The 72,089-nt window shown below is 43.9% G+C and overlaps 1 pseudogene; it reads right to left on the bottom strand.

Annotated features, from left to right (window-relative positions):
- Nucleotides 1-43,328: 43,328 nt before the first annotated feature.
- On the bottom strand, nt 43,329-60,943 carry LOC142287573 (T-complex protein 11-like protein 2; annotated as a pseudogene).
- Between the last annotated feature and the right edge of the window lie 11,146 nt (nt 60,944-72,089).

The raw sequence follows: 72,089 nt of genomic DNA, 5'->3' as shown, positions 1-72,089 counted from the left end.
CTAGTCCTTATCCTGTTCGTGACGCCAGATGTGAAGCCCCACAGGTGTTGTATCGGTGCATACCTTCAGGGACTCCACGTAGCTGGTGCTGGTCACAGGTAGGAAATCTTCGGTTTTGATCGTGACGCCACTCTCAGTATTGCGGTCAGTGGGGACCGCCACTGCAGGTTAGGGGACGCCTGGGGCTGATGGTGTGTGCAGTTAGTTGGAATAGCCTCCTGAGAGTGAGGCAAGCCCCAGGGCCCGGTGTAGGTTTGTAGTACCACAAGGCGCAGAATAACTCCACACAGGCAGAATTGTCTTTCAAGGGCTTTACTCACATTTGATGGCAGGGTGAGTAGCCCGGGCGTAGCTGGGAGGAACCAGGCTGGAACCAGGTATCCTTCAGGCTGACTTTATGAGGGTGACTACTGACTCGCCTTCCTTAGCCCTTGGTGGTTTGGGGTGACCCCGACTTTTAGTCCCTATGGGGGTCGCCCAGGGAAGATGCTGCAGCCTCTCTCCCCCTTTTGTTTGCCGTTTGCTTGTTCCCCGGACCAGGCCACTCCAGCTTCTTGCCTCCTGTGACCTATGGGCCCTCACTGCGGTTACGTGGCTGCGGCTTTTGTGGTGTTGTGGTGTGGGCTTTGAGAGCCCCACACCGGCAGGTTTAGCAGAAGAAAGCTGGATCTATCTTCGCTCCGGGATCTGCCGCCCGGTTGGGCCTGGTGCTCTCTAGCAGTCTCCTTACTTCCCACTCCGTGCTTTCTCTCTAGCTGAAGCTGGCTTTCAGGCAGCACTCCTAGTTGACCGTTCTCCCCCGTCAGTAGCCACTGCGCGGGCGCTGTTAGACAGCATCAACCCCACAGGTCTGCTCCTCACTGAGCCCTCTGGAGTTCTCCTCTAACTGACTCACTGCCCCTCCTCTCCTGTTCTTGCCTACGCCACCTAGCAACCAGACTCTCCACCACACCCCTTGAGAGGAGATGGAGGCTTTTGACCCCCTGCCACTATTCCAGTGGAGGTATAGGCTTTGCCCCCTCCTGGGATCCCCAGGGGTCCTCTCATGGGTACATGTGTGAGAGCTGATTACTATGCGCCTGTGTTCCACACCCCTGTCAGCCTTCTGGATTACCTGTATTGTACTGTCCCCAGTATGGGTGCAGTACTCAGTGGTGCCTGACTAGGTCAGGGGCGCCACAGAAGGAGGTGGGCGGGATGTTACGTCGCGCTCAGCTCCGCCCCTCCGCTGCTATTGGGCGGCCGCTCAGTGACGTCGCTGTGACACCGCACGGACCGCCCCCTTAGAAAGGAGGCGGTTCGCCGGTCACAGCGACGTCGCTGGGCAGGTAAGTATGGGTGATGGGTCTGGGCGATGATGTGCGGCACGGGCAGCGATTTGCCCGTGCCGCGCAACAGATGGGGGCGGGTACCCACACTAGCGATATCGGGACCGATATCGCAGTGTGTAAAGCCCGCTTAAGTCTTCAAGCCAAATCATTATAAAAAATAGATGGGCTAATTAGTGTGGATATGTACTCCAGTTACTCTTGATGTGGACTGGAGGTTATTTAATGCATTAGACTACTTACAAATGTACAAAAAGGCCCTCATACACAGACTAAAATCAAGCAAAACCTCCGATATTGTCAGGATCGGCTAATGTGCATGGGGACCTACAGACTGTTCTCAAACCAATGATGTCAGTAAAGAGAAGTTTTCAGAGTTATTGGATTTTTAGTGGTTGATCCTTTGGTTCTCCAGAAACATAAGCTTCTGAGATAGCTGTCTGGAAGCTGAGAGTTCCTGTTCATGGTAGGTTGGTGCTGACAGCTACCGTCTATAGTATCTACAAGTGATTGCGCACCCTTCGGGTGCGCGGTGGAATTATGAACCACGCAATGGGGTGTAACCACGCATCAGACTGACCTCGTAATGAGGTGTAACCATGCACCAGACTGGGTATGTGCAGACTAACAGCAAACATAAATACCTTGTGTACGTGTCCTGCAACTCTTACCTTGTGTATGAAAAAGAGAAGAATAGTGCTATTAGTGCTTTTTTTTTCGATAGCGCTATCCGGATAGCCCAGGAGGTAGCGCTACTTGTGCTCCCATTGATGCCAAAGCAAGAGAGCTTTTGTATTGCCTTATATTAGCCATAAGGTTATTGGAGTGCTGATGCTCTCCTTTCATCAACTTTTCTAATTGATCATCGATAAGAATGGGACGTAATTGGATGTGCCCTCTCTAGCAGCAGGAAGGGAATGTTTTGTCCTGTGCCATTTTGTGTTTGAAATGTTTAGATTGGCAGAACTGATATTGAAATGTCAGTTCGCCAGCATAGTGCTCTTCAATACGTGTCTCATCAATTTGATGGAGAAGCCCTCTAGCGGCAAATGTAACTTGCCGTCGTCGAGTGGCCCTTGCTTTTGCGACACGTATTCTATCTTGTTCTCGTGTTTGTGAAATTTGTGTCTCAGTTTGTCCATTGCGTGTTGCTCGTTGTCGTGCAGCATTAGATGTTCTACATGATTCAGTAACTTCATTCATTTCTCTCGCTCTTGCTGCCCTCTGTCGGGCTGCATCAGCAGTTCTTCGACAATTTTGTTCGTCTTCTGCTTCATTAAGACACAAATTACGCATCTGTATGCGATTCACATGCAGCAGCGCAGTGAATTTGATCCATCTTTACAATATTGCCTCACACTGTTGCCTCAGTGTTGCCTCAGCAACATATTGCCTCACACTCTTGCCTCAGTGTTGCCTCAGTGTTCCCTCAATATTGCCTCACACTGTTGCCTCAGTGTTGCCTCAGTGTTCCCTCAATATTGCCTCACACTCTTGCCTCAGTGTTGCCTCAGTGTTCCCTCAATATTACCTCACACTATTGCCTCAGTGTTGCCTCACAGTGTTTCCTCGGCAACATATTACCTCACACTGTTGCCTCGGGGTTGCCTCAATATTGCCTCACAGTGTTGCCTGTAGGGCTGTGGATGGATGCCAAGGCAACATAGGGCTGTGGATGGCTCATTGCGCACAGACACATGGACACGTCCAAATTAGGTATATTGATGGGGGCATTAACTATATCCCTCTGGAAAGATTGTAGCTAAGAATGGCCCTGAAAATGGTGGTACACAGATCATTAGGAAAATAACTTAATTTACAAAAAGCATAACGCTTGAAAAACAGCCGCCCATATGTCTTATCTTCCATTTTTTTAAAACGCTTAGTTCATTGGATTTTCATTATAAATAACGTCAGTGCAAACCATTGTCTACTGTATTATTGTCAGTCAGAAGCAACAATGGTACGCATAGTTAACAAATACTCCACAAATGGCTAATAATTGAAAAACCCTCAACATCTAAGTAAGACAACCAAGGTAAAAAGAAGTAATAATTGTTCCTCTCAAGCTGTAACTTGAAGGACTAAGGGAAGTCTTTCAAACTGTTCTCTGATGTTTCTTGACAATAGAATAATGAATGTGAACCCTAACCTCCGAAAAAAGAAATGTAACTTGTTCCATGAGCCAACCGCAACCTGTTTTGTGTGTACAAATAACATAAGGGTATTATTCTGCCTAGCACTTCAGACCCCTTTATTGTCATCATAAAGAAGAGCTTCCCATTGGCATTTAGTCTACAGTGTTTGATAGTGCAGAAGAGGTGATTTACTTAAATAAGAAACTGGCTACCTGGGGAAAAACTATTACAGTTGTGCTCAAAAGTTTACATACCCCAGCAGATTTTTTGCTTTTTTGGCCTTTTTTTTTTTTTTTATAGAATATGAATGATAAGACAAAACATTTTTTTTCCACTCATGGTTAGTGGTTGGGTGAAGCCTTTTATTGTCAAACTACTGTGTTTTCTTTTTTTAAATCGTAATGACAACCAAAAACATCCAAATGACCCTGCTCAAAAGTTCACATAGCCTGGTGATTTTGGCCTGATAACATGCACAGGAGTTGACACAAATGGGTTTGAATGGCTAATAAAGGTAACAAAGGTGTGTGTGCATACAAGCTGAGTGAGGTTCTGGGATCCAGACAGACTCTTGCATCTTTCATCAAGCCACTTACGTTTCTGGATTGTGAATCATCGGGAAAGCAAAAGAATTGTCAATGGATCTATAGGAAAAGATAGTTGAACTGTATAAAACAGGAAAGGGATACAAAACGATATCCAAGGAATTGATAATGCCAGTCAACAGTGTTCAAACGGTGATTAACAAATGGAAAATCAGGGGCTCTGTAAAAACCAAACCATGATCAGGTAGACCAACAAAACTTTCGGCTACAAGTGCCACGAAAATTGTTCGGGATGCATAGAAAAACCCACAACTAACATCAGCTGAAATACAGGACTCACTGAAAACTAGCAGTGTGGCTGTTTCAAGATGTACAATAAGGAGCCACGTGAAGAAAAATGGGCTACATTGTTGAGTCACCAGAAGAAAGCCATTACTGCACAAATGCTACAAAGTATCTTTCCTACAATACGCCAACAGTACAGAGACAAGCTTCCAAACTTGTGGATCAAAGTAATTTGGAGTAATAAGACCAAAATTAAACTTTTTGGTCACAACCGTAAACGTTACATTTGTAGAGGTGTCAACAAGGCCTATGATGAAAGGAACACCATTCCTACTGTACAGCGCGGAGGTGGATTTCTGATGATGTAGGGATGTGTGAGCTACAAAGACACATGAAACTTGGTCAAAGTTTAAGGAAAGATGAATGCAGCACGTGATCAGCAAATACTAGAGGCAAATTTGCACTCATCAGTCCAGAAGCTGCGCACAGGACGTAGTTAGACGTTCCAACTTGACAACAATCCAAAACACAAGGCCTAGTCGGCCTGTCATTGGCTACAGCAGAACAAAGTAAAGGTACATTTCTGTCATATGTAGTGTCTCTGACTTTGATGTGAGCTCACATGCCAAACTTGCATCTTTCCCGGCAGATGATGGCTGATTTAATCATGTGCCTCTAACAGCTGCAGGAAGAGCCCACAGCTGTCAACAAGTTAAATGCCACTTGCTGGACTTTTATTATATCTACAATAAAGAATTTGTTTTAGTCTTAATGCTGGATTATCCTTCACCTTTCCATTGGTATTCCAGGTCGTCAAATGGTCAAGGACGATCATTATTAAAGAAGAAGGTAGGAATGGAAGGAGTTGGATTATTACTAGCGCATTCCTTTCCCCGAAGACACCAATCACTTTGTTGTATTGACAAGTAGTGTAATGTGTTTCCGTCTAATGTATATTGCATAGCACTTGTATATGTAGTTACCAGACTTTACGCTGGCCATAGTGGCAAAATCCCTGACCCCCTCCAGTACAAGGATATTGGACATGGCCCTGAACTCACTCTGACCAGTGAAGACCAGCAAGACGTTAGTTACGCAACTGCAATAAGACAGCATGAGATAGGTAAACACAAACAGGTGGGGAAAGATACAACAAATAACACTTCAGCAGGAACTTCTCATGTGCAACTGAAATTACACTTCTGCTTTCTCCAGAGATCGGCTCCTTCAAAGTGGACAGCATAGGTTTTAGCTATAGCCGGCATAGGAAGGGATGAGGAATGGATACTTTTAGCAGAAGTAGTGGCTGGAGCTGAGATTGCAACTACTAGTTAGATCACTATAAGATAGAAATGAACCTTAACCCCATTCCTTAAGGAATTAGATACGCTCTAACTCAGGGTAAACGACGAGCAGTCACTAAAACGGATCTGCAGTCAACAACATGCTGTGACCTTCTGATCCCAGATCCCCCTGAGATCACATAAAACTGTAATACCCTTGTGACAGTTGTTGATAAAAATGAACCATTGAGTAAAATACTTTTGTTAAAAACAAACTTGCGGTCTTGTTGTGCAAATGAGTCACAATCTGGTCCTGGCCAGCCGACGTCTGCGGTAACTTGCAAAGTCAATCCTTCACTCACAACTACCGCCCAATGTCACTTTACACTAAAGCCCGCTACACACGCTTCAATATATCTCACAATCCGTCGTTGGGGTCAAGTTGTAAGTGACGCACATCCGGCATCATTTGTGAGGTATCTGCGTGTGACATCTACGTGCGATCAGGATTGAACGCAAAACCGTTGATCGCAAACACATCGTATCTTTGTCTAGAATTGAGCGTTTGTTGTATGAACCTAGTCAATTGTAACGTGTGACATCCCTCATACGATTTTGGTGTCTGATGCTATGTGCGCAGGTGTGCGCTCTGCACCGCAGCTTAAAAAAGGTCCGCTTCAGAGCGCAGCTGAAAAGCTGCGTTCTGAAGCGCCTCACAATGTCTGTCATTCACTAATCTCTGTCAGTCGGTCACTATCTCTGTCCTTCACTCTCTGTCCATGTCAGTCTATCCCCCTCTCTCATATACTCACCGATCCCTGATCCCCGGCGCTGCACGGCATTCACACTGCTCCGGCGGCTTTTACTGTTTTGAAAAAGCCGGCCGCCCATTAAACAATCTCGTATTCCCTGCTATCCCCGCCCACTGGCGCCTATGATTGGTTACAGTGAGACACGCCCCCACGCTGAGTGACAGGTGTTACACTGCACCCAATCACAGCAGCCGGTGGGCGTGTCTATACTGTGTAGTGAAATAAATAATTAAATAATTAAAAAAAACGGCGTGCGGTCCCCCCCCAATTTTAAAACCAGCCAGATAAAGCCATACGGCTGAAGGCTGGTATTCTCAGGATGGGGAGCTCCACGTTATGGGGAGCCCCCCAGCCTAACAATATCAGTCAGCAGCCGCCCAGAATTGCCGCATACATTATATGCGACAGTTCTGGGACTGTATCCGGCTCTTCCCGATTTGCCCTGGTGCTTTGGCAAATCGGGGTAATAAGGAGTTATTGGCAGCCCATAGCTGTCAATAAGTCCTAGATTAATCATGTCAGGCGTCTATGATGGTATAATGCCTCAAGAATATGGAAAAATATTGGAATATACAATGAAAAATGCTACTTGCTAATTTGAACATGTGAATAATGAATTGCATACCTGCCATGAATATTAGGAAAAAGGAGATATTTAGCAATCGCATTGATCAATGTAACTGAGCCCCAAGACCTCGTCAAGGTATATCTCTATATTGGGGTCCCTAGCTCTGTGACCCTAACTGTGTGTCATCTCATTGCAATTAAAAACTGCTGTGGGTGGAGAGGGGTAACTAAGGACTTTCTTATATAGGAGATGGAAAAAACATGGCCGAAAGGGGCGGAGCTGTGTTCACATTCAGGAAAAAAAACTACATATAACTGAATAGAATAACTGAAGTGAGCACTAATATATATATATATATATATATATTATGAGTGCAAGCCAAAAAATTACATACTTTACAAGGATAAGGCTGCACATCAAACTTAGATAATGGTATAATGCCTCAAGAATATGGAAAAATATTGGAATATACAATGAAAAATGCTACTTGCTAATTTGAACATGTGAATAATGAATTGCATACCTGCCATGAATATTAGGAAGAAGGAGATATTTAGCAATCGCATTGATCAATGTAACTGAGCCCCAAGACCTCGTCAAGGTATATCTCTATATTGGGGTCCCTAGCTCTGTGACCCTAACTGTGTGTCATCTCATTGCAATTAAAAACTGCTTTGGGTGGAGAGGGGTAACTAAGGACTTTCTTATATAGGAGATGGAAAAAACATGGCCGAAAGGGGCGGAGCTGTGTTCACATTCAGAAAAAAACTACATATAACTGAATAGAATAACTGAAGTGAGCACTAATATATATATATATATATAGCGAGAGAGAGATATACCTTGACGAGGTCTTGGGGCTCAGTTACATTGATCAATGCGATTGCTAAATATCTCCTTTTTCCTAATATTCATGGCAGGTATGCAATTCATTATTCACATGTTCAAATTAGCAAGTAGCATTTTTCATTGTATATTCCAATATTTTTCCATATTCTTGAGGCATTATACCATTATCTAAGTTTGATGTGCAGCCTTATCCTTGTAAAGTATGTATTTTTTGGCTTGCACTCATAATATATATATATTAGTGCTCACGTCAGTTATTCTATTCAGTTATTTGTAGTTTTTTTTCTGAATGTGAACACAGCTCCGCCCCTTTCGGCCATGTTTTTTCCATCTCCTATATAAGAAAGTCCTTAGTTACCCCTCTCCACCCACAGCAGTTTTTAATTGCAATGAGATGACACACAGTTAGGGTCACAGAGCTAGGGACCTCAATATAGAGATATACCTTGACGAGGTTTGGGGCTCAGTTACATTGATCAATGCGATTGCTAAATATCTCCTTTTTCCTAATATTCATGGCAGGTATGCAATTCATTATTCACATGTTCAAATTAGCAAGTAGCATTTTTCATTGTATATTCCAATATTTTTCCATATTCTTGAGGCATTATACCATTATCTAAGTTTGATGTGCAGCCTTATCCTTGTAAAGTATGTATTTTTTGGCTTGCACTCATAATATATATATATATATTAGTGCTCACTTCAGTTATTCTATTCAGTTATATGTAGTTTTTTTTTTCTGAATGTGAACACAGCTCCGCCCCTTTCGGCCATGTTTTTCCATCTCCTATATAAGAAAGTCCTTAGTTACCCCTCTCCACCCACAGCAGTTTTTAATTGCAATGAGATGACACACAGTTAGGGTCACAGAGCTAGGGACCCCAATATAGAGATATACCTTGACGAGGTCTTGGGGCTCAGTTACATTGATCAATGCGATTGCTAAATATCTCCTTTTTCCTAATATTCATGGCAGGTATGCAATTCATTATTCCCATGTTCAAATTAGCAAGTAGCATTTTTCATTGTATATTCCAATATTTTTCCATATTCTTGAGGCATTATACTATTATCTAAGTTTGATGTGCAGCCTTATCCTTGTAAAGTATGTATTTTTTGGCTTGCACTCATAATATATATATATATATATTAGTGCTCACTTCAGTTATTCTATCCGTTTAAGGCGTCTATGAGACACCTTCCATGATTAATCTGTAAATTACAGTAAATAAACACACACACCCGAAAAAATCCTTTATTAGAAATAAAAAACACAAACATATACCCTGATTAACCACTTTAATCAGCCCCAAAAAGCCCTCCATGTCCGTCGTAATCCAGGATGCTCCAGCGTCGCTTCCAGCGCTGCTGCATGGAGGTGACCGGAGCTGCAGAATACACCGCCGTTTTTTTTAATTATTTAATTATTTATTTCACTACACAGTATAGACACGCCCACCGGCTGCTGTGATTGGGTGCAGTGTGACACCTGTCACTCAGCGTGGGGGCATGTCTCACTGTAACCAATCATAGGCGCCGGTGGGCGGGGAAAGCAGGGAATACGAGATTGTTTAATGGGCGGCCGGCTTTTTCAAAATAGTAAAAGCCGCCGGAGCAGTGTGAATGCAGTGCAGCGCCGGGGATCGGGGATCGGTGAGTATATGAGAGAGGGCTGCTCAATTCAGTTACTCAGAGGATTAGCGGTCACCGGTGAGTCCTTCACAGGTGACCGCTAATCAGGACGCAACACAGACAGAGCCGCGGTATGACAATGAAGTCGGGTGAAGTTCACCCGAGTTCATTCTGACAGTGCGGCTCTGTCTGTGTCTGCTGTCAACTACCATTCACCGCTGCTACATGGCTGTCTGTGTCTGCTGTTAGCGGCCATGTAGCAGAGCTGAATGGCAGATGACATAGTAAAAACGCATCTCTACACATTACACACGCTTGTCAAGTCAATAAATAAAAAAAAAAAAAAAAAAAGGTGCCCAATGCATACGTCACAGAACACATGATCTAAAGGATCGCACATAAAATTGATCAATTTAACATAGACTACTAACGCTTGTGTGACAGCAAATGAACGACCTACGTGCAATCTCATAAGATCCCGTATGCAACCTGGGCGTGTCACATCGCAAATGCGATTGTACAACTAATTGCAACGTGTAAAGCAGGCTTTAGAGATGGGAATTGGGAATTTTTATATTTGGAGCCCCCATTGTGGCTCCTTTCATGAGTCAGAAAAATGGTACTGGACAAGATATCTGAATTTAAAAATGAATGGCTAACTGGGAAAATATACAGCCAAAAGAAATGACAACTGGCTAAAGCCTGCTTTACACGTTGCAATTAGTTGTACAATCGCATTTGCGATGTGACACGCCCAGGTTGCATACGGGATCTTATGAGATTGCACGTAGGTCGTTCATTTGCTGTCACACGTGCGTTAGTAGTCTATGTTAAATTGATCAATTTTGTGTGCAATCCTTTAGATCATGTGTTCTGTGACGTATGCATTGGGCACCCTTTTTTTTTTTATTTATTGACTTGCCAAGCGTGTGTAATGTGTAGAGATGCGTTTTTACTATGTCATCTGCCATTCAGCTCTGCTACATGGCCGCTGACAGCAGACACAGACAGCCATGTAGCAGAGCTGAATGGCAGATGACAGCAGACACAGACAGAGCCGCACTGTCAGAATGAACTCGGGTGAACTTCACCCGACTTCATTGTCATGCTGCGGCTCTGTCTGTGTCGCGTCCTGATTAGCGGTCACCTGTGAAGGGCTCAGCGCTGGATGCGACGCTGGAGCATCCTGGATTCCGCCGGACATGGAGGGCTTTTTTGGAGCTGATTAAAGTGGTGAACCAGGGTATATGTTTGTGTTTTTTATTTCTAATAAAGGATTTTTTCGGGTGTGTGTGTTTATTTACTGTAATTTACAGATTAATCATGGAGGGTGTCTCATAGACGCCTGACATGATTAATCTAGGACTTATTGTCAGCTATGGGCTGCCAATAACTCCTTATTACCCCGATTTGCCAGCGCACCAGGGCAAATCGGGAAGAGCCGGGTACAGTCCCAGAACTGTCGCATCTAATGTATGCGGCAATTCTGGGCGGCTGCTGGCTGATATTGTTAGGCTGGGGGGCTCCCCATAACGTGGAGCTCCCCATCCTGAGAATACCAGCCTTCAGCCGTATGGCTTTATCTGGCTGGTTTTAAAATTGGGGGGGACCGCACGCCGTTTTTCTTAATTATTTAATTATTTATTTCACTACACAGTATAGACGCGCCCACCGGCTGCTGTGATTGGGTGCAGTGTAACACCTGTCACTCAGCGTGGGGGCGTGTCTCACTGTAACCAATCATAGGCGCCGGTGGGCGGGGAAAGCAGGGAATACGAGATTGTTTAATGGGCGGCCGGCTTTTTCAAAACAGTAAAAGCCGCCGGAGCAGTGTGAATGCCGTGCAGCGCCGGGGATCGGTGATCGGTGAGTATATATGAGAGGGGGATAGACTGACATGGACAGAGAGTGAGGGACAGAGATAGTGACCGACTGACAGAGATTAGTGCATGACAGACATTGTGAGGCGCTTCAGAACGCAGCTTTTCAGCTGCGCTCTGAAGCGGACCTTTTTTAAGCTGCGGTGCAGAGCGCACACCTGCGCACATAGCCTCAGACATCAAAATCGTATGAGGGATGTCACACGTTACAATTGACTAGGTTCGTGCAGCAAAACGCTCAATTCTAGACAAAGATACGATGTGTTTGCGATCAACGGTTTTGCGTTCAATCCTGATCGCACGTAGATGTCACACGCAGATACCTCACAAACGATGCCGGATGTGCGTCACTTACAACTTGACCCCAACGACGGATTGTGAGATATATTGAAGCGTGTGTAGCGGGCTTAAGATTTTGAGTGATTTTCATTTGTAAATTAGTTGTTTTCCTGAGATAACCCCATTAACTATTTTCTATTAAGAATATTTATTAGATTGGATGTATATTTCCGTTCATGGCAATTAGGTCCTATTTCACATCACAGATATTCTTGATTTGCGAACATGCTGTGTTTTGAAGTTAGAAATGTCTAACATGCAGTAAACCAGATTTTTGGAATACATCTTGCTAGGTTGTGTCAACTGCTTTAGTTAACAGCGGAGTTTGCAAGATATCAATAGAGGAGATCAGACAGTACTTCAATGTAACCCAGATGCCTGTCGAATGGGAAAAGGTACCACTGACATATGATGTGGCCATGGCACAGTATGTCGCTTAAGGCACTGTCTGTTTTTTTTTTTGCTATCAATGCGTGACCAGTCTTTGATGACATTACCAAAGTCTCAGTATCACGCCAGACTGGAAAAGAAAATAGTGACTCCATTTTTTCCAGGCATAAGCTATAACAGTATGTTTTGTGGGTACCAGATGGCATTTACAAAGCCCGCTTATAAGGACGTTGTAAAACAAGTGTTATGTGCGAAACCGCACTAAAGGATATTCTGATCATGAGTGAATCTGGCACGAGGAAAAATGAGTTCCAGGATGTTATGGTTGAATCATGCATGTATTTATTTAGTCATGTAATTGTATATAAGCAGTTGTTTTTTCTCCATCCACGGCTAAGTATTTTAGCTCTGAGTACATGAAAACCATATTCATATATTCAGTCATATATTCAGGGGGAACAAAAACTGTTTTTACAGTTATTTTATATTTATTTTATTGAGAGACATTATTTACACCACATCAACTTTCCAGCAAAAGATTTATGTACCCAGGACTTAAAAAAAGAAACAGCAGTAAAGAGTAACTCTAAATCGATGACTGGTCCTCTTCTGTAGAGATTGTCAACTCGAATCAGCCACTTATAACTATTACCTGTTTTCTCTGAAAGCCGGAGGATAAATAATTCTTTTTCAGTTCCCACTTGGTTTCCCATTACTCTTGAACAGAAAATTTGTGGCATTATGGGTGGAGGTGTAACTACATTATATGACGACATCATTCAGGAATAAAGAAATGCGTGATAATAAATCTAGACCTAAAGGGGTTGTCTCACAATTAAATATTACATTTCCTTGGGGGTATAATTTACTTCTGGCATGATAAATGCATCTAGTGAGAGCTCTGCTCTTTATTAAGGATTTGCCTTCATTCCAGCTAAAAATTGAACTGCTTGTATATTCTGTGCTGGGCTATACTCCATAGACACTGGAGCGAATGAATTGCAAATGGTTGATTTGTAAGGCTCAAAGAGTTTACTAGGTCGGCTTCCCAATATGGCGCCAATACGACCTGGTGCCTCAGCCGGCTGGCACAGATGACCATTAGGAATATAAACCTGAGTTAATATTGAAACAAGATTTTTCACAACGTTTGGAAAATTAGTAAAGTGAAAATTTAAGTTGGTCCACTACCATAAGTGCTCCAGAATCTCCATCTAAGAGTTAAAGAGATCGAGTGCAAGATATTTTTTCTGGTGGATGCAACAGCAGCAGTCCCTGGCAAACTAACAGCCTCTGAAAAAAGCAGCTAATGTGGGCACAGAAGGTAGAAAATGTTGAGAATCATCTCCACCACAATGATCTTTGTATACTGACTTTTCTGGAACACGTTAAGGCTAAAGACTCCTGCTCGTTCATGGAGCAATGGCTCAGGTTGACTTTTCTAATTGCTTCCTTCTCTACACCATATGCCAAAGAACATGTGCATTGGGATCACAACATCCATGACATCACATCCATTAATGGCCCATCTTATTAGACAACACAATCACTAGTGTGTCAGGGAATGTCCATTCTCCTGTACTCTGCTCATGGTATTGGACTGTCTTGTGTAGTTTAAAGTATTCAATAAATCAATAAATTAACTACTTGACTGTGATAATATCCAAATATTGTTGCAATGGTTTCTGGTTTGCCATGAAAAACGTTGGCCAATAAAGTTCCCAATATTAATGTTTTGACCAATGTTTCTTACATTTTTTTTCCTCTACTTATAAGTGATTTGCCCTTTATCTATATATCACAGGAAACAAGAACACATTATATACTAAGCTTTTTAAAATATATTGCTAAATATCTATGCAGCTCTTTATAAGAGTATTGAATGGTGACATCAGGAACGTTACGTCACCGCTCATCAGAATGATGTGTGGTGATGTTCCTGATGTCAATGGCTCACCCGCCCCAGGGCCTTAGGTGATTCGGTGTCTGGCCGGACTAGTCCGGGGTAGTCAGCGGTGGAGGGGCCCGAACCCGTGACCCTGGTGGAGTCAATTTATTTGGTGCTATGGGGGAGATTATAATAAAGTTTGTATAAGATTCGTGATTCCACCTGTGGATTGCAGCATTGGAGCCGCGGCTGCTGGACGGGACTCCCGGGGCTGCTGTTGTGGCAGCTTAGGTGTTTCTGCTCCCCACAGGTGGAGTGGGTACCCCAGGGCAACCACTTGAAAAGTCTATGGTGGATGTTGATGGGTGCAGGACAAAGCAGACGACACAGGGCTTGCAGTCAAGATGTTTTACTCAATGTTAGTCTCTGTTAATCTCACAGTTGCGCCGACCGGTTACCCGTGGTATGCCGGGATTCACTGTTCCGGGCCTCCGCTGATCCTGAGCAGGTCAAAGGTCAGTACAGGTGCACCCCTTAATGTGCCTTCCCCTGCCGTCTCACTAGCGCTGACCTTCACTGGACTGTCCTGCGCCTCCGCCACCTAGCCCTCTCCAAAGGGTGGCTGACCTCGGTCCTTTTATTGCCCCTCTTGCAGGGGATGGGTGGCAGGTTATAGCCTTGGGTGCCTACAGCAATCACCCGAGCCGTCGGATTGCTAAAGGAAATGTCTTTCTTTCTTTAGCCTGGGGACCGTCCCCGTTATTACGACCAGATTCCTCCACCCCGGTGTTCTTGGTGGAACAAGTCCACGGAGGCCTCCCGCTCATCCGTGGCACTCTGGAACCCTTTTCCTCTGTGTCACCTGGGCCTAGCAGGAGCACAGGGTCTTCACCACAAAACCCAAGTCTCCTCACTTCTGTCTCTCAGACTTTCTGTCACAGACCCTCTCACTGACTCCTGTCAACAGTCACTTCTCTGACAGACTGCCTGGTTTGAACTTGAACTAACTGGTTTTCCCAACTACCCCACTGATTCCTCCTACACCCCCCCCTGCAAGGTTCTACCCCTCCAGGAAAGTGAATGAGACTTAAGGCCCCATAACCAGGTATACTGGCTGCTACTCAGCATTAATGGGGTACCTGCCTTAAACCCTGACCCAGTGTGTGACCTAACAATTGGTGTGTGCATGTTTTGTCTGTGAACCGGTAGATGACCCCCTTCTTACTCAGGATGGGATACAACACCTCTGGCTGAGGTGCAATACCTCTGTGGCGACAAAAGCCTCAGGGGCACCACATTTCCCCACAGCGAATCCCAGCACGTCCGCGGGCTGAAACAAAAATACAGTATCATTAACTGCAAAATTTTTAAATGCTGTAACAGATTAACAGATAACATTTCATCCCTTTATGGGAGGCAACATCACTTGAATGTTACAAACTTAACTGACAATAAACATTCTTTTATAGTAGCATGCTCCTATCTTAATTCTGGTAGGGAGCACAACTGGTGCAACTATATACGAGGTACAGTCCTGGCCACACATAGTCCTGTGACCCACATGTCCATCAACGTTTTATCAATCTACAAAAAAAAAAACAATTTGCAGCCATAGATTTCAACCATATACATTAAAGTTTCGACCACCCATAGTTCAGTGGCTCAGTTGTCCATTTTTCTCAAATACAAACAGGGGAAGGAATCAGAGTGTCATCTTCGAAAAGAACAAAGGGGCTATTGAAAAATCAGGGTGACTTCTTCAAAAAGAACATGGGTCTATTTACATAGTGGGATCCCGGTATTTCACAGATTGGGATCCTGTTCTGGAACAGCTCCAGGTACCAGGTATGCTGTGAACAGCATTGTCTGAGTTCCCTGGTTTTGGGAGCTTGTTGCTGTGGGGCTGCTGCGGGAAGACTCCTCTGCTGTTGATACTGTGTCCTCCCGGTGAACATGTACGTCCAGAGTGTACCACCCGCGTGCACCCATCTGCCGGGTGCATTCAACTCTATAACCCGGGTATCCATCCCGATCCGGGTGACCCCTTTGCAGGTGAGCTTCAATATCCCTCCGGGACACAAAAGTGTCTCTCCTCAGTCCTGGTTCTCTAATAAAGCCCCATTCCGTTTCCAGGTTAAAGTTCAGGACTTGGCCCTGTCTTACTGGGCCACGATCAGCTCGTCTAGCCTTGCGCAGCCTTTGCTTAACTGCCAGGTTGTTGGCTTCCTTTTCCTCCCACTGAGCCCTCCGCCGATCCCTCTCCTTTTGGTACTGGATGAGCTGCCACTCACAGAGGACCTCAGAATCTGGATGTGAGAAAAGCTGACTAACTGCTCTCCCTCATTGACTAGCATTGGTCAGAGTGCAATGCAAGATTTTCTCGCATTGCACACGTCCGATTTTCACGCTCGTGTGAGCGTGCCCTAACACTGCACATCGAGCAGTGTAAATGGATCCTAAGACTGGGGAGGATCACCTTGGTTTCAATGATATTTTGATATAAATATTTTATTCCTTATTTATTTGTCTCTTCAAAGATCTAATCTTCTTTATTCTACAATGAAGGGATTGTGAGTAGTATCTCATTTAACCCTCCCTTAAATGCAGGCTCGCACGGAGATCCGCCCACACCTGTTAACATGTTAGATCACGCTGTCAAATTCTGACAATGCAGTCTAACGTGCTCTGGCGAAGATCGCACTGTTACCCGCCACCGGTGGCCCCGTGACACGATCCCAGGATGTCAGTGTGTTGTCATGACAGTGGGGGAGTCAGATGGTGACGCCTGTCTCTGTCATGACTCAAGTAATGTGAATGATGGTAGAGCGCCGGCATGCACAAAAACCTGCAACAAACCACTGTAAAACCGCATCCAGATTTCAGATGCGTTTTTGGTGCGGTTTTTGCCAGAGGGTGCGGATTTTTCTTAAGAAAAGCAAATTTCCCAGTGCGCACAGTCCCTTGGATAAAAAAAAAAAACTATACATGTTTGATATCTACGAACATGTACTTACTTGGGGAATCATACTGCCAGGTCAGATTTACCATATAGTTGACATGGTAAATACAAAACACCCAAAAAACAATTGTGCAATTGCACTTTTTTTTGCAATTTCACAGCGCTTGGAATTTTTTTCCTGTTTTCCCATACAATATGGGGCAGAATGAATGGTGACATTTAAAAGTACAACTTGTCCCACAAAAAAAAGCTCTCATATTGTTATATTGATAGAAAAATAAAAAAAAGTTGAGGGGAGAATAAATATGATTATAATTATAGTTCAACCAATGTGCTTATATGGTACATACTATACTGTAGTAAATGTAGTCTCTCGTTCCACAGACCTTCTTTCATACTCTGTATTCATGGATTCATAGAATGATAGAGTTCGAAGGGACCTCAAAGGCCATTGGGTCCAACCCCCTGCAAGTGCAGGTTTTCCTAAATCATCTCAGCTACTGTATATGTTTATCCAGCTTTCGCTTGAAGATTTCCATTGATGGAGAGCTCACTACCTCCTGACTGCCATCATTGTCAGAGAGTTTTTCCTAATGTTTAATCTGAATCTTCTTCCTTTTAGTTTCATCCATTGCTTCTTGTACTTCCTTGTGCTAATGAGAATAGGGTAATTCCCCCTGTAGTGTGACTAACTTTCATATATTTGTAGATCGCTATTAAGTCTCCTCTCAGCCTTCTCTTTTGCAAACTAAACATTCCTAGTTCTTTTAGCCGGTCTTCATATAACATGGTTTTCACACCATGTTCATCTTTATGTGGGGTTCATTTAAATTAAAACTTCAGTTTGCTAAACTGTAAAGGCCCAAGGGGTGTGTGGGCATGGCCATACTCAATATTTCTAGCAGGCACACAAATATCTAGGTCCTTGGACATTAGTCAATATAATCCCAGCTCCTGAATGGTATCTCGTACTCTACTTAGATTCTAGTCTTAAGGGTGCTTTACACACTGCGACATCGCTATAGCAATAGCACCCGCCACCGTCGTTGGTGCGATATGGGGTGCTCGCTGCCGTAGTGAACATTGTCGCTACGCAACGTCACACACACATACCTTGTCAGCGACGTCGCTGTGACCGCCGAACAATCCCTTCTTCAAGGGGGAGGTGCGTTTGGCGTTATAGCGACGTCACTGCGGCGTCACTAAGCCACCGGCCAATAGAAGGGAGGGGCGGAGATGAGCGGGACGTAACATCCCGCCCACCTCCTTCCTTCCGCATTACCGGTGGACGGAGGTAAGGAGATGTTTGTCGTTCCTGCGGTTTCACACATAGCGATGTGTGCTGCCGCAGGAACGACGAACAACATTGTACCTGTGGCAGCAGCGATATTAAGGAAAGGAGCAATGTGTCAACGATCACCGTTTTTGAATGATTTTGCGATCGTTGATCGTCGCTCCTTGGTGTCACATGCTGCGATGTCGCTATCGGCGCCGGATGTGCGTCACTAACGACGTGACCCCGTCGATATATCGGTAGCGATGTCGCAGTGTGTAAAGCACCCTTTATATAGCATGTTCTAGAGAACCCAAATTGTTTTAGAAATAAATTATTCCCTATTTATAAGATGGCTAGTAGATTGTAGGAAAAAGCTATGAAAGAGCACACTGGTACCTCTTTTGAGAAACTCTTATAGCATAATCCTGAAGAGTATAATCTCATAGTACTACAGAAATGTCATGTTTCAGTTATGTGTACAGTGTTTTTTGTTGTACTGCTATTTTCTTCCATTATTTTCCATATGTGCATAATATCCATATACTGAGGGTGTCTCAGCTTATGTTTTTTTACTTTTTCAATACATTTATATTTCCTTGTTACTAATTCACTTAATATGTAACAATTTTTCAGTTGAAATAATTAAAAACGAATCTTTGTCAAATTATTGCATTTATACATTTATTACTGCTTATGTAAGCAGATAAAAAAAGAAAACGGATGCAATTTAGCAAAACTTTCAGCTGCAACAAGCCTTAGGCTCCATTTTCTACTTTTTCGTATAAACAAGAATAGTGCCATTCACTGACATAAAGCCAAGAGTTTGTAAGTGTAATAACTAAAATAATCCATCATGGCCTATGATGTTCTGTACAACGTGATACAGAAAATACATGAAAAGTTTTGTCTCATAAAACAGAAGAGTGATATGTCAGTTTACGGCCAACATTCTTAGATTAGGCAATGGATTTTGCAACCTCTCGAAGTGTTAATAACTAATTCTTTGAAGTGCAGTCACACAACTGTTTTAAAGCAGATATGTCCAATGCCCGAGGGTACCCATTATTTCATTTAAAAAATGAAAAAGAGTAATGTACTTGTATTATTCAGGCTACTAATGTTTACATAACATGCGATTTATACCGTCCATACTGTCCCTTTTAATTAGCTCCTCAGGGTGCGCCAAAGCAGCTGCGCAACGTCCAACAATCCACCCAATTTCTGCATGCACAAGCTGGAACATCTGCTAGTACTATACTAGCCTGTATTTCTATTTTTTTATATCAGTATTAAATATAAGAGAGACATAGACAGGCAAGAACTCACCCCAAATTCTGTAATTCATCTCTGCTGATAGTGATGGATTTATCTTAACAGCATTCATATGTTTGGTGAAAAAATGATCATGAAAGGCAGTGTGGGACTGAGGTGCCCAGGGTTCATAGGTAAAACTGACGGTAGGGGCCCACATTATAGCATCATGCAAACACCTAATATATGTTATCCTGGTTAGTGCGGAATGTCAGATGTAAACTATAGATGGCTTCTGCACACCTACTGTGCCCACATGATAAGTGTGATGTCCAATAACAGTGGTTTGCATTTAAGGGATTTAATGGTGAAAGCAAACTATCACCTAGCCACCACCGGAACCTACATCACCCAGAAGAAAGGGGAAATTTTAAAGCCGCTGTGAAATTATTTATCAAAGTTTCAGAATAGAGCAGCAGGGCACATACTGGAGTGCCACTCCATTTATTCTCTTCGGGGCTGCCAGAAAAATTGGACAGCAGTGCCCGGTAGCCCCACAGGAAATGAATAGAATGGTGGTTAAATATGCATACTGCCACTCTATTCTAAAGGGTGCTTTACACACTGCGGCATCACTAGCGATTGCTAGCGATGTCGCGTGCGATAGCACCCGCCCCCGTCGTTCTTGCAATATGTGGTGATCGCTGCCATAGCGAACATTATCCCTACGGCAGCATCACATGCACATACCTGTGCAGCGATGTCGCTGTGACCGCCGAACAATCCCTCCCTCAAGGGGGAGGTGCATTCAGTGTCACAGTGACGTCACCGCGATGTCACTAAGCGGCCGTCCAATAGAAGCGGAGGGGCGGAGATGAGCGGGACGTCGGGAACATCTCGCCCACCTCCTTCCTTCCACATTGCCGGTGGATGCAGGTAAGGAGATGTTTGTCGTTCCTGCGGCGTCACACACAGCGATGTGTGCTGCCGCAGGAACAACAAACAACATCATACCTGTGGCAGCAGCGATATTAAGGAAATGAACAACGTGTCAATGAGCAACGATTTTTCACATTTTTGTGCTTGTTGATCGTCGCTCATTGGTGTCACACGCTGCAATGTTGCTACCGGCGCCGGATGTGCGTTACTAACGTCATGACCCCGACGATATATCGGTAACGATGTCTCAGCGTGTAAAGTACCCTTAAGGCTGCATGGCCACGATCAGGGTTCACAGCATTTTGGATGCAGTGAATGTCAGCTCTGTCCAAAATGTTGCATTGTACAGGACAAGCACAGTGGATCGTATTTCTGGAAATCCCATGCCCACTGTGCTTGTTTTTACCCCAGCAAAAACTGACATGTGCAGGAGCTTCATGAGCCGCAGAATGTCAATTCTTTGCTGAGGAGACACAAGCGTTCTCCTCAGGGAGAACACAGCAAGGGACCGCAACTGCCCGGATTGTGGGCATGAGCAGCTGCGATCTCCTGTGACGTCCTCCCACCATGTCCAGGATGCAGCAGGTCCTGATCGTATGCATATACCCTAACTGGGATTACATTTTCTTGCTGTGTCAATTGGTGCGCATTTTAGCAGTCCGACCCCCACAGATCAATATAACGGGAACGTGGAGCCACTAAAAGGGAAAGTAACCATCACAAGCTAAACTGTAGCACGACTACCATCCCCTTGGCATTTACTAGGCCACAAGGTTGGCCTTATTAAAGAGGTTATCACTAACTATTTTGATTCTCTTTCATGGGTTTAAGAACTAACAGACAGGTAGCTGCTAATTACCTCCATGTTTTACCTTGCACCAACGCAGAGCAAAAACAGACCTTTACTGCAGGCAATACTGCTGCTCCATGTCAACAAAGCAGCTGTTCCTTTTCCAGGCTGATCTGTCGACGATGCCTGACTGGCGACGTCACTCTGACCATCGGCTCCCTGCAGTTAGGAGCAGAGAGATGGTTGTCAATTAGCTTATTAGTAGTCACACCCCGTCAACAGAACAGAGTGGATGAGAAGCTGCTGCTCTGTCAACGTGATGTTAGCAAAAGCCACAGAATCGCTGGCAGAAGCGGTCCATGGCCACTCTGTGCTGACAGAGATTTGGGCCGGGCAGAACAGGCAGGTATTTAGCAACTAACTGACTGTTAGTTCTTAGGCCCATAGTAAAAAAAAAAAAAAATCTTAGACAACTCTAAAAATGAATGTGTCCTCAATGAGAGGCATGTATGTCCCCCATTCTGGTCCAAAACCCCAAAATAGTAATATACCCCTTATTGTCACCCCCCTTGCAGTAATAATGTCCATCATGCAGTATATTGTCCCTCTGTGTGGCCCCATACAGTATAATGTCCCCCTCTGTTGCCCCTTTACACTATAATGAGAACCTCTGTGGCCGTAATACAGTATAATAGCCTGCCTATGGCCCCCATAAAGTTCATTGTCCCCTTTTCTGCCCCTCATACATTATAATGTCCCTCTCTTTGTTGCATTTGCAATATTACAGTATGATGTCCTCTATTTTGCCCCCCATGCACTTTATGTCTCCTTCTGTGGCCCTTATACATTAAACTGTCCCTCATTGTGGCTCCCATACAGTAATAATGTTGGTAATAATGCCCACCTCTTTGGCTCCCATGCAGTACAGTGTTCAACTCTTATGAACCCTATAGACTAATAATGTTGCCAATTTTGCCAATTTTACCCAATGCTGAATAGGGTCCCTGTAGTACCCCAGAGTTGGGTACTGTCAAAGTGATTTATAGTCATTAATAGTAGTTTACATTGTTTACATGAGGTATGCGGCATACACTTTTACATCAGCAGTTAAACTCCCCACAGGCCTTGTTGCTGGGCAGAATAGCCTGGTCAGTGGAGTATTAGTGTGGCACCCGTGCGGCTCCAGTCGCCAGTCGCCACAGAGTATTGCACCTTATGTAAGGTGCGGTATTCGCCTCAGGTAAGGAGGGGGTTAATCACTGGTGTTCCACATTCACACTTTACATACAGCTTTGGAGCCTTCTCACTGGTGAGCTGGACTAGGGTAGGCAGGGGTTTGGCCATCATGAAGCATGTGAATTTCCCGGTAATAAAACAACCACCTGGGGGCGGGTCCAACTTGGGGTAGATGTAGGAGCAATTCACACAATCTTGCCTGTGGATTGGAGCTGAACATTCTGCCTAGGTTCCTCACTACTGGAGGGGCAACTCTTAGAAAGGAGATTTTCCAAACACCGGTGGCTTCTTCCAACTTATTCGAGGTCGATGGGTCCCATCACACTGGGTACCGGTACTACCCGGGCACGTGGCATAACAGTGAGTAAAACAACCTGGAACTGCAGTAGCTGACTTGAACTCTTATTACCGGCGCCGGCGCCCTGCGCCTCGGCGCCCGCCATCACTACTACAGCCATCATTATCCCCCCTGGGGCCTGCTCCACCTGTGGAGAGCAGAAACACCTCAGCTGCTACTATCATCCGCCCCGGAGGACAGCGACAGCAGCGGTGGCTATTCCTTGCCTGCATACCGCAGGTGGCATCACGACAACAACCTTCACCAACATCCATTTCCACCCATCTCCCTCTGTGTACACCTTGGGGTTATGAAACCGGGCAGGGCCACTCGTGACATCCCCTGACACTCACCGGCCCGGTGACGAGTGTCTTCCCCCGACCCCCTGGGACGTTACATTAGTGCACATAACTGCTGTTACCCCAGGTTTAGTCAGAGTACAGTTGGAGCTCAGTGAGTTCACATGCCAGAAACATGTACAGGAACACTAACCCCTGCTCCAGGGGGCTGTATGGGAACAAACTGACCCGAAACCACAAGTAGGACCTCTTAGGACTTGCACATCTTTAGGCAGATGGAATACCCTGTTCTGCACAGCACCTTAGGCTACCCGAAAGTCAAAGCTATGAATACGGGAGGAATATGGGCCTGGAGGTGGGCCCCACATAAACATAAAGAAGTTGGCTACACAGAAGAGCCTACTATACCTGAAACCCAAGATTGTTTGGCGACATTGGTTATAATTTTTTCAATCTTGGGTTTCACATTACTCCTTCTTCCTTAGTATTATTGGTATTTCTCTTGTCACCAGTCCTGATAGGGTTAACTGTGGAGACTGGTGTTGGTTATGAATTTATGCATATATTTTGGGCTTTTACAATGATAGTGTGGACATGAATACGCGTGTATATTTGAACAGTGTACGCACGTCTGCATGTCCCCACCTTTGTACGTACTTTTTCTGTTTGTTTATTTATTTTACCCTTCTATTTTTTTTATATTTATCCATTTTGTACTGGCAATTTAAAGGTTAATTATGGATTTATTGCATCCAATCGTTGTTAGGTATTATATCCAATCACTGTGTTTTTTATTTATATATGTCACTTTCTTATCCTTACCCTCTATACCACCTGATTAAGACAGCATATTGCTGTCGAGACACGCTGTGGCTGTTAGAGTGTTGTAATAATAAAAAGGTTTGTTCTTTTACCCCTTGTGTAAATCACTTTTTTCCTTAGCTCTCCACCTGACCGTACTTTTTTGCTGCCCCATATGCTATATCCCGACAGAGGGATTAACGGCAGAGGCAACACTGGGAACATAGCGTTTCACAAGTTTTAGTAGGACCTGCGGTTGCTGAGTCATCGGGCCCATGTCAGTTGTGCGGCAGGACCTGTGGTGACTCACGTCCGGTTATTATCATCCATTTGTATTGGTGATTAGTTGTCATAACAAGTTATGAATGGTGGGGGGGAGGGGAAGTGTTTTTGAAAAAAAACTTTTATTTCCCTATTTAATAAGCATTTTAATGCATTATACATTAATTTCAAACTCAGGTCCCTTAAGGCCCCGTCACACACAGAGATAAATCTTTGGCAGATCTGTGGTTGCAGTAAAATCATGGACATATTGTTCAATTTGTACACAGCCACAAACCTGGCACTGATTGTGTGGCACCCTGGACAAGCCAGGGGCCACAGAGAACAACACCAACACACCCCACACTCCCGGTCAGGCACACCTAAGTCAGACACAAACCCTTGTTGCCTTCCTCCAGGGGCTGATGTTCACACCAGGGGGGTGGGCCAGGCGGTTGGCCCCACCCACCGAGGAGTACACAGTCCTGGAGGCGGCAAAAGTGAGGCAGAGCAGTTTTGAGTAGAGGAGAGAGAGAAGTGAAGTGGCAGTTAAGCAGCCTGAAGTTGGTCCGGGTGTGTGGCCCGGACGGATCAGCAAGGTTAGCAGACGGTGGTGACCGTTTGCAGGAGTGGCCTATTGGAGCTAACCGTAAGGACTGTGGACGGGCGGTGGCCTGGCGGTACCGGACCGGTACGCAAAGAGAAGCCAGCACCATCCGGCAGGGGCTTACGGACCCCGGCAAAGCTAGGAGTGAATTTGCCAAATCCGTTAGCGAAAGGAACCTCCTGGGTTTCCCAGCAGCCAAGTCCCGACAGAAGGCAACCGTCCAACCGAGAGAGGGAAACACAGTCACCGCCAAGGCTAAAGTTCCCAGGGTCAGAGCCTGCGGGCAAAAGGGGCTCCTCCAGCAACCATCCAAGCTGGGGAGTGGGTTACCGGTGGGAACCCATTGGAACCGTTACACTACATAGGTGCAGGGAAAGGCAGTCACCACCAACCTGCCAGGAGAAACAACACGGCAGCCGTCTGTGGGACCCGTCCATCCAGCCGCGTGTTTTACCGAGAACTGTGTCCTCATCATTGGCTGAGTGAGTACCACCGTGCCGTGCGGCACAGTGCTGCCCCCGCGACCCTGCACCTCACCAGGCCCCGTAACCCGCCTGCCATCCATCCCTACCCCATCACCGGGCCCCGGGACAACCAACTCCCTACCCACGGAGAGGAGAACTAACATCAAAGCTGCTCCCTGTCACCGCTTCCGGGATCCCCGTCCAGAGCAGCGGTGGTGTCACCAATATCACCACAACCGTGGGTGGCGTCACGGACAATAAACAAATCCCCACCATCCAATCCCCACCCTTTTCACTCACGGGCGAGGAGCGCCGCTCGAGCCCCCAGGATCCGGCCCACCGCTCGATTCACCACCGAGCAGCAGCAGCCGCAGCAGTGGGAGAGCGCAGCGTCCCCTCCTCAGCCCGCAACAACTGTCCACAATTTCACTGCAACCACAGATCTGCCGCAGATTTATCTCTGTGTAACAGGGCCTTTAGTTGATCTAATAAATAACGCAAAATAACATTTATTTCCAAAAATGTCCAAAATAAAAATATTTTTAGTAAACATAAAAATTCTAAATCAAGTAAAATGGGGTAAATAAATCATAACAATTGTAGCTGAGTATGTGTTATTAAGTCACATAACCACTCAGGATACTACAGATCCCAAAATCCTTAAGAGGTTAATGTCATGGCAGCTTGAGTCATCTATTCACTATAACAGAAAACTATGAATTAAATTAATAAAATCAGCATTTTTCTGGGTTTTTGGCCACCACTCTAGTCTTAGGTATACAAAAAATAGAAATAAATTGTAGAACATGTTCTAACAGCATACACATGAAAACTAGAACGTGGTAAAGTTCCATAAAATGGATTCAGCAAATGTGGGTTTTGGTACAAATGCAGTAAAATGCCATCCTGTGAAAAATAGACTTGCCTGGAGACAACAAAGGTCCACAGTATTAAGAATCCCAATAGAGATTACATGATATAATTCATAGCACTGACTAGTAAAGATTGATAGAGATGGAAAGATACTGGATTTCCAGCAATTACAATCTTTTATGATCTCATTCTCATCAGTCTCTACTCTACGTGTGTGTCTCAATGTGCCATAAAATGTAATAATAGATGATTACAGGATTATACTCAGATCTGTACATGATTAACAGGACATGGGGAAGAGGCCTTAGCTCAAAATTCTATTTAGGTAGTCAGCTGTAATTGCAATTCTTGTACTTTAATACCTTAATATAAGATGTGCTTCACACATATATACTATGTGGCTCTCTGTTCTGGCTCAGAGAGGTTAGTCATGGCCCGATAGATCATTTCGACATGGTTTTTCTTCCCTTTAATAAATAGATATGATATTGTAAACAAAATTAATAGCACAGGAGCCCTGCACCATACTTTCCCTTGCCTCTATCCCAATTATAAGTCTAGTGTGGTAGCAAAGATAACATTTTAAAGCTTCAGGAAATGAAAACACGTTATCGTTTACGATTTACGACTTTAAACAAAGCCTTCAAATTTACTTTGAAAACCTAGAGAATTTCATGAAATGTATCAAAAATGGGATAAAATATTTGGCTGAGAATATTAAACACATTTGTTTAGCACATGGGTAGTGCACATGTGCACCGATAGACTCCAAAAATATAGCACATATTTTGAAAAAGTTTTCAGATCTGCTGACACATAATAATGACACGCAATTACCAAAACCTTCTTACAAAAATAATTGCCGTGGTCTTCTAAAGCAAACCAAACTTTCATAGTTTAACTTCTATTTCCTGAACTACTGAAAAAAAGAAAGGTTATTGGTTACTTTGTATAAAGAGGCAAAATGCAGTATTGAGGCCTGTTTTGTGCATTTCTAGATCTCTACTTCCTTGTGTATTCTCCCTATGGGTTGTTTTAGAATAAATATTTAAATCACACAAAAAAGAGGACATTTCACCACATTTTTCATGTTGAACTTGACGCAGTATGTACAGTTGAAACCAGAGGTTTACATACACTATCTAAAATTGACTGTAAATTTGCTAGTAAACTAGGTAAAAAGGTCTTGGCAGTTTTCATTACCTGCTCAAAATTACAGTCAATCACATTTGTAGGTATTGTTAGTTACTTAGTGCTGCCTGCTGTAAATTTGCTAATGAACCACAGTTGAAACCAGAAGTTTCCATACACTATCTAAAAAGACACATCTGCATGTTGTTCTCACTATCTGACATGAAATCAGAATAAACCTTTCCTGTTTGAGGTCAATTAGGAACCGAAATTAATTATATTTGCCAAATGCCAGAATAATGAGAGAGAAACAATGTTTTAAGGCATTTTCATTACTTTCTGCAAAGTCAAAAGTTCACATACATTTCATTAGTATTTCGTACCATTGCCCATAAACTGTATGACTTGGGTCAAAAGTTTTGGATCTCCTTCCACAAGCTTCCCACAATACCTGGTAAGAACCACAAGCTTCCCACAATACCTGGTAAGAATTTGGGCGCATTCATTTCTGACAGAACTGGTGTAATTGAGCTATGTTTGTAGGTCGCCTTGCTCAAAACGACCTTTTCAGCTTTGCCCATACATTTTCAGTAGGATTGAGATTAGGGGTTTGTGATGGTCACTCCAAAACATTAACTGTGTTATCCTTAAGCCACTTTGTAACCAATATGGCAGTATGATGATTTCTTTGACTTTGACTTTCCAATGATGCTACACAAAGGAGCAGTGTGTTTCAGATGTACATTAAAATACATCCACAGGTGTGTCTCTAATTAACTCAGATCTTGCCGATAAACCTATCAGAAGCTTCTAAAGACATGACATCATCATATTATTTAAAGGCATAGTACTCTTAGTGTATGTAAACTTTTCACTTTGCAGAAAGTAATAAAAATGCCTTAAAACATTCTCTCTCTCTCATTATTCTGGCATTTGGTAAATATAAATAATTTTGGTTCCTAATTGACCTAAACCCAAACAGGTTTATTCTGCCTTGTCAGATAGTGAGAAAAACATGCAGATGTGTCTTTCCAGATAGTGTAGGTAAACTTCTAGTTTCAACTGTAATAGTAACCGCAGAGAGGAATTATTTTTTTTTCCTCTTAATTTGACCTCTCTGTTGCAGATATATCAGCAATCAAAGTATTTGACACCTAATGAGAGGAGGTACATGTCCCTCAATGAAAACTCTGATAATACCCACTTGGATTAAAAAAAAAAAATTAACTTGTTAGGTGCCAAATACTTTGATTGCCGATATCTCCACAATAGAAAGGTGAGATAAAAAAATATACTGTACTGTATATATTTTGCTCTATTGCTATTATTACATTGTATGTGTCCAGTTCAACATGAAAAGGTGAATTTCATGTTCAATTTGATATGTAGACATTCTGATTATTTTGAGCCATTTTATTGGATTTCATATACAGTTATGACCAAAAAATGCATTTCTACCAGAAAATTACTGCAATTATACTTTTTACTATACACATTTATTTCCTTTGTATGTATTGAAACACCACAAATAAAAAAAGAGAAAAAAGGCAAATTGAACATAAATTCACACAAAACTCCAAAAATGGTCAGGAGAAAATTGTTGACACGCTCAACTTAATATTTGGTTGCACAACCATTTCAATTAATCCCTTCCTATAACCATCAACAAGCTTCCAACACCTCTTCAGTGCAATTTTGGATCTTTCTTCTTTTGACATCTGCTCTAGATCTCTCATATTTGAAAGATGCTTCAACTTCTCCCCTTTTTATTTAGTTTCAGGTGTGATTTTTCACATTGCCCCACACCTTTTATTTGCTACAGGTGAGTTTGAACGAGCATCACATGCTGGAAACAAAGTTGTTTACCCTCAATTTTGAAAAGGTGCCAACAATTTTATCCTCTCCATTTTTGAGGGTTTGTGTGAATTATATCCAATTTGCCTTTTTTCTTTTTTTTTGTGTTGTTCTAATACACAAAAAGGAAATAAACGTGTATAATAAAGCATGTGTAATTGCAATAATTTTCTGGAAGAATGACTTAATTTTCTGGAACAATTTGAAGGATGCAAAACACTTTTGGCTAAAACTATATTTGAAGATATTCTCCCCTACAAGCAGGCCGGAATGGGCCCCTGTGGAAGAACAATATATGGGCCATTTACAAGTACTTTGGAGGTACAAGAGGGTCCCTTTATGTCTTGCGCCCCAGTGTGGCTGCACAGGTGGAACCAATGATATGTCCACCCCTGCGTACAAGTAATATTTGCTTTTTATTTAATAGAAGGCAAAATAGGAGTGCTCAATGGCGATAAGAAGCTGGGAATAGTAGAATCTACTCACCTTGTGACGCTGTGCAGATTAGGTACAACTCTGATGAGAGTAATAGTGATGTAATATTTTTCATATAGACTGCTGCTCCACCAAGAGCAGTTCATTAAAACAATTGCAAGGCAAATATCGAAGAAAAAAACTTTATAGTGGGCAATGTCACTATAAAGACAAGGATGAGACGGTGTGGAGAAACAGCAAACATTTATGAAAAGACAGCAACGCGTTTCAAAAGTGATCAGAATTTTTCCTCAGGCTATCATACAAAAAAGTATACAAAGAAGTTGTTAAAATAAGTTGTTGTTACGGTCGTCCCCCTGCTGTTTTGAGACTAGTGACAGCCTTAAGCTGGGTTCACACTAAACGACAGCGACAACGACGTCGCTGTTACGTCACCATTTTCGGTGACGTAACAGCGACCTTGTAAGTCGCTGTTATGATCGCTGCTTAGCTGTCAAACACAGCAGAAGCAGCGATCATAAGGTCGCTGTGCTACATGTTCAGAGAGCAGGGAGCCGCGCTTAGCGCTGGCTCCTTGCTCTCCTGCAGCACACATCGGGTTAATTAACCCGATGTGTGCTGCAGCTACATGTCACAGTTCAGAGAGCAGGGAGCCGCGCTTAGCGCTGGCTCCTTGCTCTCCTGCAGCACACATCGGGTTAATTAACCCGATGTGTGCTGCAGCTACATGTCACAGTTCAGAGAGCAGGGAGCCGCGCTTAGCGCTGGCTCCTTGCTCTCCTGCAGCACACATCGGGTTAATTAACCCGATGTGTGCTGCAGCTACATGTCACAGTTCAGAGAGCAGGGAGCCGCGTTTAGCGCTGGCTCCTTGCTCTCCTGCAGCACACATCGGGTTAATTAACCCGATGTGTGCTGCAGCTACATGTCACAGTGCAGAGAGCAGGGAGCCGCGCGCACTGCTTAGCGCTGGCTCCTTGCTCTCCTTGCTACAGTACGCATCGGGTTAATTACCCGATGCGTACTGCAGCCACATGTCACAGTGCAGGAGCCGGCACTGGCAGCAAGAGCGGAGGCCGGTAACCAGCGTAAACATCGGGTAACCAGGGAAAGGTCTTCCCTTGGTTACCCGATGTTTACGCTGGTTACAGCTTACCGCAGCTGCCAGTGCCGGCTCCTGATCGCTTCATTTCGTCGCTCTCTCGCTGTCACACACAGCGATGTGTGTGTCACAGCGGGAGAGTGACGACCAAAAAATGAAGCTGGACATTCAGCAACGACCGGCGACCTCACAGCAGGGGCCAGGTCGTTGCTGGATGTCACACACAGCGACAGCGACGGGACGTCGCTGCAACGTCACAGAAAATGGTGACGTAGCAGCGACGTCGTTGTCGTTGTCGCTGTGTGTGACACCAGCTTTAGGACTGGAGCCACCCATCTCCATTTCGGCTCAAAGATTTAAACGAGGCTTTAGCATCTCATGAGTTAATTTCAGCTTTGTTGCCAGCAACTCTGAGCAGAGCAGGTCAGCTGTTGCTGGCTTGGGCCCGCGCCCATTTAAGTTAAACACTAGAGCTTTCCCAGCAGGCCTTGCTGCTGTTAGAATCCATTTCTACTTTTGACAACCTGGTGGAAGGAACTGCTGAGGTATTCTCCTGTGCCCATCCACTTGCTTCTATAGAGTCCATCTGCTACAGTTTAGTTTGGTGTTTTTTATCCTTCTGTTTATTCCCCTCTGTCTTTCTTTTCCTTCCTTGTTTATTAGTTGAGTGGTGAGTCTAGTGTACACGTCAGCCTACTCACTAGACAGGGTGAGTTTAGGGCCAGCTGAGTGACCCAAATATCCTGTTCGTTGACACATTGAAAGAACCTGTATAGGTTTGCTACCGAGCTCAGTAGTCAGCTTGAGGTGAGTGCAGGAGGTGCCCCCTTAGTGCTCTCCCTAGCAGCAGGGACCTCCATTGTATTGTTACCCCGGTGTTTAGCCTTTGTTGTGATGTTTTTTTGTAGTGCGTTACACACCTTTTGTTCTGATTGCATGTGTCATGTGTTATATACGTATATATTCTATTCTGTGCGTGACAGTTGTTTTGTACACTTCTTTGTTTGATAATCTGAGGAAGAAATCTGATTGATTTTAAAAACTCAATACGGTCTATTAATGAACGTTTGTCGTTTTTCTACATCTTACAGTTGTCTACATCGTGACAGCACCCACCAAGTTTCTTTCTAATATTTTTGCTTTGCAATTGCTTTTTACTTACAGCACCCCATACAACCTGTACAGCAGCCATACAGCCTTCATGCACTACCTCGCAGGTTTTGTGCATAATTTTTACTTTACTATAAGGCTATGTGCGTACGCTGAGTATCTGGTTGCAGAATTTTCTGCACCAGATCTGCATCTCTTTACAGAAAAAATGAGCATTTTGCCTCATTTTTGACATGTCTTTGGTACACTTATTGCATGCGTTTTTCCATGGGTTTTTGATTAATTTGGGGTGGAAAAGGCTGGCAAAAACGCAGAAAGAATTGACATGCTGCAGTTTATTTTCTGCACCATATCTGCAAGGAAAAAAAAGCAATGTGTGCACAGCACTTCAGAATTCTCATTGACTTTGCTGGCATAAGGATAGACTTGCAGTTTTGTGACAAAACTGCATCCAAAAACGCAGAAAAAAAACGCAGAAAAAATGCAGCGTGTGCCCATAGCCTAAAACTGACAAGTAATGGAGATAAGCTGAAAACTGCTTAATCAGCTTCTTTGAAAAGCTGTATTACTGAAAAGATCCAATTCTACAAAGGCGCTCAACACAGTGAAATCCTAGGTGCATTGCCTCCTGGGAAGTATGCAAATCAAAAAAGGTCAGTGGAGCCTCTGTTAGGAGACTCAACACAGAAAATAGCCAGATATCCCTCTGGGAAGAACCTAGCCAAGGATTGGCTCTTTTTAGGAGACCACCAAAACCAAGGGCAATGCACCTAGGATTTGACTATGTTGAGCGCCTTTGCTGGCTGCCAGCAGTGTTTCCTCTGGCTGGTCTCCCCGAGATCAGTGATTGTTTTGTCTTGCTGGTCTACTAGGCATTACTCCCACCTAGCCAGAATCCTACTCCACACTGATGAGGGGCAATACCCCGAAACAGCTGTCTGTGGATGGATACCTGGCCTTGGTATTTCCCTTGTCATATCTTTAAACTCATCAAAGAGTTGGATATTGACTAAAAGGGTGACTTAATATGGTAGTTATGGTGGTCTCCTAAAAAGAGCCACTCCTTGGCTAGGTTCTTCCCAGAGAGATATCTGGATATTTTCTGTGTCGAGACTCCTAACAGAGGCTTCACAGACCTTTTTTGATTTGCATTAGCATATCATAAAAGATAATTTAGAAATACTTTTTCTAAAGATCTGTTTATCTATTTTACTAGATACAGGGACAGATAAGCAGGGATTCGAAATATGTACCCAGAAATGCTAGCAGTTCTGGGTTCATATTTCACCTGACAGGTTCACTTTAAGGGCTCCCATAATCTAAGCCATGCTATGTTGGGTTTTTTTTACTTTACACTTTGCCATTGCCACTTTTTTTCTAGCCATAAACTTTGCACAACATTACAGTTAACTTTTCATAATCCTTTCAATCAAAATTATTCCTCCATTGTCAAAAAGGAGCTACATGTAAACAAAGCAAAATATGCCAACAGGCCGCAGTATAGGTGTGGTGTGTACCATTGTCCAATTTAAACTAATAAAACTGGTGTTCAAAAAGATCTACTGTATATGATATGTATATATATATAATATATATATATATATATATATATATATATATATATATATATATATATATATATATATATATATATATATATATATATATATATAAATACACAGTGCTGGCCAAAAGTATTGGCACCCCTGCAATTCTGTAAGATAATACTCAGTTTCTTCTTGAAAATTATTGTAATCACAAATTTTTTGGTATTATTATCTTCATTTAATTTGTCTTCAATGAAAAAAAAAAATTGTCATAAAGCCAAATTGGATATAATTCCACACCAAAAATAAAAAAGGGGGTGGACAAAAGTATTGGCACTGTTTGAAAAACCATGTAATGCTTCTCTAATTTGTGTAATTAACAGCACCTGTAACTTACCTGTGGCACCTAACAGGTGTTGGTAATAACTAAATCACACTTGCAGCCAGTTGACATGGATTAAAGTTGACTCAACCTCTGTCCTGTGTTCTTGTGTGTACCACATTGAGCATGGAGAAAAGCAAGAAGACCAAAGAACTGTCTGAGGACTTGAGAATTCAAATTGTGAGGAAGCATGAGCAATCTCAAGGCTACAAGTCCATCTCCAAAGACCTGAAATTTCCTGTGTCTATGGTGCGCATTGTTATCAAGAAGTTTAAAGCCCATGGCACTGTGGCTAACCTCCCTAGATGTGGAAGGAAAAGAAAAATTGACGAGAGATTTCAATGCAAGATTGTGCGGATGGTGGATAAAGAACCTCGACTAACATCCAAACAAGTTCAAGCTGCCCTGCAGTCCGAGGGTATAACAGTGTCAACCTGTACTATCCATCTGCGTCTGAATGAAAAGGGACTGTATGGTAGGATATCCAGGAAGACCCCACTTCTTACCCCGAGACATAAAAAAGCCAGGCTGGAGTTTGCAAAAACTTACCTGAGAAAGCCTAAAACGTTTTGGAAGAATGTTCTCTGGTCAGATGAGAGAAAAGTAGAGCTTTTTGGGAAAAGCCATCAACATAGAGTTTACAGGAATAAAAAGAGGCATTCATAGAAAAGAACATGGTGCCTTCAGTCAAACATGGCAGAGGTTCCCTGATGTTTTGGGGTTGCTTTGCTGCCTCTGGCACTGGACTGCTTGACCGTGTGTATGGTATTATGAAGCCTGAAGACTGCCAACAAATTTTGCAGCATAATGTAGGGCCCAGTGTGAGAAAGCTGGGTCTTCCTCAGAGGTCATGGGTCTTCCAGCAGGACAATGACCCAAAACACACTTCAAAAAGCACTAGAAAATGGTTTGATAGGAAGCACTGGAGACTACTAAAGTGGCCAGCAATGAGTCCAGACCTGAATCCCATAGAACACCTGTGGAGAGATCTCAAAATGGCAGTTTGGAGAAGGCACCCTTCAAATCTCAGGGTCCTGGAGCAGTTTGCCAAAGAAGAATGGTCTAAAATTCCAGCAGAGCATTGTAAGAAACTCATTGATGGTTACCGGAAGTGGTTGTTTGTAGTTATTTTGGCTAAAGGTTATGCAACCAAGTATTAGGCTAAGGGTGCCAATACTGTTGTCTGGCCCATTTTTGGAGTTTTGTGTGAAATGATCAATGATTTGATTTTTGTTTCATTCTCTTTTGTGTTTTTTTCATTGCAAGCAAAATAAATGAAGATAATAATACCAAAGAATTTGTGATTGCAATCATTTTCAAGAAGAAACTGAGTATTATCTGACAGAATTGCAGGGGTGCCAATACTTTTGGCCAGCACTGTATATATATACACAGTATATATATATATATATTATATATATATCCTTTTTTTTTTTTTTACAAAATTCAACCCCTTCCCAAAAATGATGTACGGTAATAAAAAAATACAAAGTAGCTACACATCCAAAAAGCCAGCACCTGCAACGTGGTGCTGAGTTACTATAGCACGTATGGATATAAAATGTGAAACAGTTATGCCAAGAAAGAAAATAAAGCCCCTAAATCAAGTATTTTATTTCTAAATGAGTTACTGTAAGAAATATTAGATTTCTGGGGATTAGATCATTTTAATAATTTAACTTAATTATATAGAGTCTTCTGATTCCCACAATCTTTGCTATGTGTCATTAATATGACAAGTATGGTGTAATGTCCCTGGAGTTTTTCATTTCTTTGGTCCTGTTGTTTTCCCCCAAAAAATGTTTGTATTTGAAATTAGACTGTGTGCTTTGTTAGGAAATGAGCTAATAAAATGCTGAACATTTCACCTGAGTTCTATTAATCAGTGTTTAGAACAGTACGTTATGACATATACAATACTTCAAAAGCCCAGTGTCATTCCTAAAGAAATATCACTGTAGTGGTTGAAAAATTCCTTAAAACTATACAGCTCAATGAGAAAGAATGATTAATCTTAACTTTTATTATAATTGATTTATAAATAACCCAGGACATATTAGAAAACTGCAGTCAAGTAACACATATTTTAGAGATTACTCAGGAAATGTCTAAATTACACCACACAAAAAAACCATAAAAGCCAAAACTTCACTAATGTGATATAATTTCAATCACATATAGAATTGTTGTCACTGTCTCAACGCGTTTCGTTGTCCCTGTGTAACTCGTCTCATCAGAAGACACTATAAAGTTCATTATTTGATAGGAGACTCATACCTATAAAATCATTATACATAAATAGGTAGTCCTATATACATACAGTTGAAACCAGAGGTTTACATACACCATCTAAAAAAGACACATCTGCATGTTTTTCTCACTATCTGAAAAGAAATCAGAATAAACCTTTCCTGTATTAGGTCAATTAACATTACTAAAATTATTTATATTTACCAAATAAAAGAACAATTAGAGAGAGAGAATGTGTTAAGGCTCTTCCAGGAATCTCGTGTTATGTCGCTTCGTCCCTGATGCCAATCAGCTGAAAAATAAAACTTGGAATATTAACATAGGTGTGTAGGAATTTTATATCCACTGTATGTACCACTAAATCAGCAGAAACTACATTTCACCATATAAAAAGTTCTTTGTTAATTAAAAAATAAAAGGTTTTGGGTCTCAAAATGTTGATGACACAAACCAAACATTTCTTTTTACAGATTTCTGAATCATTTTAGACACTAAAACAAAAACTATACAAATTTGGTCATTTCTATTGCACAATTAAGGCCATAATAATACACCCCGATAAACAAAGTCAGAATTGTGAAATGTTACGATAAAAGAAATCATTCGAAACTACAACTCTTCACACAAAAAAAACAACGAAACTAGCTATCATATGCATATGTTGACAGAAAAATAAAGAGTTATGGCTCTTGGAAAACACAACAGTGCAAAACCAAAAAAATAGTCCGCAGCGGGAATGGGATGCCGTAGACCTTAACCCTTTCCCGTACGGTCAATGTTTAGTTTTGGTACTTACATTTTTCCTCTCCTTCTTCCAAGAGCTGTAATTTTTTATTTTTCTGTAGAAAATTTTGACTTCTCCACTCATATCTAATAAATACATTGGAAAATGTACAAGGACACTCTTTTGAATGACACTGAATGGGTCAGCTTTTAACACAATATACTAAGGACCAAACAAAAATTTGCGTTGAAGAGGACAGGCTATGGGCAAAAGTTTGGTGAATTAGAACAATTCCTTTTAGGCCTGTTTCACATGTCAGTGAAAAACATAGACGTTTTTCATTGACGTGTTAAAAACGCATATGTCCCTCCGTGTGTCGTGATTCACGGCACATGTGGGTTATCCATGTGCAATCTGTGATGCATAATCCATGATACGTGATTGCACATGGAGATAAACTCACCTGTCCCCGCTCCTGCTGTCCACGGTGCTGAAAAGTCCCACGATGCAGCATTCTTCCGCTACTGTCTGACCTCTGCAGCTACTTCTGGGTCGGCTGTGCCTTAATATATGCATATGCATGCCAATTGGCCGGGCAGGAAACTGGAGAGAGCAGAAGGCAAACACAGCATTGCTGGAGTACGTTTAAAAAGCTTTTTATTTTCAAGTCCGTGTTTTTCTGGTACGAGTTTCATGGCTCACACCATAGTGTGGTCCGTGGGACATGAGTGATGCCAGAAAAAAATGGACATGTGTCTGTGCGGAGCACTCGGACATGCGTGTACGCTGCATGGAGAAAAATTACTGATGTGTGCGCAGACCCATTGATTATAATGGGTGACATAGGTCAGTGATTCTGGTACCTATAAAATATGTCACATACGTACCAGAATCACTGACGTCTGAAATAGGCCTTAAGTTTATGTCCTAGTATAAGGATAGATCATCAATAAGAAAGTGCTATAAAACCCACTTTAAACACCATATCATCTCCCTATATGTTAATTGCTACTGGATTTTCCAGTGGAAATTCTGCAGCGAATTTCAGTAGCAGCATTATGGATGATATATTACCAAATGTCATTCAAGTGCATGAATACATTTATATGCAGTGAATTTTAAATCCACACCTTGTCAATGTCAATTTATGCTGCTGAAATTTTTCACCAGGTATTTCAACCTTTGCAATGGATGACATCCTCCACAAGTCTGCAGAAAATATGTTTGTTGTTTCTTGCTGAAGATAACTCTTAAGTAGAGATGAGTGAACCCGTTGAAAGTTGGTTCAGCAGGACTTTAGATAAAGTTCGGTTTGAGACAAGGATTTCACTCGAATCCCAATGGAAGTCATTGATTTGGCAGTTCAGCTCTCCACCCACCTGCAGCCAGTCATAACCAGAGCACTTCCAGGAGAGGGTGGAGAAGGCTTTTTCCATTTTTTTAAATTTTGGTGTACACTATATCAGATAATGCTATTGTTACCCCAAGTGCGAGTCATTCAAACACTGCATGCAGCTAGCACTGGGCCAACCCTAGTTAAATGAACAGAGTTAAACAATAGCTATTACCAGTCTGGAAATACCTTTTTATAAATAAAAAAAAGAGAGTGGATGTCCTCAAACTTTTAGAGTTTTCTAATTAACACTCATTAGCAAAAATGATCAGAAGGGTCCGACTCCCTAATGTATGCTAAAGGACATGACGTTCTAGCCTATGTCTGGTCCAAAACTCCAAGCTGTGGCATTCCAGCTTGACTCAAGCTGCACACAAGGTTATCCTGGAAAAACAGTTGCTTTCTTCTGATCAGGCAATGTTCCTCAACTCTGAGGACTGGTTTTTCCAGCAAGACAATGCTCCATGCCACACAGCTAGGTCAATCAATGTGTGGATGAAGGACCACCACGTCAAAACCCTGTCATGGCAAGCCCAATATCCAGACGTGAACCCCATTGAAAACCTCTGGAATGTAATCAAGAGGAAGATGGATAGTCACAAGCCATCAAACAAAGAAGAACTGCTTAAATTTTGCTCCAGGAGTGGCATAAGGTCACCCAGAAGAAGTGTGAAAGACTGGTGGAAAGCATGCCAAAACGCATGAAAGCGGTGATTAAAAATCATGGTTATTCCACAAAATATTGATTTCTGAACTCTTCCTGAGTTAAAACATTAGTATTGATATTTCTAAATGATTATGAACTTGTTTTCTTTGCATTATTTGGTGTCTGTAAGCAATGCATTTTTTTGTTATTTTGACCATTTCTCATTTTCAGAAAATAAATACAAATTTTTTTGCTTAGAAATTTGGAGACATGTTGTCAGTAGTTTATAGAATAAAAGACAATTTACATTTTACTCAAAAATATAACTATAAAGATAAAAATCTGAAAAACTGAAAATTTGGTAGTGGTCTCAATTTTTGCCAGAGCTGTATACAGTGTGTCCACCCATCTCCTGTCCACAGCCATTAACTTGAGAACGGCAGCAGCTATAGGCATAGAAGTGGTGTCTAGGTATAGTAAAGTAGTCATGCGCTACACAATGAAACCACCTATAGCGCCACCTGGTGGAAATCAACGGAGTTAGCATTTCTCTAAAATGGAATGAGATAGAGAAAAAAAGTGAATTAAAAAATTGTAGGGCATCATCAATTCAATACTAATCGACACCTTGCATACAGAAATGCTATGATATGAAACCTATGACCCCCCCAAAACATTGAGTGCTGGTCACGCATATTGCGCTCATTTAACTTTGATGCTCAAAGTGGCCACTGTCAGCTGCAATGCACATCTGGACTCTGGACAGCATACTGTATCTTGCTGCACGTTGTGCAATATGGTAGGTGACACGTTTGCACAAGCATCTGTGATACGTCGTTGTAGGTCCTGCAATGTTGGTGGAGGGGTCGCATACACCTGCTCTTTGATGTGACCTCACAGAAAGAAGTTCAAATGGGGTCAGGTCAGGTGAGCGTGGAGGCCACTCCATGCAGCCACCATATCCAATGACTTGTAGGAAGGTCTCCATGAGGTATCACTTCACGTCCGCAGCCTTGTGAGTTTTACATGTTCTAATCATAGCATTTCTGTATGCAAGGTGTCGATTCGTATTGAATTGATGATGTCCTACAACTTTGCAATTCACCTTTTTTCTTTATATCGTTCCGTTTTCGAGATAAAAATGCTAACTCCATTGTTTTCCACCAGGTGGTGAAATAGGTGGTTTCATTGCGTAGCGCATGGCTACTTTACTATACCTAGACACCACTTCCATGCCTATAGCTGCCGCCGTTCTCAAGTTAATGGCGGTGGTCATGATATGGGTGGACACACTGTATATCTTCATGATTTCAGAAGACAAAAAAAACCTGTGCAACAAAGAGAGGGGGAGCAAGCACTGCCTGAGAATGGCATGGAAAAAAAAATTTTTAGTGTAAATTCACAATTATTCCAACTGTGCTATAATTCAAATTGAGATTTTTAGCAAATGATTGCTCAATAATTTGAGCCGCCGCTGCCAACGTCAAGGCAAATCTCTATAGGGGGGTCCTACTCTATATTTATAATTTCAATTTGCCATACGGCTAACTAATTAAATTATAAGTAGAACCATATTAAAGCACACATATACCTGATACATGTCAGAAACGCTTCCATGCTGCAAAGACAGGCCAAACTGCGAATAAAGGCAGTCCACGTCCCAGCACGTGCAGCTGTATGCCGCACACACTGGGACAATGTCAGAACTAGCCCTCACAGTGCCCACCCAGCAGCCATGAATGAAGTCGGAACAGGCCCAAGCATATGGTGCTTAAATAACGATGCCTGTGGAAAAGGGCGTGGTAGCTGCGTGTGAACAGACACCAAATTATATATATGTAGATAGAAACAGAAGGAATATGCATACCAAAGTCAAGCGTGCACAGCATGGTGGGGGTCAGCCACCAAACTAAGGTACAACAAAGAGAGGGGGAGCCAGCACTGCCTGATAATGGCATGCAAAAAAAAAAATTTTAGTGTAAATTCACAATTATTCCAACTGTACTATAATGCAAATTGAGATTTTTAGCAAATGATTGATCAATAATTTGAGCCGCCCCTGCCAACGTCAAGGCAAATCTCTATAGGAGGGTCCTACTCCATATTTATATTTCAGGCAGTGGTGGCTCCTCCCCTCTCTCTGTTAAACAAAATCTGTGTAGTCTAATTTTGCAAATATACTTTATTTTTAGCCTTCTACTATATATTTACAATACTCACTCTATGGGTGTGATCCTCTTGTTGATTATTTAATGTACCAGAGCTGCCCATTTCCGGAATGTCAACAATGCTACGTTGCACGACCAGGGTAAACAGAAGAGAAGACCCTGGTACAAAGAATTTGACGGTGGCCAAGTATTTTTTTTCAGTTTTTAAATTATTTATATAAACCTTGTAGTTCTTTTACTATTTGTTACCAAATCACATTGTCATAATTTTTTTTTAACTCAATCCCAACAAGTGGCCTACATGTATTTCACACATGAGTGTAGTTTTATAGAGCGGGCTCAGGGGCCTTCTGCAGAAAAGCATCAGATAACAGTGCGCTGTTTTGGGTTATAGACCCCTCAGATATACAGATATATATTCTTTCAGGTCCATGTATACCATACCACTTCAGATTTTAGTATAAGATAAAGGATCATGTTATGTACATAATGCTTTGTGCATAATTTTTGGTTATTTTGACTAAACTGTAACCACTTTTTGGATGATGAGAATACCAAGCACTTCTGACATTTAGCCAGAAGCCTAAGGGACCATAACATCATATCCTACCCGCTATGTGCTGCCAATGCCAGTGTTCTGTGAAAAAAATTATCTTAGACAGCAAGCACAACCGGCATTGATTACTTAGAAACTTTGCAGATCACCACTTTGGAATGGCAGTGCCCATTTGAAGAACTTGGAACATCAGCCGTGTGTATTTTACATATTAGATTAAAGCAGCAGACATTCAAAACTTCCTTTATTGAAAGCATTTACTAGTGTGTTGAGTATTAGCAAATTTAAGCTCTTCGGGATAACATGTAATACAATAAATTATATTTTGTGAATTCATTTACTTTGTTTGAGATGCCTGAGATGCCCATTTTTAAAATTTTAAAAATAAAACAGATATATTAAAATTCTTATACATTTTTCATGACATATAAAAAAGTGTATAACCCCAAGAAAAGAGAATAGGTAATAGAATATGAAGTATACGCTATTGGCTATTATAATGGTTGTACTGGCAGTACAATAGTGTCCACAGTTCTCCCCAGGTAAACGGTAAAAATATATCTAATATATAAAGCTGAGTGTATGTGTGTATGTATCTGTGTATGTCCACTAAAGGAACACCTGCTATCGCATTTACAATCACAAAATTTTGCAGAGACACCTCATTTGACTCAGGGAACGTCATAGACTATGTTTTGAGGGGAAAATTTAACCCCGCGCTTTACAGTTATTCGACAAAAAATCTGCAAATATTAAAGTCAATGGAGCTGGGAGTTATGGGTCATTAATAGGAGCTGTGATTGGTTGCTATAGGCAATGAAGGACATTGTTAATATAAGAAGCTTATGTGTGAGGTAATAATATAATCGGTAGAGACAGACACAGAGACACATAGAGACAGAAACACAAACAGAGAAACACAGAGAAAGACAGAGAGAGAGAGACACACAGACACAGAGAAACACACACACACACACACACACACACACACACCAAGAGAGACACAGGGAGACAGAGACAGAGAGGGAGACAGAAATACAGAGAGGGAGACAGAGACAGACAAAGAGTGAGACAGAGACAGATAGAGAGGGAGACAGACAGAGCGGGAAACAGAGATAAACAGAGAGGGAGGCAGAGACAGTCAGAGAGGGAGACACAGACATAGAGGGAGACAGAGAAACAGAGAGGGAGACAGGGACTGTCAGAGAAGGAGACAGAGACAGGCAGAGAGGGAGACAGAAACAGTCAGAGAGGGAGACAGAGACAATCAGAGAGGAAGACAGAGACAATCAGAGAGGAAGACAGAGACAGGTGTGGCGCTCCTGAGGCTTCAGTCACCACAGGGTATTGCACCTCATCCCGGTAAGGAGGAGGTTAATGTCTGGAGTTTCTCACTTACACAACACTTGCACAACACATACAGTTAGGTGCTCCTCACAGGAACTGGGACAAAGGTGGTCACCATAACAACGGATTTTTCCCAGCCACTTTGTGTCATCAGGAGGGAGGGGGGCGCACTGGGGAAATGCAGAAACACAGAGACATTCAAGTTAGAATAGTCTGGGACACTGTAAGAGCAAGGTCCTTCGGGAGCGTGCTTAAGAGCTTCCTGAGGGAGACCTGACCAGACTGAGAGAAGGCTGGAGACGCAGAAAAAACACAAAAAAGCAGCAAAAATACACTTTTTGCTGCAGCATTTTTCCTGCCCATAGAGGCAGATCTGGTTGCAGAATATCTGCAACTAAATCTGCAATGTGTGCACATAGCCTAAAAATTACTTTCTTCCCCTTCCATGGTCTTTAATCTACAGCCATTTGCTGTAAATAAAAAAAAAAAAAAACTGACATTGCTTTCCTTAAAAACATAAAACTTTAACATTCAGTAGGTTCTACTGAATAATGCATGTTAAAATTCTTTATAAAAGTAGATTTCATCTTCCCTTTAGAAACCACTATATACATGAGGGGAGTGCACTGATTTAATGGCTACCCTGTCTACTACTGTGCCTCTGCTTTATCTCCTTGTGGTGGGCTGAATAGCAGCTTCCAGAAGATCTGGGCATAGAAAGGTCCGGACACTTGCTTGTTGAAACTGACAATGTTTGCATACTGAAATCCGATGAACTCCATTTCCTTCTGGACTGGTGTAAGACCTCCAGGAAGTAGAGGAACTTGCTTGTATGGTTGGGGAAGACAAAGGAATGTGGTCAAGTACTCTTGGATCCGTTTTTCAATTAGGTTGTAGATTGGGTGGTTCTTCTCAGTCAGGCTTCAGATCTGTCCTTCCAGGATACTTTTAGCCTCCGCGCCAAGTGCAGGTAATCCTCTGTCTGCCAGCGATTTGCTCATCTCATATGATATTTTGGTACTCAGTGAAGCAAGAGGATCTTTTAAGTTTAAGGTTTTGTTTAGGCCTTGAAGGAGAATAGTTGCCATTTCTTTGACTTGTTCAATAAAACCAGTAGTGCTTACAGGGCCCAGGGCATTCTGGGTGATAAGACATACACACGCTACCAGCTTAACTTCATGCAGCTTGTTCTTTAGGTCCACAATACGCAGGTCATCTGCGATGACTGTCTCTGGCACAACACTGTCATAGTCCATATGCAGAAGTTTCACAAAACCACTGTTTAGCACCAAAGTAGGGCTCAGGTGGTCTACAGATACTCCACTTGCACCGGATGTGCTCTCCTCAGCTTTTGCCTTTACTGCATCCTTAAGAGCGTGCTCTATCCATTTGGTGGTCTGATTCAGTGCATCGGGTGATTTTTCAAGTATTTCCTGGAATTTTACTCGCTCATATTCTGCTAACTGCCGTTGGAGCTGTGGTCTAATGTTGTAGATCGTATAATTCACCATATCCATTTTCATGAGGTCCAGTACGTGGAAGACATCCCACAGCATTTGTACAATGTCTCCACTGGCCTTGAGCTTCTTCACATCATCATCTCTAACAGGGGCACATAACTTGGACATTAGATTGATGATATAACTGCCAAGCTTTGGAATATCAACAGCATTGTGTTCTGCCTGTTGTCTTATTAGGTCCACGTCTAGAACTTCACAGATTTGGGTCCGAAGTCTGTTTGTGCCAGGAGTTAAGAAGGAAAGTAGAATCTCTTTTATCTCATCAAATAGCTTGATAGCATGTTCATACTCCGGAGGATCTTCCTTAAGTTCTGATTCCAAGCTATCCCAGAAAGCTTTGTGGACAATCTGCTTTACTCGTTCTTCCAAACTGTTTTTCGGGGGTTCTATAGTATCAAGATGGAAGTTTTCATTTGCAACAATTTCATGGGCTATTAGTAAGTTGGATAAGTTCCTTGTGGTAGACATAACATCTTCAAAGGTTGATGTTCTTGGTGGACTTGACACTGGAGAAGCATGCTTGCTGGATGAGTTGCTGGTAAAACTTTCTCGTGGAGAATCGCTGTCGCTGGATGAGCAAGCCATGCTTTCCGACAGTCGTGATCCATCAGAATAGGAGAAGATAGGAGAAGAGCCCGATATTGATAGAACCTGTGGGACAAAGGAGAACTAACGGTCGCCTGGAGGTGAGATTAACTATTCCCTGGGACTGGCGCTGATCAGGGTGCAGAACCCTAGGGCAATACAGACTTTAAGTTGGATCACCAAATTCTGCAGGACGGGGAGATTGCAAGTCTCCCTAGCCACCACTAGTTCCTGGAGCAAAGTGACACATGAGATCCGGGGTCGGGATTGTAGCCAGGCCCCACGGTGAGGATCCGCGCCACCTGCATACGGGACAGGATACTTGAGACTTTAGACGAACATCGGGGTACCCAAGTTCTTCAAGCCACGGAGATCCGACACAGAGAGAGCGCAACAAGGAAGGGCCCACAGACTGCCATACCGGACTTTACCTCCAACCTGCTCGGGATCGGCTGAGGCCCTTGATGGTGAGGACCGGTACCTCCAGGGCAGCAGATAACTTGTGAGTAAGAGACCTGGAACCACAACCGCTGCCTCAGTCTCTTATTACCGGCACCGTCACCCTGCGCCTTGGCGCCAACGGCCGAGACTCCAGCCCTCTTTCTCATCCCCTGGGGCCCGCTCCACCAGTGGGTGAGCAGTACCATTTCGGCTGCGACATTACCATCCGCAACAGAAGCCAGCGAACGCAGCGGCTGCTAACCCCTGGCTGCATACTGTAGTTGGCATCATGACAACTCCCATCATCCACCTCCATCACCCTTCCATTTTACTGTATTCCTTGGGGCCAAGGAACTGGGCCAGGCCACCCGTGACATCGCAGAGACCTGCATCATCGGCTCGGCGACGATTAAAGGTGAGACAATCGACCCCTTTGCCAAGTGGGTGCTACACATGCAGAGACAGAGACAGAAACAGTCAGAGAGGGAGACAGAGAGGGAGACAGAGACAGTCAGAGTGGGAGACAGAGACAGATAGGGAGAGACAGTTACTACCTTGTGCAACGTCAAGTACTATAGCTAGTTTTCTATGTACCTCATAAATAAAAACGTAGATTTACAGTATAATAACCATATGCAATATATTAATATTCATGCAGCTAGACCTAAGAAGGCCCCTAGTAACCAGCTGTTCCCTGTCCAATAGCGAAGATTGGCACCCTAAAATTAGATATGACGCCCCCACTCATCAAAGGCCGCCCCCAGCTAAGTAGCCCTATATATATCCTATAACATGGCGGCCAGTATGTATCAAAGACGTTCCTGATGTACACCTGGATGTCCGCTGTGGTACTTGTAGTGCCACGAGTCTTGTCAAGGCACTCCAGGGACAGGTTTTACGTATAGTTTGAGAGACAAGCAGGTCTGGTTATCCCTATATCTCTGCCCATGGGTTTGTTTCATGTGTTAAGATGGAGACTGGTTGTTTGGTCCATGTTTATTGTGTGGAGGCTGCTATGCCTCTAAGAGGAATCCGTGAAAGAGAAAGGATTTGCTTGTCCTGACTGGGAACGGACACCATACTGTGTTTGTGTTGCTTTGAAGCTGCCAGAGGGCCTACAATATTTTGCAGGAGAGCTGGTTGTGTGTAAGAAATAAACTTTCTAGAGTCTTAAAGTGAAAGTGTTCCTGTTTGTTACCTCGAGAAGTGAGCTCAAGTGAGTTGTTTCTCCACAAGCCCTATAACAAGATAAAGCAAATAAGGAATTGAACAATATATATATAAGTTTGGAACCAACGTCCCTAATCATGAGATAATTAACAAAATACTAGCTATGACAACTTCATACTATCCAAAAATGTATTTAAAAATATACATATATCTTCATTAGAAAACATGGCTCCCAGAGCGAGGTATTTACACAAGCAGCAAACGTGGAGATCCTTGCAAAGGATAGCTGCCCACCGTCATCAGTTACCACACACAACCAGTGGACAGGGGAGTCATTGTATTTAAATGAAGACGGCCATATTGTTTACCCCCTTAAGAAAAATTATCCTTTAAAATAGTCCTTCTTTTGATATTTTTGTAAAAGAAATTTTACTACCTAATGAATGATCTGGAAAAAAAATCCGATAGTCTCATTATTAAAGACATTAGTTTTTGGAGTCTGCATAACCCTGAATATAATCAGTTCAATGTCACTAAGAGTTATACAATTTAGTGGTTAATCTACCATGGTAATCAATGATGTTAGACATAATCATGCTTTAATGTATATGGAAATGTTTACTGGAGCACAACCACACATTAGGCTTAGATAGCGCCTGATCCTATGCAACGATTTTACCTTCAGCAGCTGTTTTCTATCTAATATTGAATTAGTTCGTCCTAAGTTCTAGGTGTAGTTGATGATGGAATTAAATAATAAACTATCGAGTGGCGCATTAACAGTTGTGATAGATAAGCATAAATCTAATGTTAATGTTAAGTTATGTAATAATTAGTGATAAGTAAATACTAAATATTCGGGTTCCGGTTATTTGTACGAAATACCTAGTACTCTTCAAGTATTCGTCATGAATAACGAACCTCACTGGCATACATATAGTTGGGGCCCAGAGGTGAGAGGGGGCCCCCCTAACAACCAGGGTTTTACTGACCTGGCTAGATAGCGTGGGCTCTGGGTCTTCTGCGGGCCCCCAATGTTTGATATAGAGGAGGCCCACAACCAATAACCGCGGTTGTTTGAATGGGCCTATGGGTCATCAAATGTCACTGCTATATGCCGAGCGGTGTTGTCAGCATGCAGCGCATAGCAGTGATGTTTAATGGCCGCCAGCCTATTAAAGGTTGCCATGTTTGTGAGCGGCCTCTGATAGGCTGGCGGTCATTAAATATCACTGCTATGTGCCTGGAACTGCCATCAGCATGCGGTGCAGAGCAGTGATGTTTAATGGCCATCACTGCTTACCGCTGTGCCACAGAGGCTACAAAGACTTGGCGTCAGACTGAAGAGACTGTGAGTACACACTGAGGGACAGTGTAAGAGAGAGAGAGAGCATTGCAGGGTGGATGGACCACATGGAAAATGGGGGGCACAGTATGAAGAAGGGGGGAACAGTATGGAGAGGTAAGAACTTGGGGCCACAATATAGATAATTGGGAGCATAGGGGGAACAGTATGGATAAGTGGGAGCATAGGGGGGATTGTATGGAGAAGTGGGAGCCTAGGGGGATTGTATAGAGAAGTGGGAGCATAGGGGGATTGCATGGAGAAGTGGGAGTATAAGGTGCAGTATGGATAAGTTGGGAGCATAGGGGGCATTATGGATAAGTGGCAGCATAGGGGGATCAGTATAGATAAGTCAAAGCATAGGGTGGCAGTATGGATATCGTAAGTGGGAGCATTGGGGACCAGTATGGATAAGTGGGAGCATAGGGGGATCAGTATAAACAAGTGAGAGCATAGGGGGATTAGTATAGATAAGTGGCAGTATAGGGGTATAGTATGGATAAGTGCGAGCATAGGGGGGATTGTATGGAGAAGTGTTTTGCTATATTTTTAAGGCTAAGGTTCAGATACGGCTTTAAACAAGGCAAATAAGTAATTTTATTATTAAGGTTAATATGAAATACAAACTTAAAGGAAAAGTATGATATTGCGTACACTTTTGTATATTCAACATACAGGAGCTTTGAACATCATCTGTCTGGAAGTCAGAGAAGCATGACATAGACAGAGAACTCCTAGACATCACTGCCCGGACGTCTCATGGAGCAGGAAACATGAGCTTCTGTCTGTGCTATATTTCATCTGATCTTAAATAGAGGTTTGCACAATAATTACAAACCTTAGGGGTACTTTGCACGCTGCGACATCGCTAGCCGATGATAGCGATGCCGAGCGCGATAGTACCTGCCCCCGTCGCACATGTGATATCTTGTGATAGCTGCCGTAGCGAACATTATCGCTATGGCAGCTTCACACGCACTCACCTGGTCAGCGACGTCGCTGTGACTGCCGAAGAATCCCTCCTTCAAGGAGACGGTGCGTTTGGCGTCACCGCGACGTCACTAATCGGCTGGTCAATTGAAGCGGAGGGGCGGAGATGAGAGGGATGTAAACATCTTGCCCACCTTCTCCCTTCCACATTGCCTGTGGACGGCGGGCACAGGTAAGGAGATGTTTGTCGGTCCTGCGGCTTCACACACAACAATGTGTGGAACTGCAGGAATGACAAACAACATCGTACCTGCAGACGCACCGACATTATGAAAATGAACGACGTGACACAGATCACCGATTTTTGACTGTTTCACGCTCGTTCATCTTCTCTCCTAGGCTTTACACGTTGCAACGTCGTTACCGGCGCCGGATGTACGTCACTTTCGATTTGACCCAGACGATATCGCAGTAGCGATGTCACAATGTGTAAAGTACCCCTTAGAGTTAATGTGTTGTAGTCTTATTGATCCATGCCTTTTGATGGCCAATCGTTGGGCATAGATGAATCAGAGATACACCACACATCAGACAATGGGGTAATAAACCCACAGATATTCAAATCTCCCCAGAATACACATCAGGTATTTGAGTTAGGTAAATGGATATATTGTCTGTCTGTGTATGTAGCAAACCCATAAAACATCAGATTGTTGAACTAAAGTAAATCATAAGGTTTCTGTTAAAATGGTATATTGTCTGTCTGTATATGTACAACAAACACACAGAAACCCTTAAGCATACACAAGATTTTGTAACCATGTACACTTTGTCTGTCTGATTAAACAATATGTTATAGTTTAACATAATGTATAAACTCAAAAATAGCCATTTTTATATTTGCAATACAAGAAGTGGGAGTATAGGGGGACAATATGGATAAGTGGATGCATAAGGGGGAATTGTATGGATAAGTGGGAGCATAGAGGGGTAGTATTGAGAAGTAGGGGAACTATATGTTGAAGTGGGAGCATGGGCGGGGGCAGTATGGAGAGGTAGATCTGTTTTATGGTAACAACCTTACTATTGTTAAAGAAGCCTCCCATGTATTCACTAAATGTGTGTATGTGCATGTAATGTGTGATAATATACTCACTTACCGCTGCTCTCTCTGGTGTCCTGCAACGGCCTCCTCTTCTCAGTGACGTCGCTGCGCTACAGACTCTCCGGGACAAGCTGCTCTGCATGTCCCAGAGGTGACTTTTTGCCTCAGGGAGGGGGTGGGGGCCCATACAAAATTCTTGCACAGGGGCCCTTTGCTCTCAGTGTCTGCCCCTAACAAAGCTAATGCAAGTCATTGGGGAACCTAAGCATTTTTCTGGGAAATCTTCAAGAAAAATGCTCAGATTCCCCATTGACTTGCATTAGGTTCGTTATTTGTGATGAATACTGGAATATTACTACATATTCAGTACGAATACACGGAACCCGAATATTTAGTATTTGCTCATCACTAGTAGTAATAATACTAAGAGACATCATGCCCAACCAGTCTATTAATTTGGAGACTGAAAATACTCCCTGAAGCCTATATCAATTGATCATATGGTCTTACATAGATGGCAATAATCAGGTTTATGTCCCACAATAATAGAGCAAAAAAGGAAAATGTTAAAAAAAACAAAGGGCAGAAAAATTAAAATAAATAATGACATATCGAATATTTGAGTAGACCATCTCCAGTAGATCGGTATTTTATTCTTACACCTACTACTTTCTGATCCAGACTAATGTTTACCGTAAGACAACTTCGGTTAATTCCCTTCTTCATGCCTCGTCGTCCCATGATCAGTGCACCATTCGGGCCATCCCCACCGGTCAATTTTTACGCATGAAACGTATCTGCTCGTCTGACCCTCTTTTTGAGGAACAGGTGGCAGATTTAAAAATTCGTTTTCAAGAACGGGGCTACAGTAATAGGAGTATAAAACGGGCTTATCTACGAGCAAAGCACACTCCTCGATCCACTTTACTATATAGTGGTGGGGCTAAAACCGGTGGTTCCTCAAGTCCTGGCCAAATTCGGTTTATTTCCACTTACAATCATGAATGGTCCAATATGCGATCTATTTTGAGCAAGCACTGGAATGTTCTCTTGTCTGACTCTACCTTATGTGATCTTTTACCCAAAAACCCTCTGATGACGCCTCGTAGGTCACGCAATTTACGTGACATGCTTGTACGGAGCCACTATGTTCCAAATCAACCTACCACCTTTTTGGATCTTGGTACTCCCCTCAGGGGCTGTTTTCCCTGTGGCCACTGTCTGGCCTGCAGCAATGTCCTTCGGATTTCCACCTTCACCTCTGCTGACGGTCTGCGCAGCTTTGATATACGCCACTACATATCGTGTGGCACCAGCAATGTGGTTTATTATGCCACGTGCGAGTGCCACATGATATATGTGGGCCTCACCAGTAGGGAGCTGCGCAGACGTGTGAGGGAGCATGTGAGGGACATTGCTGCGGCCCGGACAGTGATTGACACCTCTACCCTGAAGACCCTTCCCCGTCACTTTCGTGCTTTTCACGATTGTGACCCAACGTCCCTGAGCATCAGGGGCATTGATGTTATACATGGGGGGGCGAGGGGTGGCAATGTACGTAAAACACTTGCCCAGCATGAAACACGCTGGATTTACACTTTGGGAACATTATCCCCGAGGGGACTTAATGAGCATCTGAGTTTTGCACCCTTCTTACGATGACTGCTCTCTTCTTTGTTCTCCCTGGTTTTTGTGCCTTGTTTTTAATTTTTAATTTTTGCATATTTTCCTTTTAGAATCATTGATTCAACTTTGCTGGCACTCTTTTGGAACCACGCTTTTGACATCGAACATCGACATGGAGCCTTTTATATATTGATTACTTTCCTCTTTATGCCACGACTTGTTACTTGTAGTAACACTGTATACTCTGTGTTTTAATATATGCTTTTTCATCAATGTTATATGATTACGGAGTTGTTATATGTTGATTATTTCCCTCTCGTGCCACGACTAGGACTTTTTACATTGAATGTCCTTGTTATAATATACATGTTCTCCACCAGTGTGGCACTGTTGATAGTTATTTAGTTAGTCCCTTTTGTGCCACGACTAAGGATACTGGCTGTAATATTTGATACTTTGGGTTATAGTATTTGATCTGTCCTCAGTGTCACACTGTTCACACCCTTTTACTTATACTTTTTGATTCAATTATGGATGTGGGGCTCATATAATATATTATATATTGATTATTTTTTCTCTTGTGCCACGACTAGGACACTTTGAAGTGATACTAAATACCTTGTGTTATAATATCTGTCTTCTCGTTAGTGGCACAGTGTTCATATTTACTTATATATATTTTCGAGTATCATCCTGGACATTGTGCTATGGTTATACATTAACTATTCCCTTTTGTGCCACAACTGGGGTTTAATATTGCATATTTTGTGTCATAGTATAGGCTCTCTTATTCATGTCATACCTTCATGACCATGTATCTTTGTCTGTCATGCTCGCTCTCGCTTCTCCTCCCCCTGTCGGCGCGGCTGCGTCAGTGGCCTGCTGGCCCGGCTCTGTCGGCGTCATTATCGCCTGCGCGCATGCGCGGTTCGCGGGTGACGCATCCCCGTGTTCCGCGCATGCGCGCTACCTTTAAGGGGCATTGACGGCCGACGGCGCCGGGTACCAGCCGCGATTGACTGGTCACGCTGACAATGAGGGGGTGGAGCAGCTGGAGCGTGGGGGCGCCATGTATAAATACACATGGCTGCCTCACAGCGTTCCACCTCCCCCTGATGAAATAATCCGATTACAGAGATTTGGAAACGTATACGTCGGGGCTCTCACTGGGGGGTCTGCTCTGCTGCTATCAGGCCGGCTTTGTACTTTCTATGGGTATGTTTACTCTCTTGGCTGGGTTTTAATCCAATGTTTATGTCTCACATTTATACCTGATTGTTTATGTGCATCCATTTAGCACTTTATGGTGGCTACATTTGTCCATCTTTGACTGTTAAGCCTTGACTTTTGTTTTACCATTCACTTTGTTTTTGCAGAGTTTGCTTTCTACCAGCACCTGTAGCTTCTTACTAAGGCTAAGTTCACATTTCCGTTGATTTGTATCAGTCACATGCGTCGCTTGACGCATGTGACTGATGCGCTGTTCAACGCTGTACAACGGATGACAAAGAACAGAATTCTTTGTCGGATTCCGTTGTGTGCGGGGGGCGGAGTTCTGGGGCAGAGCCGAGCGGGGGGCGGGGCCAGGCGCTGAGGATGTCAGTGGAAGTGCTGCGGTCTGCATGGCTGGGGACAGGTGAGTGTATCTGTGAGTGAGTGAGTGTGTGTATGTGCATGTATGTATGTATGTATGTATGTGTGTGTGCACATGCAAAGTGCGGGAGGGGGCGGAGCCGAGCAGGGGGCGGGGCCAGACGAGGGTGTCAGTGCTTGTCTGCATGGCTGGGGACAGGTGTGTGTGTGTGTGTGTGTGTGTACATACATGTGCGGAGTGCGGGAGGGGGCGGGGCCGAGCGGGGAAGTGTCGGCCTCCCTGCACACGTAACCAGCCTAAATATCGGGTAACAGCAAAGCACCCGATGTTTACCTTGGTTACCCGATATTTACCTTGGTTACGGGCCTACACCGCTTAGCGCTGGCTCCTTGCACCGTAACCAGGGTAAATATCGGGTAACCAACCAAAGCTGGTGACGTGTGCAGGGAGCCAGAGAGCATGCGCAGCGAAATCCGACGGATCTCGCTGCTCAAAAAACGTTACATGCTGCGTTCCTCCCGCCCGGCGGTCAGTCGTTCCACGACTGATCAGTCGGGCGGAGGGTGCAACGCAGCATCAACAGTCACAATCCGCTGCTCATACAAGTCTATGGGAGCAGCGGAATCCGCTAAACGGATTCCGCTGTTTACAAGAGCAGCGGATTGTGACTGATAGATTTTAGCGGAAATGTGAACTTAGCCTAAGTGACATTTGGGTCTTATTGTATGTACTGAATGTATCCCTGCTACCTCAGAGTACATATATGTACTGTAGTATTTATTTAGTGCTGGTTTTTATCCTAACAATTGTCTAAACTCTATATCATGCCCAATTTGTGCTGGATGCTTTTTTGTATGTATTAACATTGACCCAGCCTATGACTTACCATTTTTTATATGTATGTAACATATATTGGTTTATGTACAATTGTTTTATCTGCCGGCTTGTCTGCTGCTAATCCTTCTTGTGCCAGTTATCCTTTATTAAACTTATTTGCACTGTACTCCTTGTCCTCCAATTTTTATACTACTGTCTTATGTTGACTAAAGTAAAATATATCTTTGTACCATGTTAGCCAGTAGAGATAAAAAAAATTTTGTTTAAAAGAACAGAAAGTCCTCAGTGGTTGATACCTTTTAATGGCTAACTGAAAAGATGGTAATAATTGCAAGCTTTCGAGACTACTCAGGTCTCTTCATCAGGCATGGTATAACACAAAATCTGAAGAGTCACATATTTATACACAACAGGACATAGAATGGGGCAGTAAAAAAAAAAAAAAACAAAAAAAAAACAAGTTATATGAAACAGAACTATCACTATGGCAGGGGGACAAACTGTTGTGGGGCCATAAATACTCATATATACTAAAAATACTAAATATAAGTATTTATGGCCCCACAACAGTTTGTCCCCCTCCCATAGTGATAGTTCTGTTTCATATAACTTTGTTTTTTTTGTTTTTTTTTTACTGCCCCATTCTATGTCCTGTTGTGTATAAATATGTGACTCTTCAGATTTTGTGTTATACCATGCCTGATGAAGAGACCTGAGTAGTCTCGAAAGCTTGCAATTATTACCATCTTTTCAGTTAGCCATTAAAAGGTATCAACCACTGAGGACTTTCTGTTCTTTTAAACAAAATTTTTTTTATGTTGACTAAGTGATTTAAAAGAGAAAAAAACAAACCTGAAAGCTGCACATGCACATGAATAATGCTAAAATATTATGATACTCAAAAAGGATTACAACCTACTTTCTAAAAACGACTACTGACCTTTCTTACATTAAATTAGTTAGCCAAGATGTTGTGTGGAAACATTGGTGGTGATAATAAGGGACTTATACGAGGACCAGAACAATTTAGCACCATCTAGATCTACCTCTGTGTCTCAGGCTAAGCGAGGACTCTGACGTCAGATCGCTGTATGCCACTGCTAAATTGCAGCATAGTGACGGTAAAAGAGGTTCTATAATGAGCCTCAAAGAGGTATGAAGTTGTCTAGCAAGTTGGCAAAAGTCGTGACTAGTTTGATTTTTTTGCTTTTTGCAGTAACTGTTAGGTCACAAATACCACCCCATTCACTTGCACTGTGCGGTGATGTAGCAACAGCATTCAGCAATCTTTGACCGCTTGACCCTGTGCCACAGCCAATGTCACTATGTAGCCTCCGCCTTACTGATGTCTATTAACTTACAAATGATTCAGGGCACTGAGATCAGATATTATCATTAAAGTGTTTGATTTAGCCACTTAGGATGTCTTGAGGAAAAATGTTAAGATCCAAGGTGAAAGTGCTGAATGTTCTTGGATGGAGTCAATATTAAGAACCATCAAAAGCTTTCCGGTTTTGTGGTATACAAAAACTCAACATTTCACAGTTCAAGCAAAGGGACTAATACAAATCTAATTCCCACTGTGCTTTTTTTTACACTGCATAAACTCACCAAGGAAGCATTTTTCCAATCGATAGTATGTTCAGTAGACACAGAAGTCGGTTGGTTACTCGGATTATAGTTTCATCACCGCTCACCATCTTGGTCAATTCCTCAAAGTTTTAAAGAAACTCACAAATGTCAGACATTCATGCCCACTTGTTGGTTCTTATGCGTGGAGGCTGACCGGAATAGTGACAGGCATGTTGGAGCTGGTATTCAACTACTGCCCTCTGCTGCTCATAAATGCTCACATGTGTAATGTAATGTGTAGTTCCAGTATGTGGGCATGTCGCACACTAGTCGATGAGCTGGCACTTGCAAGTGCTACTGCAGCATTGCCAGACCAGCGGCAGCTGTAGCCGACTTGCAGAAATGGGTGAATGTGCGGCATACCTTCACAAGTAGCTCAGGCAAATCTGGGTAGGTTTTCAGAACGACTAAGTTGAGCACGTGGGCCAGGAATGGACATGTGCGAGCTTACCAAGCTCCAGAGCCGCCCTCATATTAGGGTCATTATCACACACGACCATGCCTGGTTGTAGGTTCAGTGGTGAGAGCCATAGATGTGTCTGGTCTGTTAGACCTTTCAAAAACTCTCCAGCAGTGTGCTGTTTGTCACCTAAAGAAATTTGTTTCAGCAGAGCCTGTTGCCATTTCATCGAGGCAGTGCTAAAGTGTTTCTCCAGCTTGCTTCCAGCTTACCACTGATATGGGCAACAATGCGGAGATGGAGGAGGAGGAGGAGGAGGAAGAGGGGGTCTTGCAACTGGTGTAGAAGGTTAGGGAAATTCTGATGGAACTAGGACCCGCTATTCTAGGCATTGGGGGTGTGCCGCCCCATGCTCGGCAGCCAAGCCGCTCGGGTCCGGACCTTCAGTGGGTGGCTCGAGGGTCTTCGGACCCAGGGGTCCTGCGGTCACTCCGATCAAAAAAGGGGTTGGCGGTTTTGGGGATGTAGGTGTACGGCCAGAGCCGTGTTTAAGTTTGTGACGCCACCCACGGGTTGTGGTGATGGTGGACACCACCGCTGCAGTTATGGGGCACCCGGGGGAGATGTTGCGCAGCAAGTTGTTAACCTTTCCATGAGTAGGGATGGTGACCCCGGGACCCGTTGGGGGGAGTTTGGGCGGTGCAGGGAGATGGGCGGCCAGAGGGCACTGATGTACTCACTATAAGTAAACACACGAGTCTCTGGTAAACCAAAGTGATGGTGATCGGTGCCCGCAGCCGGCTGCAGTCTGGTCCCCCACCTGGTTGATGGTCTCCGTCTTTCTCCCGCACCTGTTTTGTGATGGTGGACTACCTGCACTTGCAACTACAGGAGTCCGCTCCTCTGCTTGTGGTCGCCTAAGGAGCCCTTTGCCCTTGGGATCTCTCTGCCGTGGCGGTGGCTTTCTATCCCCCTCGTTGGGCTGTTGCCTTCAGTTGGGACTTTGGGTGGGGCAGGACCTATAGTCCTGGCCGCAATCAGTTAATTAGCTAGCCCCCAGTAGCTTCTGGACCTAGCTACAGGGTCTGAGTACCCCCCTTTATGCTCCGGTTTCCGAGTCGGTTCCCCGGGTCGGTACCGGGGGGCCACTACCCTGTCCTGGTCCACCACGGTTCCACTGAGCCGTCTTCCTGGCTCATGCAGACAGAGGCCCTACCCTGGCATCTGTCTGCTACAGGCCTGTCACACAGGCCTGACCTCCTCCACTGAACTCTCAAACTGATCTACTGTCTTTTCCTGCCTCAGGCCATCCAAACTCCTCGGTGGGCGTGTCCAACCACCTGGCTCCACCCCCTGGTGTGTCCATCAAGCACTGAGGGGGCTGACTAGGGTTTAAATGTTTGGTTGCTGTCACCTTGTTAGGGTACTGGTGTAATGCGGAGCCCTATCTGTGACTACCTGGCTTGGCCAGGGCGTCACAGTAGCATGTGTACAGTCACAGGGTCTGACTCAGTCCCAGACTCCACAAGGTTCACCCAGTATGCTGTCAGGGAAATGCTGCTTACCTGTCCATGAGCTATTGCCTTGTGTCGGTGGTTAAATGGACCTTCCCAGTAACTGTGTTGGTCAGGGCACAGGTGATGTTATGGGACATGTGCATTTGTAATGTGGGGATTGCACACTGGGAGAAATAGTGACGGGTGGGGACAGAGTACCAAGTAATGGCCACTGCGATGAGATTGTGGAAAACCTAAGTGTCCACAACCTAAACAGCAACATTCCAGGGCAAGCAGTCTGGAATTCTGCACGTGTAGTGTTTGGGCCTGTGAGTGGGTGGCTGCATATTTCTGGTTGCGTTCCAAGGCCTGGGGTGGGGACAACTGAACGCTAATCTGGGACAAGGCAGAGGACATTTTTGCTGATGGGGGTTGCCAATGTGCAATGACAGGTGCAGGGCAGGAATTTGGCAAGTGCGTAGCACAGGGAAAGAGGCAGTAGTGTCACCTGCAGAAACTGATTGTGGATTCAGGTGTTCAATCTACCTAGTCAGTTGCTTTGATGACATGTGCCTGAGCATGCTGGTGATGGTTAAGCTGGTAGTGGTCACAATTAGTGATGAGCGAGTATGCTTGTTACTACTCGGTACTCGCACGAGTATCACTGTACTCGGGCTACTCGGCGGGGACCGAGTAATTTTGCAATACTCGTGCTTTACTCGTGGTCTTCATCCCTGCATGTTGGCGCTCTTTTGAGAGCCAGCCCTCATGCAGGGATTGGCTGGCAGACCACTGCAATGCCACAGCCCTGTTAGTTGTGAAATTGCAGTGATTGGCCGGCCCGCACAGCGTGACCGAGCCTTTATACCGGCGGGCGCGCTGTGCTCTGTACACAGCCATCTCATATTCCCTGCTTTCCACGCCCACAGGCGCCTATGATTGGTTGCAGTGAGACACGCCCCCACGCTGAGTGACAGGTGTCACACTGCACCCAATCACAGCAGCCGGTGGGCGGGTCTATACTGTGCAGTAAAATAAATAAATAAATAATTAAAAAAAACGGCGTGCGGTCCCCCCAATTTTAATACCAGCCAGATAAAGCCATACAGCTGAAGGCTGGTATTCTCAGGATGGGGAGCTCCACGTTATGGGGAGCCCCCCACCCTAACAATATCAGTCAGCAGCTGCCCAGAATTGCCGCATACATTATATGCGACAGTTCTGGGGCTGTACCCGGCTCTTCCCGATTTACCCTAGTGCGTTGGCAAATCGGGGTAATAAGGAGTTAATGGCAGCCCATAGCTGCCACTAAATCCTAGATTAATCATGTCAGGCGTCTCCCCGAGATTCCTTCCATGATTAATCTGTAAATTACAGTTAAAAAACACACACACCCGAAAAATCCTTTATTAGAAATAAAAAACACTAACAAAGTCCCTCATTACCAATTTATTAACCCCGACAAACCCTCCATGTCCGGCGTACTCCACGGACTCCGGCGTCGCGTCCAGCTCTGCTGCATGGAAGTGACAGGAGCTGCAGAAGACACCGCCGCTCCGGTCACCTCCACGCAGCTAATGAAGGGAATAGCGCGATCAGCTGCTGTCAGTCAGGTAACTCCCGGCCACCGCTGGATCCAGCGGTGGCCGCGATTAACCTCAGTGACAGCAGCTGATCGCTATACTCACCTCAGTTGGTGCATGGAGCTGACTGGAGCGGCGGTGAGTAGCGCGATCAGCTGAGCTGTCACTAAGGTTACCCGCGGCCACCGCTGCATCCACCGCTGGATCCAGGTAACCTCAGTGACAGCTCAGCTGATCGCTATACTCATCTCATTAGCTGCGTGGAGGTGACCGGAGCGGCGGTGTATTCTGCAGCTCCTGTCACTTCCATGTAGCAGAGCTGGACGCGACGCTGGAGGACTGTGGAGTACGCTGGACATGGAGGGTTTGTCGGGGTTAATAAATTGGTAATGAGGGACTTTGTTAGTGTTTTTTATTTCTAATAAAGGATTTTTCGGGTGTGTGTGTTTTTTAACTGTAATTTACAGATTAATCATGGAAGGAATCTCGGGGAGACACCTGACATGATTAATCTAGGATTTAGTGGCAGCTATGGGCTGCCATTAACTCCTTATTACCCCGATTTGCCAACGCACTAGGGTAAATCGGGAAGAGCCGGGTACAGCCCCAGAACTGTCGCATCTAATGTATGCGGCAATTCTGGGCGGCTGCTGACTGATATTGTTAGGGTGGGGGGCTCCCCATAACGTGGAGCTCCCCATCCTGAGAATACCAGCCTTCAGCCGTATGGCTTTATCTGGCTGGTATTAAAATTGGGGGGACCGCACGCCGTTTTTTTAAATTATTTAATTATTTATTTCACTGCACAGTATACACACACCGGCTGCTGTGATTGGGTGCAGTGAGACAGCTGTCACTCAGTGTGGGAGCGTGTCTCACTGCAACCAATCATAGGCGCCGAAAAGCAGGAAAGCAGGGAATAGGAGATTAATTAATGAGCGGCCGGCTTTTTCAAAAGAGGAAAAGCCACCGGAGTTTGAACAGCTGTGCAGCGCCGCGGCAGTGATCGGGGAACGGTAAGTAAGAGAGAGGGGGGGGAACTGACCGACAGACTGTGAGAGGGGGACAGACAAGACAGAGAGAGACAGACCGACGGACTGAGGGAGATAGAATAAAAAAAAAAAAATGACCGAAATCGCTAGTAAAAAGCACAAAACGTGCGTTTTGGACATCGGAGTGCCACACATGGTTTTCATGTAAAATCTTTCATGTATTAATCTCAAAAAGTAACATACACCAGCTCTATCTCACTATTGGGTATGTGCCCTTAACATTTCCGCCATGAAAATTCATTTTGGTGTCATTTTGGAAGGTTTTCTGGTGAGTCCGTAAAAATGGCGTAAAACTTGGACAAAATTGTTCACAGCTGTGACTTTTGAGTGATAAATGCTTCAAGGGGTCTTCCCCATGCTGATGCCATGTCATTTGAGCACTCTTCTGAGACTTTTGTGACATTTTTAGGGTTTCTACATGCTGCCGGGGGGTCATTTCACAAAAATACTCGGGTCTCCCATAGGATAACATTGGGCTCGGTGCTCGGGCCGAGTACACGAGTATCTTGGGAGGCTCGGCCCGAGCTTCGAGTACCCGAGCTTTTTAGTACTCGCTCATCACTAGTCACAATCCTGCTGATCTTGGTATGGCACAGGTTGCAAATGACTGTTTCTTATCTTCCGCACTTTCTTTAAAAAAGTGCCAGATTGGGGAACATCTAACCCTTTGCCTTTGAACTTGCCACGTGTATGTGATATGGGGAAGAGTATAACGCCTACTCCCTCTGGCCACCTCACAACCTCTTCCTGCCAATTGCGGTGCTGAAGATCCCTCCCCCTCTGTGCTGCTGTCCTTGTTCTGCATGCCACCTTCCCAGGTTTGGTTAGTAACTTTATCATCCACTTCATCTTCCACTTCCGCACTCTGGTCCTCTTGAATTGTTGACTTAACATCACTTGTTGACAACTGTGTCTCATCATGATCTTCCTCTTGAGACACTAATTGCATTACCCATCGTTGTCTTCATCTCAGTGTAGCTGGTCAAATATTTGGGCATCACTACACATGATCTCCTCATGTCCCACTTGAAACATGCAGGGTGAGAAGAATGGAAATTTTAATGAGCTCTTTGGCGTGTCCGATTGTGGGATCATTTGTCTCCAGGGAGTCACCATGTTGGGAGGAAGGAGGATCAGGGTAAAGAATATGTCGTCCAGACTCTTGGCTAGTGAGACTGGAACGTGTGGAAGACAGGGTGGGGCTGGTAAACATACTGGAAGCATGAACTGCCATCCAACCAACCACATTTTCACATTGTTCTGGCTTCAAGAGTGATGTTCCGCGCCCTCCCCTGAACAGTGGTACAGGAAGATCAATCTCATGGATTAGCGAGTTGGTTGTGCTCCCACAACAGGCACACTATGACCTGGCACATGGGCTCAGCATCTGCACCATCAACAGCACTTAAGGCCCTGTTACACGCAACGACATCGCTAACGAGATGTCATTGGGGTCACGTAATTCGTGATGCACATCCAGCCTCGTTAGCGACGTCGTTGCGTGTGACACATACGAGCGATTGCTAACGATGTAAAATACTCACCAAATTGTTGATTGTTGATATGTCGTCTATTTCCCAAATGTCGTCGCTCTTGCAGGACGCAGGTTGTTCATCGTTCCTGAGGCAGCACACATCGCTACATGTGACACCCGAGGAACGACGAACAACACCGTACCTGCGTCCTGCCGGCAACGAGGTGGGTGTGAGTTTCTGCAGCTGCTCTCCGCCCCTCCGCTTCTATTGGACGCCTGCCGTGTGATGTCGCTGTGACGCCGCACGAAAGGCCCCCTTACAAAAGAGGCTGTTCGCCGGCCAGCGAACAGCCTCTTTTCTAAGGGGGCGGTTTGTGCGGTGTCACAGCGACGTCGCTAGGAAGGTAAGTACGTGTGACGGCTGCCAGCGATCTTGTGCGCCACGGGCAGCGATTTGCCCGTGACTCACAAACGACGGGGGCTGTTGCTTTCCCGAGTGACATCGCTAGCGATGTCGCTGCGTGTAAAGCCCTCTTTTCTCATCCCTTACCACATGCCTAGTCCATGTTAAATGAGGTAGATACTATATATGCCTGCAAATTTTATGGTATTAAAAGGGAAAATAATATATGTAGCCCTGAAAATAACTTAGTTTTAGGTTGCATTCACAGTATAAGTATACAAGGACTGTTTTGCAATAAACCCTGCCTACATGCCTGCTTTATTCGCAAACTATTCCTTCTCCAGCAGTCATCCCTACAGTGAATGCTGGTAACAGCAGTTTTACTACAAAAAAATACTGTATTTTGCCCTGAAAAGGACTTTTTGTTTTAGGTTGCAGCAGTAGTATAAGTATCGAAGGACTGCTTTGCAATCAACCCTGCTTTTATGGCTGCTTTAATCCCAAAGTATCCTTCTGCTGGTAGCTATTGCTAAAAAGAATGCTGGTAACAGTGATTTTACTTAAAAAAAGGACAGTATTTAGCCTTGAAAAGGACTTTTGGTTTTAGGTTGCAGCAGCAGTGTAATGGGGGCTTTACACGCTACGATATCGTTAATGTTTTATCGTCGGGGTCACGTCGTTAGTGACGCACATCCAGGGTCATTAACGATATCGCAGCGTGTGACACTTATGTGCGACCTAAAACGATCACAAAAGCGGCCAAAATCGTTTGCCGCGGAGAGGTCGTCCTAAAACAAAAAATCGTTTACCTCTCATTAGCGATGTTGTTCCTCGTTCCTGCGTCAGCACACATCGCTATGTGTGTGACACCGCAGCAGTGAGGAACATCTCCTTACCTGCCTCCACTGGCTATGCGGAAGGAAGGAGGTGGGCGGGATGTTTACGTCCCGCTCATCTCCGCCCCTCCGCTTCTATTGGCCACCTGCCATGTGACGTCGCTGTGATGCCGCACGACCTGCCCCCTTAGGAAGGAGGCGGGTCACCGGCCAAAGCAACGTCGCAGGGCAGGTAAGTCCGTGTGACGGGGGTAAGCGAGGTTGTGCGACACGGGCAACGATATGCCCGTGTCGCTCAACCGACGGGGGCGGGTACCATCGCTTGCAATCTCGCTAGCGAGATCGCAGCGTGTAAAGCCCGCTTAAGTATTTAAGGGCTGTTTTGCATTAAATCTTGCTTATATGCCTGCTCTACTCTAAGCTCGCCCTCCAAGATCAACTGTCCCTTAACTGAAGTGTGCAGAGCATCACTCCCCTGAGTCTTATATAAGACCTGATGACGTGATACAGCTGGTCAATCACAGTAATGCCAGTAGCCAACATGGCTACGGCATTATCGTGTATGGCAGGCAATTCCTGCATGTTGACAGGCTGTGAAAAAGCAGTGAAACATGCAGGGCATGGACTCTAGCATGGCATTTGAGTACCTACGATACATGATCGAGTAATGAGCATGGCAGAGCACCTCAATGCTTGATTGAGTATCGAGCAGCAGCGAGCAAACTGGTGCATCACTAATTATTATTATATATTTTTAAAGCACTAATGATTTCATGGTGCTGTGTATGTGAAAAGGGATAATATACAAAATAAGTAAATACAATGAGAAGCTAACAGAGACAGACTGCTGTTGAGGGGGAGAGAACTCTGACCTTGCGGGCTTACAATTCTCAGGGTAATGGGGAAGGAGAGAGTAGGTCAGAGGGTAGAAAGCTCTGGTGTAGAGAGATGACAGTGGACTTTTCAAAAAGCATGATGAAAAGGAGAATATGGCTGAAAAACATTCTGGGATTCTCAACAGCAGTGATTTGACATTGGGCAAAAAGGTACATTAGAATTTCATCAGCATACAGGTGGTAGTGGAAGTCGTCCAACTGTATAGGGTACTTTACACGCTGCGACATCGCTAGCAATGGCTAGCGATGTCGTGCGCGATAGCACCCACCCCCGTCGTACATGCGACACTTGGTGATCGCTGCCGTAGTGAACATTATCGCTACGGCAGCGTCACACGCACATACCTTGTCAGCGACGTTGCTGTGACCGCCGAACAATCCCTCCCTCAAGGGGGAGGTGCATTTGGCGTCATAGTGACGTCATTGTGGTGTCACTAAGCGGCCGGCCAATAGAAGCGGAGGGGCGGAGATGAGCGGGACGTAACATCCCGCCCACCTCCTTCCTTCCTCATTGCCGGTGGATGCAGGTAAGGAGGTGTTTGTCGCTTCTGCGGTGTCACACATAGCGATGTGTGATGCCGCAGGAACGACGAACAACATCGTACTTGTAGCAGCAACGATATTAAGGAAAGGAGCGACGTGTCAACGATCACCGTTTTTGAATGATTTTTCGATCGTTGATCGTCGCTCCTTGGTGTCACACGCTGCGATGTCGCTACCGGCACCGGATGTGCGTCACTAACGATGTGACCCTGACGATATATCGGTAGCGATGTTGCAGCGTGTAAAGCACCCTTATGAATTGTCCCAAGCTAAAGATAAAAATGGAAAAAAGTAGGGGTCCCTGGAAAAAACCTTTGAGCACACCAACAGAGAGAAGGTGGTATGAAGAAGTAGTTTTGGGGATGCTAAAAAGTGTGGTTAGCAAGGTTTGAGGAGATCCAGGAGAGGGCAAAATCTTTGATGCTAAAGAAAAGAGAGCATCTGTTGTAGGAAGGAGAGATTGACTATGTCAAAGGCAAAAGATAGATTAAGAAATAGAAGTATAAAATATTGTCTGTTAGCTTTGGCAGTTAGTAAGTCATTAGGCTAGTTTCATAGTGGAGGGGTGCAGACAGAAGCCCGATTGGAAAGTTGTCGAAGAGTTAGGGGTACTTTACACGCTGCGATATCGCTAACGATTTACCGTCGGGATCACGGTGTTTGTGACGCACATCCGGCGTTGTTAGCGACATCGCAGTGTATGACACGTACGAGCGACCTTCAATGATGGCAAAAGTGGTAAAAATCGTTGGTGTTGGAGAAACAAACACCAAATATCGTTGTCTGGTGAGTAGCGCTGTTGTTCGTTGTTCCTGCGGCATCACACATCGCTATGTGTGACACCGCAGGAGCGACGAATATCTCCCTACCTCCGACCACCGGCAATGAGGAAGGAAGGAGGTGGGTAGCCATGTGACGTCGCTGTGACGCTGCACGAACCGCCCCCTTAGAAAGGAGGCGGTTCACAGGCAACAGCGACGTCGCTAGGCAGGTAAGTACGTGTGATGGGTGTTAGCGATGTTGTGTGCCACGAGCAGCGATTTGCCCGTGACGCACAACCAACGGGGGCGGGTACGCTCGCTAGCGATATCGGTAACAATATCGCAGAGTGTAAAGTACCCCTTAGTTGAATAGGAGAAAACTTCAATGTGGATATTCAATTCAAGGAGTTTGTGTAACATTAGTCAATACTCATGGTTAGCCCTGAGGCTGAGTATTCTAGAGGTCTGGGGTTAGATACCAATAGGTTTTGTAATAAACAAAAGGAGTAGTCAGAATTCTGAAGTCAGAATTCAGAGGTCAGAATTCCAGGAAGATACTGTATAAAGACAAAGGGGATAGGCAAACAGATAGTTAGAAGAAAGGTCCAAGGTTGGTTAACAATAGATCAAATACTGAGCACATGAACCAAAGGCACAAATACATCAATGAGTATAAGCTACATGTCACTAACAGGGAGCCAGCTAAATAGCCAGCGAATCATTCCAAACAGGAGAAACATGGAGGAAACCCAGCACGCCCTAGCCTCCTATTGGACGGCCGAAATGTCAATCACTATATTGACAGCTCACTATGCCCCTGCTCAAGACTGAATGTCTGAACTGTCACTCACTAGATAGCAATACGGGGTGAATATAGAGGTTGTGTCAAAGGATGGCTTCTTCAGGAAAATAGAAGGGAAAACTCCAGAATTTAATGATAGGTTGAAGAGATGAGTTAAGGCCCCTTTACACGCAACGACATCACTAACGAGATGTCGCTGGGGTCACAGAATTCGTGACGCACATCCGGCCTCGTTAGCAACGTTGTTGTGTGTAACACTTTCGAGCGACCGCTAACGATCCCAAATACTCACCAAATCGTTGATTGTTGACACGTCATTCATTTTCAAAATATCGTTGCTCATTTGCAATGCAGGTTGTTCGTCGTTCCTGAGGCAGCACAAATCGCTATGTGTGACACCCCGGGAACGACGAACCACAGCGTTCCTGTGTCCTCTGGCAATGAAGTGGGAGTGACGTTCATGCGGCTGCTCTCCGCTCTACCGCTTCAATTGGTGGCCTGCTGTGTGACGTTGCTGTGACGCCGCACAAACCGCCCCCTTAAAAAAGAGGTTGTTCGCCGGCCACAGCAACGTCGTTAGGAAGGTAAGTTCGTCTGGCGCATACCAGCGATATTGTTTGCCACGGGCAGCGATTTGCCCGTGATGCACAAACAACGGGGGCGGGTGCTATCGCTAGCGACATCGCTAGTGATGTCGCTGCGTGTAAAGCAGCCTTTAGGCCTGGTATACATAGGTTGCTAAGAATGAGGAGGATATTGGATGGAATAGGCTAAAGTGATGATGAGGTGTGATTTGGAGAGAAGATGAGCAAAAAGAGTGTGTCTGGGTGTGAGAGCTTTCTGTGGGGCTTTGGTAGCTGCTGAGCTTGGGGGCAGGTGAAGAGAACAATGATGAAAAAGTGAGTTGATGATGGTCAGATAGGGGGAGAGATGATATGTTTTTTTGTTTTTTTGGGGGTTTTTTTTGTTTAAAGATAATCTGTCAGCATGATTTTGTAATCTAAAGGAAATACATGGCTGTAGTGATGATGCAATACTGATTGAATTGATACATTAGTTGAAGAAATCCACTTTGTGGTTCTTCTTTCTTCACTATTTGAAGTTTTCTGCTAATTAGATTTTGGTTTAAACAGGAGCTGGACTGTACACTGGGTCTTCTTCTCCCTGTCTGTGATCCTGCGACGTCTGCCCTTGACCACAGACTCAGGATGGTTGTCACAGACAGACTAGAGTCTAACCGCCCACTCAGCAGGATCCCAAGAACCCCGAAACCTTTTAACCCCTGTACAGGGATCTGGAATTACAACAGGATTCAGAAGATTGCTGCCTTTGGAGGGCTGCAATCCAGGAAAGAGTAGTCGTCAGGCAGGGTCCAAACCAGGAGGTACAAAAAGGGACAAAATCGGCAGGCAAGAGGGTGGTCAGGAAATTTAGGCTAAGGTCAAATTGGAGATGGCAACGAAGTACAAAACACAGCAGGCAGGAGAGTAGTCAGAACAGGCAGAGGTCAAAACAGGGGGATCAGAAGTTCAGGAGCAGGGTGTGAAGCAGAGAGAAGCAGTATACTACAAGACTATACCTGGCGGCAACCAGCAGACAGGAGGGGGAATAATAAGGGTGTGCTGCCTTATCATTGGCTGTAGTTGATGGGTGGTAACTTCAGCTATAAGACTCATGCCACCACAGTCAGTCAGTGGTACAGCAGGTCCCAGGGTCCCAGTGGATGGGCGGAGCCTGTGCCCACCAGAGGCACTGGCACTGACTACTCCTCTATCACAAGCATTGCCCATGGCAGAAATATGGTGGCGCCTGGTGATCGAAGCAGAAGTCGCACGAGTAGACTCTAGTGGAGACGTGATAGATCCCTGGCCCATCTACCTGCCTCTGGTCTTTGTAAGACCTGTCTCCTATGTTTTAAATGTCAGCAATGACATGTTATTCAAACACCAGTGGCAGAAAAAAGGGCATCACAGACAGGGAGGAGAAGACCCAGTGTACAGTCTGGTCCCTGTGCACCAAAATCTAATAAGCAGAAAACTTCAAATGGTGATTAAAGAATGGCAAAGTAGATTTCTTTACTAAGGGGTACTTTGCACGCGGCGACATCGCAAGCCGATGCTGCGATGCTGAGCGCGATAGTCCCCGCCCCCGTCGCAGCCGCGATATCCTTGTGATAATGTTCGCTACGGCAGCTTCACATGGTCTCACCTGTCCTGGGACGTCGCTCTGGCTTGCGACCCGCCTCCTTATTAAGGGGGTGGGTCGTACGGCGTCACTGCGACGTCACACGGCAGGCGGCCAATAGGAGCGGAGGGACGGAGATGAGCGGGATGTAAACATCCCGCCCTCCTCCTTCCTTCCGCATATCCTACGGAAGCCGCGGTGACGCCAGTAGGAGATGTTCCTCGCTCCTGCGGCTTCACACACAGCGATGAGTGCTGCCGCAGGAACGAGGAACAACATCGGACCGTCGCGTCAGCGTAATTATGGATTACGCCGACGCTATACCGATGATACGATTATGACGCTTTTGCGCTCGTTAATCGTATCATCTAGGCTTTACACACTACGATGTCGCCTGCGATGCCGGAAGTGCGTCACTTTCAATTTGACCCCACCGACATCGCACCTGCGATGTCGTAGTGTGCAAAGCCCGCCTAAGGTATTCATGTAATCAGTATTACAGCACCATTTAGCCATGTCTTTATCATTTCCTTTAGAAATGCATGCTGACAGCTTGCCTTTAAGGGATTCTTCATTATTCCCTGTCCTTAAATAATGGAGACTGTCCTCATAGTACCGTATTGAAGGGTAAAGGGAAAAAGCAATAATAATGCATAAAACATGGTGGTGCCAGTTTTGAAGTGGGAAATTGGATGACAGGTTCTTTATAAAACACACAATCGTATTTTCTTACAACATCAGCCAAACTTGCATAGTCTACATATTCAGTGCTTTTATTTGAAACAGCCATGTTTATATTACTTGTCACTAGGAAAGTTCCCTATTTTAAAGTAAATCTACAGTCAATAAAATAAATCAATCAACTGAAAGCAATCTTCAATTTATATCTATATAAAAAAAAGCATTCTGCGTGAATGTTCTGTTTCTGATTATGGGGAGGTATGTGAAGTGCTACACTCAGGATCAAGAAATAGTTTACTTCTTATTAAAAACCTGAGAACATAGAATAATTGCTATTGTTTATAAAACATGTAATTTAGAACATGGCGAGGAAAAAACCTCAAGCCACGAACCAATTTCACTGTCTTAATGTGACTGGCCAAACATTGAAAACTTCACTTTACCATTTTCACATTACTTTATTTTCCAAATATAATGTAAAAGATGGAAAAGTGTTTTATGTATTTTTTTTATATTAAGATTAGGTAATACACATATTCTGCAGTTCTGGGCAATGGGCCCAGTGTTGAAATTTGTGTGGTCCCAAAACAAGTCCTTAGCCCAGCACTAATCCAATCAGACTTGATCAGATCAGTATCATATATGTTGGTTCATTTGGATGGGAGAGAATTCAGAAAAGCTTGTATTTGTACTTTGCACGTACATTCACCACCAGTATTAAAAAAAAAGAGAACCATCTGGTATACTACCCCAGACAATTCCCCAAATCATCCTCTTTGTGTTTTAGAGAGTAAAATTACAGAATAGGAATTGGAGTCAAAACAATTTAGGGATGATTCCATTGCTGTAGAAATTACTCTAAGGCGGGCTTTGCACACTACGACATTGCAGGTGCGATGTCAGTGGGGTTATGTTGAAAGTGACGTACATCCGGCGTCGCTGTCGATATCGTAGTGTGTAAATACTAGATGATACGATTAACGAGCGCAAAAGTGTCGTAATCGTATCATCGGTGTAGCGTTGGCGAATTCCATAATTACGCTGACGCGATGGTCCGATGTTGTTCCTCGTTCCTGCGGCAGTACACATCGCTGTGTGTGAAGCCGCAGGAGCGAGGAACATCTCCTACCTGCGTCACTGCGGCTCCCTTCGGCTATGCGGAAGGACATAGGTGGGCTGGATGTTTACATCTCACTCATCTCCGCCCCTCTGCTCCTATTGGCCGCCTGCTGTGTGACATCGCAGTGACGCCGCACGACCCGCCCCCTTAATAAGGAAGCGGTTCGCCGGCCACAGCGACGTCGCACGGTAGGTGAGTGCATGTGAAGCTGCCGTAGCGATAATATTTGCTACGGCAGCTATCACAAAGATATCGCAGCTGCGACGGGGGCGGGGACTATCACACTCGGCATCGCAGCATCGGCTTGCGATGTCATAGTGTGCAAAGCCCGCCTAAGGCACCAGTTCATCATTGGCATTTTTAAGTCCCTTTCCTTTTTTGGCTTTTGATATTAGCTTCAGTTTTTGGTGTCAAATTCATCAAAATGGCACATATGATTCATTCATTTTTGGCAAAGTCAAAAATGGGCTTTTCTTCTTGGCTTGAACTGCTTTTTTTAATTTTGGAGCCAAAATTGGTGCAATTTTGTTTTTACCAAAATACTGGCGTACTTGAAAGTTTACCCGGGAAGAGAATTGGAGGGAAGTTGCAGCTCAAAATATGATGTACAGTAATTAGGCAAAAAACATCTGGATCTCAAAACACCACGCACAAACCGGAAAGCAAAAATCAACAAGTGAGAACATATAAAATAGACTTTATAAAAGGCACAAATAGGATATACCAAAAAAGGTTCAAAACATACAAAACTACGGTATACATAAAACAAGCCCAATGGCAATAATGAATCTGTGCCTAAGTTCAAAACTGATGGGCCCTCGATTCATCAAACATTTGTGAATTAAAAATTTTGGCCCTTTTGTGTCAACACAGGCCAGCTCTGCCATAATTTTTAAAAGGGGTGGAGCTTAACAGATTAGGGGTGTGGCCAATAATAATAAAAAAATGTAAACAATCATATTTTATATCACCTCTTAATGAATTTAGCTCATTTTACCAAGACTGGCTTACAAACCGCTAGTCTTGATAATTATGGGCCATAGGGTTGAAAAGATTTAGAGTTGAATCATAGATGTAGAACCAGATTTTACAGGCGTCCCAAAAGTTATACATCTTACAATTCTGTCTAAGGCAGGCATGGGGAACCTTTATTCTGCCAAGGGCCATTTGGATATTTATAACAATATTTGAGGCACATGCAAAATTATAAACTTAAAATTCAGTCTACTGTATTTGGTCAAAATATACTTAACTCACAACTATTGTGATGGCTGAAACTGCTTTGCTTTAGTGAAGCGTGAGGTGTAGGAGTTGGTTGTTCCAAACACAGCTGCAAATTTCAATGCATGTCTCTAAAAAGTGGAAAAGTGGGACATTCATCATTGCTCACATAATGTTTATAGAACTCTAGCAATGGGAAGTCTGATATATATATATACATATATATATATAAATATATATATATATATATATATATATATATATATATATATATATATATATATATATCACATAGGAAACACCTGGACTGCTGTATAAGCTTCACATAGGATTCACTGACACTGCTGTATGTATAGTAAATAGGGTACACTAAGACTGCTGTATATAAATAACATAAAATACACTAAAACGTAGGTATACTTCACATAGCACACACTATGTGATGTATAAACATCAGATAGGATACTCAGTGACTGCTGCATATATCAGGTAGGATTCTGAGACTGCTGCATACATCACATAGGAAACATTGAGATTGCTGTATAAATTTCATAAGAGACACTGGTACTGCTGCTTATATCACATTGGAGACACTTATACTGCTGCTATACATATCACATAAAATTTACTATGACTGTGCTGAATACATTACATTCATTACATAGGATATACTGAGACTGCTGTGTACATTACATAGAATTTACTGAGAATCCTGTATATATCACACAGGAGACACTCAGACTATTGTATATACATCATATTGGAGACACTGAGACTTCTATATATACATCACATAGCAGTCACTGAAACTGCTGAATATACATAACATAAGATTTACTGAGACTGTGCTGTATACATTACACAGAATATACTGAGACTGTGCTATATACATTACATAGAATATACTTAGAATGCTGTATACATTACATAGAATATACTGAGACGTCTGTATATATCACATATGAGACACAGAGACTATTGTATATAAATCACAAAGGAGACACTGAGTCTACTGTATATACATCACATATTATACACTGAGACTACTGTATATAATTTTCAGAGAAAAGATCCAGCTTAATGGATATAAAATCTTCAATTTCATTTGGAAAGGTATAAACACATCTTTACATCTAAAACCCGGTCATCAGCAGAAATACCAACCCATGTGCAT

Source organism: Anomaloglossus baeobatrachus, chromosome 2 (genome assembly GCF_048569485.1).
Source record: "Anomaloglossus baeobatrachus isolate aAnoBae1 chromosome 2, aAnoBae1.hap1, whole genome shotgun sequence".
In the NCBI taxonomy this organism is placed as follows: domain Eukaryota; kingdom Metazoa; phylum Chordata; class Amphibia; order Anura; family Aromobatidae; genus Anomaloglossus; species Anomaloglossus baeobatrachus.
The sequence above is the reverse complement of the archived record's forward strand: the minus strand, read 5'-3'. Positions and strand labels throughout refer to the sequence as shown.